Genomic DNA, 67,947 nt, shown 5'->3' with positions numbered 1-67,947 from the left:
TCCTCCTCCTCCTCTCTGGAGCCGGGAAGCCACGTTCCTGCCCTGGGGCCGGCACAGCGGGAGCTCCGCAACCTCTGCTCCGGCGCTCCGGGCAGCAGCGGGGAGAGGGGAGAACAGCCGAGCGGCTGCTGCAGGAGAGCTCGTGTTCGCAGGCACACGGCCTGCGCGCCGACGCGGGGGGAGGGACGTGGGACGAGAGCCAGGCTGGATTCTTTCGAAACCGAGCTATAAAAATAAGTGGAAGGAGGGGAAAAACTGGTGTCAGAGCATTGGCCTGCGCTAGGGCCGTGTCTCAGAGGGGAGATGCTTTCCCAGGCGAGCTCCGGCCGGCCAGTCTCCAAAGCGAACCCTCGTTGCCCCACGATTAACTGCAGCCCGGCTGCTGTTCCCAGGCTGGGGGCGACTGCACCGGTGCCGATCTCCCCCGCGCACGGCGCTGCCGTCCGAGGGCTCTCGCGGGCCGTGGCCGGTGCCGAACATTTGCAGAGCAGGCTCGGCAGCGGCACGAGCGCTCGCCGGGGTGGGCTGGTTTTCCAGCCGTGTCCCACCTGGTGCAGCCTGCGATGGACTCGGTTGAGGCAGCGGGAAAACGCTGCGGCCTTTTTGTAGACGGGGATTGGGGATGCGTGTCCATCCCTGCGGGCTGGGGCGGATTTGCTCGGGCTGTCTGCCACCAAACGCGGGTGGAATTGGGGTCAGGGGACAGGAGGACCCCGGTGTGGCCTCCCACCACCCCTTTCCCCGCGACGGCGACTGGCGGCGGAGCATGGCTGGAGTTGGCAGTGTCCCGCACTGCTCCCGCCCGAACGTCGCAGCTGCTCCTTCCAAAGGCCAGCTCAGCCAGCGTCAACCGCTCCCGTTGCAAACAGGCCGGTGCTGCTTCCGCAGCGCGTTCCCTTCGGGAGGTGCCGAGCATGCCGGAGCGGCGCGGGCGCTCGGTGTCGGGGCGGCGCGGGCGTGACGGTGCAGGCGCTCACGCCCGGGCTGGGCGCCGCAAGCCGGGTTTATCAGCCCGCGGTGTCGCGGCCCAGGCGGGCCGGGGCAAGGGTTGCGCGGCCTGGTTAACCGCCTGCGCACGCTGGGAACCGCGTTAGCAACCGCGGCCGCAGCCCTGCTCCGAGCTCGGAGAGGCCCGGGCGGCGAAGGAGCAGCGAGGGCAGGTTTCCGAGCGCGAGCGGCAGCCGCGGGGCTGGAGGGGAGCTGCCGGAGCGCGTGGCGCGTGCGGTTTGCCGAGCTGCCTTGCGAGCGCTGAGAGCGTTGGCTGCCCTTGGGCTTCTCGCGGCTGTGCCGCCTGCGCCCCGGGGCCAGATCGGAGCCTTCGCGCCCCGTGTTCGCACGCACGCTGCCCGCAAAGCCCCGCAGAGCTCGTCTGGAATGGTCTTCGCTCCCGCAGCGCTCCCTCTTGGCTTCTTGGCCAGTCCATGCCGTGCCCCCGAGCACGTGCCAGGCCCCAGGCATTTTGGATCGCGTCGTCGCTGGCGGCCCAGGCCTCCCCCCTCCCCAGCAAACCTCCCGCTACACGTTAGGACCTCAAGCCAGGTCCAGTTCCCAGCTCCTCTTCCTTTCTCCAGCCATTTCCTCCCTTTTCCTTCCCTCTCCTGCCCTTTCTTGGCAGAAGAGCTGCAGCGAAGGGTGCTGAGCCCGTTGCCACTTTTCTGAGGTATTTTGGGGTCCTCAGCGGGAGCTGGTGGCTCCAGGTCTCGGGGGATCCCAGGCTTGGTGGAGTTGTGGGACCTCGGCCCCGGGCTCACCCTGGGGTGCCAGCCCAGCCCCGGGGCACGTGGCCCGGAGCCTGGCCGTCGGTCGTGAACCCAAGCGCATCGTAGCCTCCCAGCGAGGGGGGCAGAAATTGGGAAAAAGGAGCTGTGAAGGCTCAGAAGCCAGAAGGCAAAAGCTGCTGGTTTTCCCTCAGTGACTTCAGGACTTTGAAAGGGCTCCCACGGTTTTCAGGCACTCAGCTCCAGCTCTGCCCTGTTTGCGGCTGGCTATAACAGAGCTTCCTGACGTTTTTGGGTCCCGAGCAGGAACCTCTGTTTGGGCTGAGCTGCACCTCCCCTTTTCCAACCTCCCTTCTCCATGCACCATTCCCAGGGACCAGCAGCACGGTGCTTTGTGATCATTTCTGTTCGTTTGAAGCTGTGACCGTCCCCGCGTGAGTCATGATGGTCCCGAGACACATCACTGCCTTGAGGACTTTGGTCCCTGAGATGGGGAATTTATAGGCGCGGAGAGGTGATAATCCCAGGAGCCCCGGAGCGCTGCAGCGGGATCCCCATGGCGGCTCCTGCCTCCTCCGGATCTCGCTCGGTCAGTCGGCAGTGGCTCCCTCCGCCGAAGCCAGTTTAGTTAACCTGACGTTGCAGCAGCCCGAGGAGGAGCTTGCGCGCTCGTGGGCGTGCAACCTCCGGCGCAGACGCCGTGCCGGTGCTGCCGGCCGGCACATCTGCCAGAGCAGTCCGTGTGCCCGCTGCCGCGCAGCGCCGTGGCGCGCCCGGTTGTGCAGCCGGAGGAAGGGGTGGGAGGGTGTCACCTGAGCTGCCTGGCGGCCGGAGGAGGCAGGGTTTGCCACGTGCCCGGGCCGGCTGCAGGCATGTGCATGGACGCAGCCAGCTCCACCGGGGCCCCTTTGCCCGGAGGGTGAAGCCCCGGGCAGCCCCCGGCACCGGAGAGCTGCAAAGCCCCGGGCAGCCCCCGGCGCTGGAGGTGGCGGTGGTGGGATGTGGCCCCCGCCGCTGCCTGCGCGCTCTCACCTTTCTCCCTGCCTCCCCAGGCGCCTTCGCCAAGGTGAAGGAGAGCCAGCGGATGAGCGACGAGGGGCGGATGGACCAGGACGAGGCGGACGGCATCCGGAAGCGCTGCCGCGTGGTCGGCTTCGCCCTGCAGGCTGAGATGAACCACTTCCACGAGCGGCGCGTCACCGACTTCAAAAGAATGATGCAGTCCTACCTAAAGCAGCAGATCATCTTCTACCAGCGAGTGAGCCAGCAGCTGGAGAAGACTTTACGCATGTACGACAACCTCTAACGCCCCCCGGGCCCGACACATCTGCTTGCTGTCCCTCAGAAATCACGCAGTTTTCTATCCGGAGCCTTGCAGACCACCTCTGTGATGGACTGAGAACGAACGGCAACTCATGACGCTAGTGACCAAATACCTTTGGGCTTTCTTCCGTCTTCCCGGGCCCGGCGGGCGGCGGTGCTGCAGGGAAGGGATCGCGTTTGTGTCTTCTGGCTGGCCGTGCCGCTTCTTTCCCTGGGGGATGGCTGTCCGCCGCCTTCCAGCCTGCAGCAGGCCTGGAGGGGACGTGGGTGTTTTCCGCAAGAGAAACGGACCTTGGCTTCACGGTGCTGGTATCTCTGCCTAGTGATCTGTAGCTTTCTGGAAACCCGTCCTCCCGGAGCAGAGAGGTGGGTACGTCCCAGCCCTATGGGAACAGGAATCGAAGCGGTCGACATTTTGCACACTACAAGCTTTTCTGATGGAAAAAAGAAAAGATCTTTATTTGGAAGAGAATTTTTTTTTCCACAAAGTATTTTCGATATATTCCATTTTTCGCGACTGCTTCTGCAGCCTTTTTACCAATCAGTTTTTAATAGACACACAGAGGCAAACGGAAATCTCTTTCTCAAGCACGCCTGTTGACTGGAAAAAGGGAAAAAAAAAAAGCCAAAAAAAAAGAGCCCCACAGCATTTTCAATAAAATCATCGGTAGAAAAAAACCCCCATCCCAGAAACGTCTGTGGAAATCGGAGCTGCTCCAGGTTCCCTAGGAAGGGACCTCAGGGGGAGGGTGGATGCCTGTCTGAGCATCCCGCTGGGTTTTAGCCGGCTTTCGGGGGAAAAAACCCCGTGCCGTGGGCGTTCGGAGGCTGAACGTCAGCGAGGCTCCCGGGAGCTGCCGTTACCCACCGCAGCGCATCGAGCCTGGCCGCTCTGTGGATGAACCGGCCACGGCGTGCGGGGCGCGAGGGGCTCCAGCGGTGCCCGCGCCGCATTCCCGCGGGGCCAAGCCGGCCTGCCACCAGGCGCCTTGTTTTCCAAGGGAAACGGCTGGAATAAACAACAGCGAGGAAAGTCGGGGCCTGCTTGGCGCCGCTCCAGGGCTAAAATCAGCCTGAGCGCGGGGGCCGGCGGCGTGTTGTTAAAGCAGCGGCGCTGCCGGGGCTGCGGCCTCGGGCGGCCGCGCGACCAGCCAGGGCCGCGGGATGCGCTCGCGAAGGCGGGCGGCAGCGTTGGCTCCGGCGTGCCCTCGCCTCCGCGGCACTGAAGCTGCCCGCTGGCTTGGGGGACGAGGGGGCCACCGCCTGCCCCGGCCGTGCGCGGGCTGCGGCGTGAGCCCCGCCAAAGCCCACCGGCCCCGAGTACTGCGGGCCTGCGCCCGCTTTCCCAGGGCTGGCTCGGCACGCCGAACCTGCTTCCCATTAACATTCCTGCCTTTTCCGCCCGCGGCCTGGCGGCGGGCGCGCTGGGCCCCCCCTGCCCTGCAAGCCCCCTCCGGCCTCCGCTCCCGGCCCCAAGCGGAGGGCGCGGGGCTCTCCGGCGCCTCCTCGCCCGGCCTCTGCGTCCCCGGCGGCTTGGGAGCCGGGAGCCCCAGCGACGCGGGGCGCTGCCTTGGGAAGGGAAGAGGAAAAAAGCCGGGACTTTGCTCTGGCCGCTGCGTAACGCCTCTGTCCGGCGGGGCCGGCAGTTCCCGAGCTCGCTTATCTTGTTTCCTCCCTTTGCACCGCTCCCCTCTGCAGTACGAAAGCCCCGTGCCCATGCTGCTTGCATGGCCCCAGGTCGCGTGCAAGGGGACGTGCCCGGTTCCCCCCGCGCCCTTCCCTGCTGCGGCATGAAGCCGGGAGCCTCCTTGCTCCCCGAGCGGGTCGCGCGGCCGGGAGACGTGCTGCGCATCCCCTTCCTGTTATTGCAAGTGCTCCGTTCGGCGGAGATGCCCCCGTGCCGGCGGGTGGCTCCTCGCCGCGGCGGCGGCGCTGCGGTTACACCGGGCGCTGCAGCGCCTGCCCTTCTGCTGTTGCCGTGTTCACGTGGCTTTCTGCTCTCGCCCGTGTCCCAAAGCCGCGCTGTCCCTGCGGGGCTGCCGCGCGCTCGCCCTGGGGACGCGGGGACGCGCCGGCGCGCGCTGGCCCCCAGTCGCTGACCCATGCAGGAGGTGCGAAGCGGAGGTGGCAGGAGCTCCGGAGGGTGCGGTGCCACCACACCCAACTCCGAAAGTGTTCCAGGTCAACCACACAGCTTCCCAGAGGAGTTTCCCGCAAGGTGTTTACGCACGTTGGAGCCCCTGGGCTGGCTCCTGCGAGACGGGGACCTCCAGTTTAGTGGAGCGGCAATAGGCAGGGGTGGGGACAGCCCGCGTCCCACCCGGCCCCACGTGTGCACCGGCAAGGATCAGCTTTGGGGGCATGGGGCAGCTCCACAGCCCAACTGGTTCCCACCTGTCCTGTGGTCCTCTCCAGGGGCCTCCCCCGGGTCCCCGAGGTGCTTCGTGGGGGCATGGGGATGGATGCGAAGCCTGTCCCTGTGCATGGGTGCAGGCGGGATCCGGAGAAGCCCACGGCCGCACGGAGCCGCGCTGGAGGCGGCCGTGGGGCGGCGCGGGCGTGGGCGCAGCTGCCGTGCCCGCGCGCAGGTGAGCACCGGGGCTGCGGCGGCTCGCGGGTGGCGTTGCACGGACGTGCTCGCCCGCCCGCCCGCCCGCTCCGTCGCATACCTCGCCTCTGAGCTCACGCTCCCCGCAGCACACGAGCCGGCGGTGCCTAGGCAATCGCTGCTGAACAGCCGAGAGCCCGAGCTGGCCCTCGGCCCTGCGGGAGAGGCCGGGTTTAACCCCTGCTAGCAAGGCCGGCGGCGGCTCGGCCCCCGGACAGGAGACCCTCCTTCCGGACCCGGAGCCGCCGGTCCCCAAAGCAGCCGGCCTCGGCGGCCTCCCAGGGCTGCCTCCAGCTGCTTTGCCAGCTGTTGCGCGCTGAAGTACCCGGTAACTCCCCCTTCCCGGGAGCGGCTGGGCGGCACGGCTGCTGCTAACGCAGGGAATCGGGACGGGCTGGCTGCTTCGTTTTCTGGGCAGCGCTTCCCTCAGGGGAGGGAAACAAAAACGCCTGAGCAATTTGCACTGCAGGTTTTTCAGGAGCAGAGCTCCAGGCCCGCGTGCCGTCCCAGCCCGGGGAGGACGCAGCCACGCCGGTGACTTGGGCTTTTCTGTTGGGCTGCAACGCGGGGGGAGGCGATGGGGAGCAATCGCTCGGAGGAGGGGGGAGCCGGGCACCGGCCCCAGCGGGCAAGGGGCGAGAGGAGGAAGCCGATGCCCATCGCAGCGTGACGGGGGCCCTGCCTTGTCCCTTCCCTGCCATTTCTCGCCCTTCCTTTCCCTTCTCCGTGCCGTAATTGCAGGGTTTCTCCCTTGCGGGCTGTAACGCGGTTTGGGTTCCCCGGGGCGCCTGTTGCTATTCTGAAGGGAGCCGTTCCGCTGCGGCTCCGTAAAAGGCAGGGAAAGGCCTTTTACAGAGCAAAACCTGCCCAGACTGTCGTGGGCTCCCCGTCCTTGAATCCCAGGGCTCCTTCGGTGGCTTTGGCGCAACTTTGACACGTGTGACCAAATGCAGCCTGCCCTCTGGGTCCGCGGGGATGGGTTTCGGGCGGGGGCTGCGCCTCAACGTGGGGATTGCCTGCCGCCCGGCACGGCACAGCATGGCACAGCATGGCACAGCACGGCACGGCATGGCACAGCACGGCACGGCACGGCATGGTGGCACTGGGCAGCGCGGCCCCTCTGCGCCGAGGCGAGGGCTGCGGCGAGCTGCCTGCGGTCATGCAGCGGCGCGAAGCACCCGGACTCCCAGCTCGAACCTTTTAATCGCCGCGTTTCTCAAGCGTTGCCAAGGCGCGATCCCGGCTCAGCGGCAGCCGCGGGCAGGGCAGCGAGCTCCAGCTCCCTCCTGGCCGCAGCTAGGGACGCTCACTCCTCCCCCAGGGCCATTGAAGGCGCGAGCAGCCCCTTTGCTGGTGGTGGTGGTGGGGGGGGGCTGCTAGCTGTCTTTAATTGCAGCAGGGCCCGAGGGAGCGCTGGCACCTGCAGCGGGGTTTTGCCAGCGCTGCTCGACTCCCCTGCTGCCGAACGCCGCTTTCTCTGGCGCTCCGCTTTGGAGTGGCGTCCCCGATCCCGTGTCCCCATGGCCAGGGCTGGGGCAATGCCCCGGGCGTCCCTCGTGGTGCACTGGTGTCCTGCCCTGGGCCGGGAGCCCGGCCGGTACGGATCATCCCCTTTGGGTCTCTGCGAAGGTGCTGAGCGCGGGGAGGTAGGTCCTGCGCTGCCGGGGCGCCGTGTCTCTGGGGGCTGTTTTTGCGGGAGGGGGGAGGCTGCCCCGATGCGCTGGGCTGGGGAGCCCTGGCTCTGGAAGCGGCTGTGCCTCCGTCACTGCCTGCCCTGGATTTGCTGGCTGTGGGAGTGCGGATTGGGTGGGCTCGCGCCTTAGCCTCAGTCGCGGCTGGGCTGCGGGGCTGGGACGGGCAGCAGCTGCTTGGAGCCCTGTCTTCTCCGCGGCCCTCATCCCTCTGCGCTTTCCTTCGCCTGTCAGCCTGGCTCCTGGGCACAGCAGTGTCCCTGCCCGGGCTCGCCGGTCCCTGCCTCCCGCAAGTGCTCCCAGGGCCGCTCGTGCCCGCGGCCCGCTTCCCCGTGGGCTCTCGTCCCGCCAGCCCTGCCGCGAGCTGAACCTGTTCTGTGGGCACGGGCTGCCGAAATCCAGGCAGGCACATAGCAGGCGGCCGGGAGGGCGGGCTCCGAGCATCACCGGCCACGGGATGCCAGCATCGGGCTCGGAGCCAAGCGGAGATCCTGAGCCCCATCTCCGCGGCCTGCCGCCGAGCCGAGGGGCAGGTCTGAGCTTTCCCACTCACGGCTCTTCCTAGGAGGAGCTGGCTGTCCCCGTCCGGCCGCTCTGCGCCGGGCTGGCGCTGGGTCTGTGCGGGGGGCTCCTCGCCTGCTCCCCCGCCGGGCTAAGCTGGAGGAACAGGTCCCCTGCCCCCATCCCGCCGGCTGCAGGGACCGCGAAGGTCCCCCGTTCCCGTCCCTGGCTCGTCTCCCACTCCACCGCGGCCTGGCAGGCTGCAGGCGCCCGGAGCCGCGAGCCCCCGCGGCCCTCGGGCCCGTTGGCCTGGAGCTGGGACAGGAGTGGAGTTCCCCCTCGTTTGCGAACGCCCCCGTTTGCCTGGTTAAAGCTCCGGGGGAGGACTGCAAAGCCCAGTGGTCCTCTCTGCCGGGCTGGGTGTGCAGAAACCTGTTTGGCCTATTATTATTTGTTTGCATTTGAATAGGTGCCTGGAAACTGGTCCCGCCGGGAGGGCTCTGGTGGCCTCCCCTCCCTCTGCGCGTCCTGAGCGGTGTCCCCGCGCGGTGTCCCCGTGCCCAGCCGCTGCCAAGCGCCGGCCCTCGCTTGCCTCGCCTCGCCTCGCCGCGGGGCGGGCGCGCGGTCACCCCGCTGGCCGGCCACAGCCCGGGCACTGCCGGCTGGCACGGGCGGGATGCGCCGAGGCCAGCTCCCGGCGAACGCTGCGTTGCCTCGGGAACGGCTGTGGGGCCCCGCGGCGGCGTTTCCGGGCCGGTTAAAGGCACCGCGGGGCGGCCGAGGAAATGAGCCGCCTCTGCTCCCGGCTCTGCTCCCGGCTCCCTCCTTGCTGCTTCCAGGCCAGAAGGGCCGAGGATGGGCACGGGAAGGGCTCCTAAGTGGGAAGGCGAAAAAGTCCCTCGCTTCCGGGCGGGGGTCTCCGTCGGCAGCAGTCTCTGAGGGCAGCCCGCTCCGTGGGGCACCGATGGGCTCCGATGCCGCAGGCGTGCGGCCGAGCGCGGCCCTCGTCTCCCCGGTGGCATCGCTCCGAAACCCTCGGCGGCCCCCGGGGCCACGTCCTGTCTCTCCGGGCCGTTGCAGGCCACTGCCGGGCGCTGCTTCCCCGGGCCGCCGCGGCTCGGGTGGCCCCGGGAGCCGCGCTGGGGCTGCTCGGGTAGGAAACGGCGTCGTGGCGCCGTGGCGAACCTCGGTGCGAGGCCTTGTGGGAGGAGAAAAGGTGCTTTTTGTTTCAGAGCAAAGCGGGAGGGAAACGCGGTGACGTTCCCGCGGCTGCTGGCGGGTGCGCATCCGGCGGGTCCGGGTAACCTGCCCGGCGCCGAGCTGCCCGTATCGGGGTTTCCTGCTACGTCTTTTTTCCTCCGTTTAGGAGAGAGCAAATACGGTCCGTCACCTCCCTCTGCTGTCACACCTCTGTGAGTCACCATGGTTTGCTCGCTGTCCTTGTCCCCTTATCTGGTGCCTCATGGCTCCCACCTGTCCTCTGTCGTCCCACCCTCGGCTCTTAATGACTCCAGCCCTTGCTTCATCCCGCGTGGCGGCGGCGGCGGCTCTCCCCTCCTCTGGCCTGTCCCTGTCCCTTGTCTCCTGGGCCGGTGTCCTGAGAAGCTGCACGCAGAGGTACCGGGGCCCCGACGTACCCAGGTGCCGTCAGCACCCGCTTTCTGCCCGTCCTTCGGGTGCTCCCGCACCCGGCGTTGCCCTTCCTTCTCCCCGCGGGCCAGCCCGGACCTGCCCCGGCGTCTCTCCGCGCTCGCCGGGAGGGGAGGCGAGGCGAGGCGAGGGGGAGAAGCGAGGAGCCGCGCGCGGGGCCGGGCAGGGCGTCCCGGCAGCGGGCTGTGCCCACGCTCGCTCCCCGCGACTCCCCTCCCTCGCGGGCGGCCGTGCCGAGAGCTGGAGCGCTCCGCCGCTGCACGCCCCGCGTAACCCGAGCGCGCACGGCCACCTGGCTCTGGGTTTCTGCCGTTCCGTTGCCAGCAGAACTTGGCCCTATAAAACTGTATTCTCTGCCGGCTTTTTCCAGGTTCCTGCCTGTCCTCTGCTGACCCTGGGAAGTGGATATTTCCCGGCAGTGGGAATATAACCGCATGCTTTAAAAATAACCTGTTTCATTTTCAAGGCTCGTTGCAAAGTAGGCCACGTTCCTTCTGTCTAATCCCTCGGTGCGAAGCAAAAATGATTCAGAAGGAAAATGCAGCAAACGCTTCCAGCAGGGCCCTCGGCAACAGCCACCAGCTTCCTCGCAAAGTCTCCATCCCTCCCTGGCCGCTCTTCCTTAAGGCGGGACTCGCAAAGATAACATGTGCCCTGGCCTCCCCGGAGCAGCGCCGCCACGTCCCGCCGGGCTCGCAGCCCTTGGGCTCCGAGGAGCGGAGAGGGAGCCCCCGGAGCAGCCCCTCTTCTCCCGCCCGCACAGCAGCCCGCCTGGCCACGGCCTCGTCCCGGCAGGTCACCGCGGCTGCAGGGACGGGCAGGCGCATGCGCCCCGGTTCCCGTGGGCGCTCGGCGGTCCAGCCCCACCGCGCGCGCGCCCGCCATCTGGAGCGGGGCAGGTGCGATTTAGCGTTTGGCCCCATAAACGCAGCTAGGAAAGCTGCTGGCGTGGTCATGCTAAACATCGCCTGGCTTTGCGGCAGCGGCGGAGAAAGCACAGCCCGTGGGAACATCCTGCGGTGCTGGGAACAGGGACGCTGGGGTGGGGAGGGAGGAGGGATCGCACACAGACAGCGGGGCCAGATTTTCCTCTGGGTCAGAGGGGTGCAAATCCTGAGCATCCCTGGTGGTCCCTGGGGAATTACTTTTTTGCACCAGTTTTGCGAAGGCAGGATGCGACCCATGATGAGATTCTCAGCTGTGGCAATACAGGGTATTATTGTTGGGTCACATCCTGAGCTCAGAGCTCAGTTTTTCCTCTGTTCTTCCCTGGATAATTCCTATTTATGTTATTAGGCCTTTAGTCTGAGGAAAATTTGAGCAAGAGCCCAGAATTTGGTCCATCACCTCCGCAATGTTGCTCCCCAGCTAACTGGGCATAAAGAGGGCTGGCGAGGCCGGGCAATGGGAGAGAGCTGGTGTATGACAATCTCTTCCACAAGGCACCTTGGAAAAGGCACTTTATTCTGTTTTACTTCTGCCATATTGGAGTATACAGTGGAAAACCGTGCTGGGTCCAATTCCCTACTCTCGTCTCCAGTGGGGCCACAGCTCGCCCCGCTCGGTGCGGAAGCAATCCGGCCCTGGGGAGCTCGTGGCTGGAGCCGCAGCCGCGGGAAGCGGAGGGTAGGGCACGGCCGGCTCGCGGCCCCGCCGTCATGTTGCATAAAGCGCCGTCGCCCAGCCGGCAGCCAGGTGAGTGCCTACGGAGTCCCTGCCCACTTTGCTTGCCGTCGGCGCGCTCCGGTTTCGTAAGGCGTTAAAGGCATCCTACCTGTTGTGCAATCTCCCCCCGGGCGCTGCCTACTCTGCTTTATGAAACGCACGACAGGCGTTCAGAGAAAGAGCGATTCGGTTTTTCCAGATGGGTGGGGACTCCTTAAATTCCCCTGGCATTGGCCACAGAGTTTTTCCGAGCCTCCGCGCCAGTGGCTCAGCCCGCCTAGCCCCGGGGAATTTGGACAGCTTCATCCCAAGCCTGACTCAGTGCAAATCGCTCTTCATCCTCCCTCTCGCGCCGAGAGCTGCGGCAAACGCCCTGGGGGACAGCTCGCGCCTGCCCCCTCCCCGGCCCCGCGCACGCTGGAGGAGCCGTGTCCAGACCCGCCGATGGTGCCGGATCGAGCGCTCCTCTCCTGCCTCACGGCCACCGTTTGAGTGGTCAAGAGGCACCTGAAAAAAGCATTTCCTAGGGCTGCTGCTGTGCTGCCTCCCCCCACCCCTGCTTGCCTATGCAGTGACCCCTTCCCCTGCCCCAAGCAACCCGGAGATCTGGGGCTCCCGGGTGTGCCGGCACCGGCAGCCCCCGCAGCCCCGGGCTCCTCCTGCGTCTAGGGAGCAGGAGAACCAGGAGGAGGATGGAGGTGCTCGGGGCGACCCGAGAGGCTGAGGGACCCTGGCTGGGGACGGTCCGGCCGCTCGCCTCCGCGCCTAGCCCTTCAGACCCAGTACTGGTTGTTTTTCAAGGTGGGATTTGAAGTCCGGCAGTACTGGAGAAGCTCGGGGTCCTGCGGCGCGCCGGGCCCTGTGCCCGCGGGCGGAGGACCCGCTCCCTTGGCCTCCAGGGCATTCACAGTCGTTAGGGGGATGCCTTGGTTGGGGTCTGTCTTCCGGAAGGTCTCCTGGTCGAGCACGGCGCCATTCTTCGCCTTGGTGGCCGGGGCGCCCTGGACGTGGTGCTTCCCCGTCTTGTTGCGCTTGTGCAGGTAGAAGAGCAGGGGCAAGATGAGAGCCAGCAGGAGGAAGATGAGGCAGATGGGGATGATGACGCTGAACATGTTGGCCTCGATGAAGCTGAGGAACGTGCCCCCCTCCACGGGGCTGGGGCTGGTCGTGGCGCTGTGGCCGTGCCAGGCGGTGGGGGGGACGCCCAGCTCGCTGGCATTGGGGCTGCTCTGCGCTGTGCCCTGGGGCTGGGGGCCCGGCGTGTGTGGTGAGGGCACCTGGGGGGCTGTGAGCAGTGTGACACTGTAGGCTTTGGAGGCGTTATACGGCTCAATGCTATACGCCAGGGACGCCAGTGCTGGCGGCACGCCGGCAGCTGCCAGTTCAAAGACGAAGCTGTCGTTCTGCAGGGCTTGACTGGCCTCTGCGGTGTCCAGCACCTCCAGACCGATCAGACCTTGCTCCAGATCGATCTGGCTGAAGGTGTCAATCGGGGTGGCACGTTGCCCCGGGTCTCTCGAGACCCTCACGACATGGCTGCTATGGGGCGCCCTGTGGATTTTAAATATTGGGACTCCCTTAGTTCGGTTGGCCAGTTTGCTCGCGTCAAGGATGCTGGTGTCCATCAGGACTGTGGTGCCCCTGGGCCACAGGCTCCCCGGCTGTGCCTTCACCCAGGCCTTGACAGTCACATTCACCACCCCGGTCCTGTTCACTGTCTGGGATGTGGCGAGGAAGTGGAATTCGTCCCCGGGAGAGGAGAAGTTGGTGAATGTAAAAGTCACTTCCCCTTGGTCCACCTGCTTCTGTGAGAATGCCCGCACTGGCTTTTGGTTGACCTGCACTTGGCCAAACTTTGGGTCCTCGGTGATCCTGTAAAGAACGTCCTGTTGCCCGAGCTGGGCAGCTCCCAGGAGGTGATCCCGGGACACGGAGGCCTTGTTCAGGCCCTGAGATACTTCCAGTGGCACCAGGCTCGCTGGGGTTGTCACCGCAGGCAGCACCATGATTTCCAGAGAGGTCAGGGTGGGCGCGTGATGGCCGTCGGAGAGGCTCAGCACTAAGGACTCGGGGGAACGGCTCCCTGTGGCAACAAACGCCACGTGGCCTGCGTTGACGTCTGCTTGGGTGAAGTGGTCAATAGGCACCTGGTGACTGCGCGTGCTGGCCAGGTAGCCGGCGAGGGGTCTCTGGAGGAGGCGGTACTCCATCTCCTCTGGGGAACCATCCGGGTCAGCTACATCCAGGTACTCCTGGGACAGCGGCACCCAGGAGCCCGCGAGGACCTGCAGCACTTCTCGCCGCTTCACCACCTGCGGCGGCTTTTTATTGCTGCTTGTCACCGTTATATTGAAAGCTTCAGAAATGACCACCCCTTCCTGAGGAGGGCGAACAGACTGCTCTGCCCGGGGCCGGAGCCAAGCCTTAAATTGGAAGTGATCTTCGGGGGCGCCATCCCCGCGGTGGGCGTACGTCAGGCGCCCCGCATCCAGATCCGACTGCAGGAAGAAGGGACGTGTCCTCTCCACGGGCACACCGGCCACTGAGAGCTGCCCGTGCCCAGGGAGCCCTGTGACCAGGAACACAATGTCGTGCGTGGTCCTCTCGGGGGCCGGGACTTGGCTCAGGAGGTTGGAAGCGTCCAGCATGGAGGTGTTGATCTCTGCCCTTTGAGCCTTTGCAACCCGTAGGCCTGGAAAAAAAGTGAAAACCCAGAGTCCTGTGAGTATGGGGAAGACCCAGGCAGGGAATTTGCTGGAGGGCAGTGAGGATGAAAGCAGAGCCAGAAGAGAGGAGAGGAGAAAAGGGGAGTAGAGACGGGTGAAAGAACAGTTATAAAGAAAGGGAGGAGGGGAGAGAGGAGAAATGGGAAGCAATTTATTAGTTTGGCAAGGCCATGGGGGAAGGAGTTGTGCAGACAGATCCAGGGAAGGGATTAAAGCAGTTTGTTAGACATTACTTGACATGACATGAGAGCTTGTGCTTGGGGGACCCGAGGAAATTGGATGGTAGTGCCTCTTCCTTGGACAAACAAACTCTCCTGAAGTTATCTCCTTGAGGGTGATAACCTCAGGAGAGCTCGTTCGTCCCTTGCTTCTCCTCCATCCTCAGCCTTTATGGGCCCAGCACTATAAAGCTGGCTGAGTCTTTCATTTTTTTACCTGCGTTTCTCCAGAGCTGAGTTGAGCGTTGGGGGCATCTCGCCTCAAACGATATCAGCACAAGGAGGATGAAGGAATCCGAGATCGCCGTGGGAGCAACGACCCGGAAGCGAATGGCATCCTGGGCAAGCCAGAATGGCTTCGGTGGCATCTCGTGCTGATAGAAAATCATCCCGCTATCCACCTAGCAGAGAACAAAATGCAACAATCTCTGCTTAATGGCAAAATAAACCAACGTGAATAATACCACGCGGGAATCGCTGAGCTCAGTGGGAGCCCTGTCCCTCCGTCTCATCGCAGGTCACTATGTATGATGGGCACCACAGCACCAGGGGGAGTGAAGCCCTGTCTTACACTGCAGAGCAAGATGTAAACACCACGATTTCTGGATGTCTCGCCTGCCCCATCTCTGGGCCAAGGCCAGAAGAGCTGGATGACCAAAGCTTGGTATGCTGGAAAATGCTAGCAGATGCTAGAGGTGGCAGCAGACTGCGCTAGAGCCAACCCGTGGACCATGAACTCTTGTTCTGGCTCAAAGGAGAGAGCAACCAAGCCCTCATTATGCAGTAAAACGGGGATTATTGCCAGCCAGCGCCGCAAGGCCTGCTGTGCCCGTGCGGCTCCTGGCACGCAGAGCTGGAGCTGCTGCACAGAGCTCACAGTGCCTCTCCCATCAGCTCTGCCAGGCCGTTTTTATCCAGCAACTGCGGAAATTGAGGCTCAGAAAAAAGGTCTGAACTTGCTCAGCATCCTCCAGCAGGTCGAGAGAGCGGGGCTGCCCCTGAGGGCAAACACACTGTGGCAGGGCTTGCAGGTAAGCGCAGGAGCTGGGCTGGGCAAACCTTCCACACGTTGCCAGGTAAAGGAAGGGAGAAAACCAAGCCCAGCAATGCAGCTGCGCAGGTGGGGGACCATGCGTGGGGACGCGATGCAGCTTTCCCCAAGCGCAGGAATGCAGTTACGCCAAGGGCCGTAAGCCCTCTGCACCGTGCGGGCGCAGGGAGACGGCACGGGACGGGAGCCAGGGCTGTGAGGAGGATGGATCCCAGGCCTCTCCGGGGACGGTCCGCTCCGGAGGGGGTGTCTGACCTGGCCGCCGCTGCAGGGCCTTCTATAGAAATAGCCCCTTGCATCGTGGTCTGGTGAAGCCTGGCTGCGTAGGAGATGTGGAAGTGAGGCTTTGCTCAGAGCCAGAGTGCTTCTGGCCGTGAGCACCTCATTTGGCTCTTGCCAGGCCTGGACGCCGCCCCGCAGCGGCATCAGCGTGCTGCGGCCCCGCCGGCGACGGAGCGGTGCTGCGCTCTGCCCGCTGCCGCTCCGGCACCGCTCCGGCACCACGAGCGACCCGTCCGCGCAGCCCCGGGGCCCCTGGGGCCGGCGGGGGCTCACCTGGGCTTGCGTGAAGTTCCTCACTTCGGCGCCGCCCTGGGAAGCGCCCAGGCGGCCGAGGCGCGGGGCCTGCTCGATGCTGTAGTACAGGGAGGCGGCGCCGGCCGCGCCGCCCGCCTCCGCCTGCAGGTTCTCGCGGGTGATGGGCTGCAGGGCGCCTGGAAAGCACAGCGGGGCCCGGGGTCAGCCCCCGCGCCGGCCCCCGTGCCCGGCCCCTCCGCCCCGCCGTCCTCGTGGGTCGCGTCCCTTCCCGCGGCCGCGCAGGGAAGCGTCCCCGCGGGGCCCCAGGCGCGCCGGCGAGGCGGCTCGCCCTCGCCTCCCGCCGCCCTCGCGCGTCCCCTGCGCTGCCCCCGGGGCCCCGCGCACCCACCTGGGCACACGGTGAGGCTCTGCTTCCTCGCCAGGCTCACGACCGCCTCCCTCTGGGCCCGGACGACGAAGAAGTGCCCCGGAGACAGGTTCTCGCCGTCCGACAGGGCGAAGGCGAAGCCGCCATCCAGGGCCCCTGCGGAGAGCGCGGAGTTGGGCCGGGCCCGGGGGCTGGCGGTGCTGCGTCGCGCCGAGCGGAGCGGAGCGGGGCAGCCGCTGCGGGGAGGCGTCACGGGGGCCACGGGGCCCCTCCGCCCCCCGGGCCCTACCTTGGTGCACGAACTGGACGAGGCCGCGGTCCACCTGCGCCTGGCTGAACTGCCGCACCTCGGCGTGGGGCGCCGGCCTCAGCACCAGCTTCCCGTTGGCCGGGGGCTGGACCGAGTAGATCACGTCCTCCGCCGGCGAGTCCTCGTCCTCGGCGCTCAGGAGGTGGGGGCCGATGTCGGCCGTGGCGCCCTCCCGCATCTGGGGGCACAGGGGGCGGTTACGCGCCGCGAGCCGCCCCGTCGCCGCCTGCCCCCGCGCCGGGCGCCCTGCGGAGGACGGGCCGGCGGCGGGTCCCCGGCGCGCGCCCCGGGACGCTGCCGCGCGCGGGTGACGGCTGCAGCCCCGTCTCTCTCCGTGCGTCTCTCGGCTCGTGCTGCGGGCTGGGCCTGCAAAGCGTCCTTCCCGCCGCTCCCCGCGGGAGGCCCGGAGGAGGCCGCCCGCCGCCCCGGCAAACCCTCCTGGAATGACAAGCATGCGGCCAAGCCGCTTCCCGGAGCCACCATCCCAAGCGCAGCCGGGCGGTCGGGCCCCGGGGGATGCTACCACCGCCCCGAAGCCTCCTCGGCACAGGCGAAAGCGCGGTGAAATGGCTCGTGATTGACTCCTATGGCTGTCGGGCACTTAATGCCCGCGGAGAAGAGGATGCCCGGGGAGCAGACGCAAGCCCCGCCGCGAGGATGCGTCGCGCCCTGGGAAGCCCGACGCGTGTCCGGCCAGCCCGCAGCCCGGGCCCGAGGAGACCACCACCCTGAGCGCGGGAGCATTTACTCAGCTGGCCCCGTTACGTTAGATTAGCTCTTTTCTGCTTTTTTCAGCTGGCCTATCCCAAAACATTTCTTGAGTGGGCGTGGGTACTGACAGTGAAATTAAATCCATCGGCAGTTGCCTTGGGACTGCAGCACACAGGCTCAAAAACACAGCTTTAGAGAAACTGGAGGAAAGAAGTATTGCCTAAATACACGGCCGAGCCCAGCTGGGCACTGCAGGCCGGTTTGGGAGCTGAAGTCCTTGCACTGGGAGCTGCTGCCTTTACATTTCTGTTCGCCGAGGCTTTCGGGCTGCTCCCTCTCCCGAGCACCCGCAGCCAGGTGAGGAAATAAGGTTAATTCAGTGCCTGTTTAAATTGCAATCGCACCCTGGACTCAGCGCTAAGAAAAACTCCCAGTGGCCAAGCAAAGCGAGGCGTTTGCAGCAGGCGTGAATGCCGAGGCTGCGGGAGGGCTTCCGCAGCCTGCCGGGCTCTGTCCCCCTGCAGAGCATCGTGCCCTGCTGGGGCTACCACGCCGCTTCGCCGCTGCCCAGAGCCTGCTTAGCCATCCTCGCTGAATTATTCAAGCCTTCCACTCGGTTCCTGTTCTCTGTTACTCGGCTCATTATGTTTGCTCAGACTCCGTGTCGCCTCTGTTCTCTGCAAGAGCTTGCATGGGGGCATTGAAATAGCTCCAGGAGCGTCGTGTCTGTGGTCGGGAGAGGAGCAGCCCCCAGCAGTGCCACCTCCCGGGGTGAGGCGGTGAGAGCCTCCCTTGTGACGGTGTCCCACGATCCTTTCTCCTGAGGCAACCTGAAAGGCTGGCTGGGACAAATCTGTCTGGTGCTGATCACTTTGTGCTTCTGGCTGGTGCACTGGGTTGCCCGAGACCCGTGTGCCGGCTGGGGTGGCCTGGTCCCACGGGAGAGCGGAGCAGCTGGAGGCCTGCTCCCCCTCTCACCGCAAAGGCTGGGCCAGCGGCGAGGAGGAGCTAGGAGACCTCCCTGCACGCGGTGTCAGGAGGAGACCGCAGGGCGCCTGCACCGGCTCCGTGACTGGTGGGATGTCTCCTGGGACAGGCCAGCTGTCACGGCCCCTTGTGCCTTCCAGGGTGGAAGCAGCCTGCTACCACAGCCCGGCAGGGTCTGAGTCCTGCCTGTCTGCTCTGCTGCTCTGGTTGGACTCTACACCCATGCGAAGCTGGCAAGCGCATCCGGCAGCGGCAGGCTTTGTGCAATCCAAGTCCTGGACCTAGCTTGACCTTTAAACGGTGAAGTCATCTGTTACAAGAGCACAAACACATGCATGCCCTGGTGTCTCCTGAGTGCTGGTTTGTTTTAGCGTTTCTCTCGCTCCAAAGCAAGGCAGCAGCTTGCTCTGCTCCAGAGCCCCTCCTAGAGCTGACGCTCGGGACTGGGAGCATTCGCGGCCACGCAACTGCGGTTAACCGAGCCCTAAGGAGGAGGGGGGGTGGTAATCGCAATGGAAAAGCGGAGGGACCTGTGCCTCTGTAATGGGGCTGAGTTTATTTTGGGGCCTTTTTCTTTCTTCTGACCTTTTTGCTTTAGCGTCATGCCTGGGAGGGAAGCACATGCTTCTTTAAGTGACTTGCTAATGGACTGGCTAAAAATAAGGCCAAGAGCAAGTTTTCTCCTCCCCTTGCACAGGGTCTGCTTTGTGCGTCTCTCCACGCTCCGGTTTCCTTCCAGACAGCGAGAGCAAGGCCCAGAGGAGGCAGCTGGGCAGCAGCTGAGCACCAACCAACTGGTCAGGCCCTTCACTTTTGGGGTGTGATGGTCCCTGGCGGTGAGCATTGCTTTTGTGCCTGGGTGGGCAGGGCGAGAAGGAGGCAGGGGGAGGTATGTGTGCTGGAGCAGGGAGGAGAGGTGCTACGGTGGAGCCCAGCAGCCAAGGGGTTAACCTCTCACTGCCTGGAGTGCAGGGGATTTTGGGACAGCTGCAGCAGATAATGGCATCACCCTTAATGCACTATAAAAGGGATTTGCTGCTCCTGCTTCTCTTAGAGCTAGTTGCATCATTGCTAGCTTGAAGGCAGGTGGCCTAAGTGAGAGCCATGCAGGGAGGTGAAGACCTGTGCAGGCCCCAGGGCTGCTTCCCTGCCTGATGGTGGTGGGTGGAGACCCCTGAGCTTTAGTGGGCAGCCTCAGTCTCTCTCTCTGCTTCTCAGGCTGCTGGGGTTGTGCCTTGCCTTTAGCAGCCTTCCTTGTGGCTCTTCATCTCTGTGAAGGCTTGTCCTTAGCCAGGTGCCCCAGCCCTGGCAGTTATTTCTGCTGCCTCCAGGCTGCTGAGTGATCCAACAGAGCCTTGCTCTCTTTCTGTATCTCTAAAACCTCTGAGCTCTGCTCGTGAAAAGCCTTGTCTAAGTGCTGGGGTTTTGCTGGGAGGAAGAAGGGAAATGTCTGCAGGTGACAGTCTGCTGGAGAACCCAGGAGTCCTGGCTGCTTTCCCCAGCTTGGCAGAGACCTCCTGAGAGGTTAGCTGGAGTAGGGGGGTCCCCGCACAGCTGCACGCAGGCATATATAGCGTGGGTGCCCTCTCAGTGCGGTGAAGCCCATGCCCTTCCTTTGGGCATCTCCTCTAGAGCTCAGCCAAAGTGAGCAGGCTCCTAGGCATCTTCCAAATATCACTGCAACAAGCCTGGCTTTGCTTGACGGGAAGAGCTGCTTTCTCTGCTGCCAACCGTGTGAAATCCAGGGATGCTGCGATGATAGCCTTGAAAATGGAGGAGAACAATCCCACTGGACTGTTACTTCTGCATATTTTCTAACTATGCTTTGCCATAATTTTGCATCAGCCACCCTGAATGGGGCAGGGAGGTGTCTGAAATAGTGAGGGGAAAACTTAAAGACAGACTTTGTCGCTCCTGAAGGAGGGACTTCCAGCAGCAGGTGAGACTGATTTGCTTCTGCCTTAGCTGATTCCCATCTCAGTGATCTAAGGTGATGCACAGCTGCTGTGGAGGGGATGGAGAGCCTGGGTGTAACCAGAGGAAGGCAGGGTGAAGGCTGCTTAACCTGTTAGGTGTTTCCAGTCTCTCTGCAAACTCACAGGATGATCTTTGCGCTCTCAGCAATGATTTTGGGAAGGGGGGAAGACGGTGCTCCCGTGGGCTGTGCGGCTGGAGAGCTGTGCTAAGGGGGCCCTCGGGTCTGCTCTGGTTCTGGCGTGGTGGCATTTTAATTCCTGACCTGGCCGGCAGACGAGGCCATAGCTCAGCAGGCCGCGGGGCAGGCTGATGGCGGCGGCAGGCGCCGGATGAGGGTGCGCGGGGATGCTCCCATCTTGTGGACGACTTCAGCATCGCCAGCAAGAGGGAGACGGGAGGCACGCAGCTGCCGCCGGGCCTGAGGCCCTGGCTTTTCTGTCTCAAGCGAAGCCTGAATCCATGGGAAAGGTCCCTGGGAAACCCGTGCCGGCCACGGTGCCATGGCCTGTAACGACCCTGCGGGCAGCCCAGAGCTTGCCGGGTTTCCCCCCCGGAGCTCCTGTCCCGCAGCGCCCCGCGTTACCTGCAGCCCTGCGTTGATGCGCAGCCGGGGCCCCCGGCTGCGGCGGGGCAGGATGGTGACGAAGACGGTCCGGGGCTGGCTGTGCCGGTCGATGGCAGTGGCGTTAGCCAGGAGGGTGAAGCTGTCCGCCGGGGCCTGGGGGCCGTCCTGCTGGTACTGGATCAGCCCGTTCTGCACCTGTGGGCAGGGGCAGAGTGAGGGGTCCCCCGGCCGCAGCAGCCCCACGGGGAGGGAGAGCCTGGTGCTGGCTGGGGGGCGGTGAGTGAGCCAGTGTCCGCTGCTCGTTCCGGATGGCCCATGAGGGATGGGTCCGGTGCAAAGCCGGGGAGAGGAGTCCCTCACCCCAAAGGGGAAGCCTGGATCCCATCGCGGGTGCTCTGCCTGCTGCCTCCCTCCCCACCCCACATCCCAGGCCAGCTCTGACATGATGTGGAAGGACCAGCTCCTCTCTGGCTCCTCCAGAGCTGTCTAAGCACACCTCGGCTGCGCCCCGCCACGCGTGGGTCCAAGCCGGTCCTGTGCTAGGTATGTGCCCTGTCTGCAGTGCAACCCCGCAGCACCGAACCCCCCATACCTGGCTCCAGGTGAAGACACGCAGCCCGTGCTCCGGAGGCCGCTCGCGGTTCTGCAGGGTGCCGAACCTGGGGGGCTCCAGCACCCTGAACTCCACGCCGAGAGCTGCAAAGTAGGCACTGGGGATGCTGAGGATGTTGGTGGAGAGCGTGACAGAGCTGCCCCCCGGCACCGTGATGTTGCGGACGTCTAGGGGGACCGCGACAGGGAGCACAACCAGGCTCACCACAACCCCCTCCAGCGAGTCCACCCCCCTGGCTGTGATGTCCACAACAAACTGGTCATGCTGCTCCTCCGGCTTGGAGTGCAGGTAGAGGACTTTGCCGCTGTTGATGTCCTCCTGGGTGAAGGACTGGATGGGATCCAAGCTGGGCGGCTCGTTCGAGTCTTGGCCGTGCTGAACCATCACCAGGAAGCCTGAACCTGGGGGACTGCTCACCAGGTAGATAATGTCCTGGGGAGGGATCTCTTCATGGGCAACCTGTGTGTGCAAGGAGACACGGGGTGAGCAAGGGGTCTGGGCACCTCCTCAGCCATGGAGGTGACCATAAATATGCCAATCAAACCTCTCCTGTAACAGCTGTGCATGAAAGCCATCCTTGTTTGCCACAGCACTGGGACATACACCTCATAATGGCCACATGGGTCCCTTGGGAGCTGAAATAGCTTCTGCTCAGCTGCTCTGGCTGTTCCTAGAGCAAAATCAGACCAGGCCCACCCCGGACTTACTCCAGTGATAGTTAGAAATTTTCTGGAAGTTGAAACACTGAGCAGCCTCAGGGACCATGGCCATGGGGCATCTGCACTGCCTTTAGCCTGCCTTTGCTCTGCACCAATGTATGGACTGTTATGTGCAGGGACATTCACTGTTCGAGTCATGGCTCTGCCTTAATAAATAGCCCTATAAAGATGGGATAAGGAAGAGCTACGGAGCTACTTCTGCCAGTCTTGTCCCTCTCGTACACGGGAGGGATCCAAACAGGTACCATGAGGGGGGGACACAGGCTGCATCAAAGACATGTCCCCCAGTACTGAGTGTGGACTGAGTTTGGGAATGCCTGCTCTGGGACACGGAGCTTCTCTCTAATCTTTTCAAGGTGCTTTGTGCAAGGCAGTGCTCTGTTCTGGGTGATCTGCTTGCATTGATGGGTTTCCACCCCATCAGCAGGAATGATTCTCCGCAGGGATTCATGCCTCTTTTAACCTTTTCCATTTTAGCATTCAAGGAAGGTTTCCCAGGGTCTATATGCAGGATGCGGCTTTCCCTTGCTCTGTAACCAGGGAGGAGATGCAGGCTTGGGGAATGACTAAAGAAGGGGATACTCACTGATAAATGTTCTTCCTTTATCTCAGCTGCTTCCCCTTGGAAGACACGTATCTCCTTGAGGTTCACAATGCGCAGGGGGCTGGGATGGGTGTCCAAGAACACGGTGATGGCCAGCGTGTCCTCTACCGCCACCTCGTTTGCTTCCACGGTGAACTGGAACTCGTCCCGGGTGTTCCTGCTCCCGTTGTGGCGGTAGGCAATCTCTCCTGCTAGCAGATCCCTCTGGGAGAAAGCCATGACTGGCTGCTCCCCTCTCAGCACAGTCCCCCACTGAGGAGGAGTAGTTATCAGGAACCGTATCTCTTCATCCGACCTGATGTCCATGTTGGTCTCCAGGCTGAGGACAGAGGAGTCGATGCTTCCTTGGCTCCCTTGGTGGATGGCTAGGCCGGTGTTGTTGACTATTTTGACGTAGGGGTCCGAAGCCTGAACTTCCAGGAGGGCAGTAGTTTGGTGGAGGCCATCTGAAACCTGTAGCTGAATCCAGCCCCGGTCAGCCCCTGAATGGACAAATAGGATCTTTTTCTTCCTCAAATCATCCTGTGTGAACCGATAGACCTGGTGGCTTCTGTCATCAATGGATACGATGCTGCCAAACAGAATGTCCTTCCTTGCCAGCACCAGCTGTGTGTCTGAGAAGCCAGAGTCCTTATCGGTGAAGGCAATGTCGTCCGTCGTCAGGAGGTGCTGTCCATTGCGCACCACGTTGAAAACTTTGTTCACCACCTGGACAGGGGGGTGATCATTGACGGGTTGGATGGATACTCTGAAAACACCTCTCACCTCCTCTGCATCAGGCTCAGTACTGCCCTCACCCTGCTTGATTGCTACAAAGGGGATATCATCCTCCAGGGTCTCAGAGTCATCATGCTGGTACAGCAGCCTGCCCCGGAGGATGTCCTCGTTGGTGAACTCTGTGATCTCCTCACTGGAGGACCAGCCTGGGGACATGGCCCAGGCCAGCCTCCCGTGCGCTGGCCCTTCAATTACTTCATAGAGATAGTCCATGCTGTTCAGGCTCTGTACAAACAAATGGTCCCTGGAGATGATGGCCTGCCCCCCTTCCGGCACAGACAGAAGGACATTGGTCAGGGCTGGCGCATCGGGGTCTCCACCTATGCTGATCGTGTAGGTGTACACAGGAGAGTGCTGGTCCCCAGCATGGACACGAAACTGGAAGGTATCCTCAGCTTGCTTAGAGTTCCTGATGGTTGCACTGTAGCTTAAATGGTTTTTTTGCAGATCATCTTGGGTAAATCCAAAGCCTTCAGTCAGCCTGTTGCCAAGCAACTCCAAGTTTCCCTTTTTGGGAGCCTGGATTATCACATAGTGGAAGGAGACTGGGGCAGAGTTTGGATCTTCCAACATTGCCTCCAGTTCCTTACTGGTGATATTTTTGTGCCTCTTGTTCTTCATTTGGAGAGCAACCATGGTTCTCATCTTAATGGTAGCTCTTTTGATCCTGATGAGGAAAGTGTTGTTTTGCAAGATCTTCTGTCCAACCTGGACTTTGAATTTCAGCTTCTCCACAACATCTTCCAGCCGGTGCTCTGGATCTGTGCTGAAATACTGGATGCGTCCTTGCTCCAGGTCTTGCTGGTGGAAGGACTCGACTTTTTTCCATTCCCCTCCCACACTCCCTTGTTTCTGGACTTCACCATACCTGAGAGGCTCTGTGAGGCCATACAGGATGGCGACACGTTGTTTCACGGCGTTTGTCTCCACTGATAGATTGGCTGTGGTAATGCGTGCAGCTTCTCCCTGGGAGATGAAGAGGCCAGTGTTGTTGTGCACGTGGATGTCAGGCTCTATGGCGAGGATCTTCAGGGTGGCCGTGGGGCTTGGGACAGACCCATCGCTCACTTGGAAGGTGAGCTGCAAATTTGTCCCACTCTGGTGCACATAGACTATGTTGCCTGCTTCCAAGTCCCTGCAAGAAAACTCTTCCAGGGGCACTCCAGGGTGAAAGTCGTACTCCACATAACCCTCCTCCATCAGTCGGCCACCGTGCAGCTGAAATTCAAGGTCATCACAGGATGTGTCATCATCCAAGGCCTGCAGGATGTCCATGGTCAGGTGCTTCCGTGTGTGCTTCAGGATCGTCATGTGATCCCCATGAGGAAATATCACCTGAGGGGCATCATTGATGGGGTTGATCATTATGGGTAGCAGGTACATCTGTCCCTGCCGCAAACACTCAGGGATCCCTTGCTGGGCAGTCACAGTTACCTCCAGCATCAGCTGGTCCATGGGTCCTTCGGAGCCATCATGGACATATCTGACTTTCCGATTCACAATGTCCAACAAAGTAAACTTCTTTCTGCTCCTGGATCCAGGGACATCCAGTTCCAGCTGACCATACCTAGGGTCATTGGTGATACTAAAGAGGATTTGGGACTGCCGGATGTTTGCAAGGTTCAAGTCTATCGTTGGCTGGGCATGTTTCCACTCCAAGAAGGCTGTGCCTCCTTCAGAGACAATGAGGGGGCTGACATGCAGCAGTCTGCTGATGTTAGCGAAGGCAGGAGGAAAGCTGTTGTCTGGCCGGCATGGTTCCACCACCAGGCCGGGTGATCCCTGCCAGATATCAGGAGGTGGGGAGGTGGGTGCCTCATCCTGTTCATATACTTCATCATATTCCCAGTACTGCTCCTGCTTTCCGCAGCCAGATGTGATGTCCTTTGTGATCACAGCGTCTTGCAGGCTCCTCCTCTGCAGGTTTATCCGCAGGTCCTCCAAGCAGCCAACAAATGAGTTGTTTGTTGTGCTGCCCACCGACATGAAGGCAAGATGGTGCTCCCTCAGCCTTTGCAAAGCCTTTTCGTTCATACCTCCAATGAATAGGTTCCCCTGAAGGTCCAGGTAGTTGTTGATGCCCCGGTTGGATGTGGCTGAGGCATAGTAGTCAATCAGGATCTCAAGCTTGTGGACGTCTGTGTGGACTTTAACATAGTGCTGCTGCTCGTCGCTGATGAAGATGTTGTTGTGCAGGACGATGACGCCATTCCCCTTTTCAACAAACCCTCTCAGGCGTCCATTGGAGATTTCCAGGTAGAAGAAGTCATTCTCCATCCCTGCATGGTAGATGAGGGGTGCCTGGGTGATGCTTGTTGTTATCACAAACTCAATGGTCCCTTCTTCCTTTGCATTCCACGTGGGAAATGCGATGTAAGAGTGTGGTCCTAGGAACCCAAAGGGGTCATCAGGCTCGGCAGAGAACTGCGCGCTGCACCCCTCCTGAACCCGGTGGAATATCTTGGAGATGCCATCAGAAACCGGAGGGGAGAGGACATCCAGACCATTGAACGTCACTAAGTGGAGGCAACCTCTGAAGGGAGAGCTGGACCCAGAAAGATATGGCAGGTCGAGGCTCCCTGTCCCACCTGCATAGAGGCCATACTGAATGTCCAGCTCCCGTACGGGTCCTGTGATGTCCACAGAGCTGTTAAAGAGGCTGTCAATGGTCAGCATCATCCTGCCATCTTCCACCAATAGGTCCACATCGTGCATTGCCAAGTTGTTGAGCTGCAGCTCTGCTGGGGACTGTAGCATCACCTCCTCTGAGCCTAGCCGCAGCTTGGCCTACAGAGGAAAGAAAGAAAAAGTGGAGTCAGGACCTCAGCTCAAGCAAGACAGAATCTGGGAGAAACAAAGGAACAGGTTGTTGGCATTTGTGGATTGTTTATGTCTTGAAAACCCCTTGATTGCAGAACAGACTCCTGAGACTGCAGAACATCAGTGCAGCTCTAAGCCCGGCTCTAAACCAGCCTGAAAGGTAGCCCTGAGGTTCTTTTTCTCCACTGGGGTCTGTGCTGAGTCCAGCTCTGTAGGACTGGGAGATCAGGGCCACTCTCACTTGTCCCTTCCGGTGCCCCCAGCAGGTTGGCCCCAGCTCTGAGGACCTGGCCTTGAAATGGTTGGGGCAGCCACAGCCAGACAAGAGTGAGTGCAAAACTGGGATCGTGAGCTCCCCTTTTTCACAGACCTGTCCCTGTACATGAGAGGAAGCAGGTCCGCATCCCCAGGGCTTATACAAGCCTTGACAGTAAAACTCAAGAAGGGTAAAGCAGAAAGCATGCTTAGACATCTTAAAGGTCCAGGGACAGTTCCTCTAACTGCATACATTCCCAGATGTGCAGTGCTGAGGGTAGGGTGGGAACAGCACTATTACCTGCAGCACAGGAGTCCACTGTTTCCCTATTGGAAATACTTGCTGAAGCATGGAGCCACCCCTGGGCCTCGCACGTGTTTCGGTCTGTCTGTTCACTCCTGCATACCCTGCCTACCCTGCCCTCCTCTCCCTCTGTGCATACTCTGCCTCCTCCCCCTGTACCCATCTGTCTGTCAGCCTGCAGACATGCCCACTCTCCCTCCCACTCTCCAAGTTTCTCTCCTTTTCTGCTCTTTCTCAGTGAACTCCAGACTCAGGCCTATCGCCTTGGGGTTCTCCTCCCACTCCCAACGCTGAGGGTCCCATCCCACCACCAGGCCTTTCCTCTCCTCCCACGGAGGAGCTCTGCCAGGTGCTGACTCTGCTTTCCCTGTTTCCTGCCCATCCCTGCCTGCTGCCCTCCTTTCCCATGGCTTGGCCCATTTCCATAACCGTAGCCCTCCCGACCATCAGCCTGGGAACTAGCGAGAGAAATAGCAGGCTTTGCTTCCTCAGCAGGGACGTTCTCCCCACAAGGAGCAGCCCTGGAGCCTGCTTAAGTAGAGGGTTAGCAGAAGGGACCCAAGGGCCGAGCTGGGCGAGAGGTCTCCTGACAGATGGCCTGCATTAGAGAAACCTCCAGCCAGCTGCTTGCCCGGCTCGCTAGCTCATCCTCTGCTTCCACTTAGATGTGACGTGTGGCCCTACCTGGGTGACCCCTATGCCATGGGAGAGGAGGGGACATCTGCTGGGATGTGCCTTGCTCTTTTCTTTCAAGGCAGGTGCCAACGCCATAAACATAAGAGGGACTTTTATTCTTCTGTCTGACTCTTTTCTTGTGCCCAGGCTGGGCTCTGCTTTTGGGACAGTCTGCCGGGGAGGCCTCTTTTACTTCTCTGGGTCCTCTCCTCTGTTCATCCCTTCTGTCCACTGGAGAAGCACTGACCCCTCGTGCTTCAAGGGTGTCTTGCATGACACTGGCTGTACCAAGTGCATGGGGTGCAGGTTTTTGGGTGTCTCCATGCTACAGTCCCCAGCATGAAGCGGCAGCAGCCCATTTGCACTGCTTCTGCTGGCTTCACTCCTTGGCCTGGCCCTGGGGTGCTGCTGAACATCAGGGCGTGAGAGCAACCTGGACCCATAGTCTCTGAGGCTGGCGAGCCAGGGAAGCCTCAGCAACGATGTCTGCAGGGCAGGCATGTGAGACTTCCTTCCCGAGTCTTCTCCTGCCTGCAAATGGTGTGTGGGTGAGGAATTTCCTGAACTCGAGGCTGTTTCTGTGTATCTAATAACCCTGAACTGATCCTCTCCCAAGATTGTGTCCAGTCTCCTCTGATGCCCCTTGAACTCTTAACTTGCTCTGGCAGGGATTTTGACAGCTCAGCCACCCACGTTTGCGGCTTGTTTGACCCTCTTGGCTGCTGGTTTCAGGTGCTGCTCCCTCATCCTTGTACCAAAAGAAATGTTGACCCATGGACTCTAGCCAACCTGCCTGTACGTCCTTTTAAAACCAAAGGAAATAAAAATGGAGAGAGGTCAGTTCAGACCAGGAACCTAATTTAAGTGGGTTGAATCAGCTCTGGAGGGTCCGCTCCACTGCCAGGGAGCAGGGAAGGAGCCAAGGCTGCCTCAAGTGAACTTGGTCTCTTCCCCCATCTGCCCCACGACCAAATCTGGGGCAACCACTGCCGCTTAAGCAAATGCTGGATGCGGCTGGATTCATGGTGCCATGCTGACCTGCAGGGTGCCAGCTCGCAGCTCCACCAGGAGATGGTCGGGCTGTCCGGCGGCCAGGAAGAGGAGCCCGTTCTGCTGGCTGGTGTACAGCTGCAGGTGGAGCCGCACCGTGCGTGAGGCGTCCGCCAGGGGCATCTCCACGTAGCCATCCCCGAAGAAAGAGGCTGGGGAGAAAAAGGAGAGGGTCAGAGAAGGAAAGATGCATGAGCACCTCCCCCAAGACCCATCTGTTCGCCCCCAGGTGTGTTTGCTGGCTGTGGCTGGGATAGGGGGACTATGAATTCAGGGTTCCCTTCCCAGGTCTCTGCCCCTCTGAGACCACCTCAGCAGTCCCTCCCCTGCCGTGCTCTGTGTTTGCCCTGCTGCCCGGATCAAAAGGTCTCTGGTGCAAGGGCTGCTGCTGCGTTGCCGTTGCCCCTGCAATCCCTGCGCCAGACTGGCCAGCCGAGCGGTTGGGCCCAAAGCCACCTCTCGTACATGGCACTGCTGCATGGCAACACTCAAATGCACCTACGGAACACACTCAGTCCTCACCACCGCCACGAAGAGGACCTTTGTGCCGAAAGTCAAGGACGTTAATAATAAAAGTCAAGAGCCCTAAATGCCAGTTCAAATTTCCCGGCTGCACTCCCATCATCCAGGAACTGATGCCAAGTTGCGACCGGGCCTCCTGGATGCTGCTACCAGGGCCGGAGCCGGCGAGCTGCAGCCTCCGCCGACGGCCACGAGATGGGGCCAGCGGCCGGCGGCTCTGCCCCGGCCCCGGCCCCGATCCCGGTCCCGGTCCCGGCCCCGATCCCGGCCTGTCCCCGCGCGTTTCTCCCAGGTGCGGCGGTTTCCGTGGGCTGCGCCGCGGCCGCGGGTTGGGTTCGTCGCGGCTCGCACAGCCCTTAGGGCTTCGCTCTCGTTGCCTGGCCGGGGCAGATGCGGTAGCAGCCGTCATCTGGCCAGATTCCCAAGCATTAGGAGGCGAGTCGTTAGCCTAACGAGTCTTTTCCACTTCTGCCACAACCGTCTCTCTTTGGATGAATGCGAAACCTTCCAGCGGTGGCTGTGTCATGCGCTGGCCAGATTCCCCGGCTGGTGCAAATCACCGCTCTCCACTGCACAAACAGTGACCGGGCCCCAGGACATGGGGAATCGCCACTCCGTGAGCCCTGGGGAACTCTGCGGTGTCAGCTGAGGCCACGCTCTGCCTACTCCATATTTTAAACTACTTTACGATGGCTTTCCGCATCGTTGAAACATTGCTGACATTCACCCCAAAGGTGGCTGCTTCAACAGTGCTGGAGAAATAAATGTGTGTGCATGAGATCCATATGTGGATATAAGACCATAGAAAAACCTCCACTCAAATACAGTGTTTAAAGCTGCCGTTGGAAAGTGTTCAGCAGCCAGTATACGTTAGAATTAGAGGCACTCAGCGCAATGGCATGTGATCGTGTAATGAAAGACTGTGTCACAGTGCATATGCAGAAAAGGGCAGAATTAAAGGCATGGGGTAACCATAGAGCTGGCACAGCTTGATTTTAGAGTGCCCACACTTTTTAACTGGCTGAATGCATGCGTCTGCACTGTACGACCATCCCCAGAGCACACATTAAAGGTGTGCGTCTGTGATACATGGCTGCATGTTCTACCTAGCTCCACAAAACTTTGAGTAACCAACGGTAAAGTTAACTCTGCAGTTGCACTAAGAAGTATAAACATTAAAAAGACCCACAAGATGTAAAAAGGTGGGGAGGATGTTTCGAGGGGTGAACACACACACAGTTTCAAGCCACATATGGTTACCATCCATAAGGTCTGTCATGCTCAAGTTTATATATGTGCACGACTTCTTCCAGAATCAGCCCGAGCATAGGCTGCGTGACTCAGTCACACTGCCTTCACCCTCCCGAATGCTGGCTCTCCTTCGCTCTTTTTGGAGGATGGCAGCGAAGGAGATTCGGTGCTGGGGTGAAACCAACCTCCTGCATTTTGCATGGCATGATATGGGCATGAACAAACACGTGCGTGGTTTCTTTAGCTGCTTCCCTGGTTGCCTTTCTTATTGCGCAGGTAGAGCTGGGACACACTCGCTGCTTTGACTTTTCACTTTCCCTTCTCGATCCAGCATGGGGAACTTGAGCGTTGCGAGGGCCGTAACCCCACCCGCTCTGGGCAGGGATGAAATGGCAGCATGGAAAGATCGAGCGCTTGCTTTAATACCATGCCTTTTACTCAGCCCAGGGCAGGGCTGCCAGCATGTCTTACTCAAGCCTGCTCATTTCCTGGTTCTTGTGCACGCAGTTGGCATGTGTCGCTTTGGCATCCCCATCCTCTTTGACTGAGCCAGCGAATCACAGGAGCTTTGCTATTATTCGCATGGACATTAAAGGTCACTGTCCTCTCCTGAACCGCTCCCTCCTTCCAGGGGTCTTGGTGAAAACAAGCAGCCCTGGCATGCTCTGCTGGGTGGTGCCGGCCCTTCTGGCACAGGGCGGTGGCTGCCGTGCCGGGTGGTGCCCACGGCGTTTGGCCACCCAACATTTTGCGACCAGAACCACTGCAGCGTGTTGCAAAAGGGAACTTTGCTCTCCCTCCTCACCCCTGCTCTCCGCACGGACACACGTGGTTGTGCTCCAGACCCCAGAGAGAGATGCACGCACACGTGCAGGCAGTGTATTTTGGTCCCCCGGAGACATTGCATGCACATTATGTTCTGGCTCCCACAGAGGTTTCTCCCCATGAGTGCACAGTCTGTGCTCCAGCTCCCACTGTGATTTTTTGATGTTTTTTGCTTTGTGGCTTCTCTTAATCCAAAAAACGTGGCCTTCAGATGGGCTCTGAGTGGCTGCTCTCATGGAGCCGGAGAGCTTTGCAGGGTCCTGGCTTCCTCTGTGGCCGGGCCTGCACCTAACCCGCTTGCGACTCCTTTGCCTCTGTCCTGACCTGACACCCAAGGGGACAAGGAGCGGGGATCTGAGGACCACGTTAATCGTTTCCGAGGCTGGGGGAGACGGTTCTGCGCAGCCAGCCTGGTGTGCTGTGTACCAGGGCAGGGGACCTGGCCCAGCAGTTCTTGCAGCTAGCACATTCTGTCCCGCCTTAATGTCCCGAAGCTGCCGGAGAGGCTTTTCTTCTGTTTCTCTCTCAAAACAACAATAATAAAAAGTTACTGAAAGTGCTGATGCCCGGGGGAGCGCTGCTGTTTGCTGGTGGAGGAGGGACGCTTGCCCGGGCTCCACAAGGCTTTGAGATCCTTCTCCAGCACACGAGTCGCATCAGTGTGAGCTGCTGCTGTTTGTCTTCCTGACTTCCTGTCCTATTCCCGGCCCGCTCTCACCCGCCGCTCCGCAGCCCGTCCGCGATGCAAACGCCTGTTCGAAGACAGCGCTCCCTTCCTGAAGCAGGCGGTCGAGAGCACAGTTTAAGCAGAGCGGAGGAGGGCGAGGGTTAGCAAACACAGGTGTGAGCAAACTGGTCGTAGGAGACGTCCCAGCTGCGTGTTGGACTCTTCCGGAGAAGCGCCCCGGGCTCGGGGCGAGACGCTGAACAAAAAGCAACTGTTGTTTTCCTCCCCGCCTGGGTGATCTGCGCTATTGCTCTTTTACAAGGGATTCTTTGCTTTTCGCGTCCTTCTGCTGTCTTCCTTGTCCTCCGCGTTGCAGAAGGAGGGGAAATCATGGCTTTCTGGGCTTTTTTTAAAATGTGGTTCACGCTGGCGGAGGATCTGTTGGCAGTCCTGGCTCCTGCTGCTGCCCTCGCCAGGGCTGGACATGTGCTGCCGGTCACTGCCGGAAAATGCCCTGTTTCCACTAGCAGGGCCAAAAAAGGATCACGTTTGGGGCAGGAGAACTCGTTTGCAGGGCAGCCCTTGGGCGAGGGCGGTCTGCGCCTGCTGGTGCGTGCGGCATATGGTGCACGGCCCGAATTGTGTGGAAGGCAGCTCCGATTTGGGCTCGTGCTCGGCCTCCTTCTCCCCCCCGGGATGCCCCATGTGGGTTCACTCCCACGACCCGAAAGCGCCGTTCCCGAGCAATCTAAGCCTGCAGTGGGCTCATGTCCTCTCCAGCCCGCACCGCAGGCGCATTGCCCCTAGAGCCGGGCCCGAAGTCGCCCTTCCTTTCCAGATGTGCAGAACAGCGTCGGCGTGCACCGTGGCCCGGAGCGTGGCCCCACGGCCTGGCTCCGGCTCGGGGCGGGCGCCCCATCCGTCCCCGGCCACCCTGTCCCCAGCAGCTCAGCCCCCGAGCTATGTTCATAACGCGTGTTCCCAGCTCCAAGCGGCCCGCCGGGAGCCGCTCTCTCCCGCCTCGCCAGGCCGATAGAAGAGCCGGCGGGAGCCTCGCTCACACTTTCCGAGCAGCCGGCCAGCAGCCAGCAGATTAGAGGCTGCAGCGTCTTTTTTTGCATTGGGAAAAAAAAAAAAAGAGAGAAAAGAAGAAGCGAAAACACGGGGTGGGCGCTGGCCTCTCCGAAACGCCCCGCGCCGTGCTGTCCTCCCGGGCCGGAGGAGCAAGCGGGGCCGGGTGCGTGCCGTGCAGTCCCGGGCGCCTGCGGGGGCTGCCGCCGTGCGCGCCGCCGGCAGCGGCACAGGCGAGGGCCAGCGGGGCCAGGGCGCCCCGGCCGCGGCCCCCTTCTGCTCCAAACGCAGCGTTTTTGGCCTCTCTGCCTCGTGAACGGCTGTTTTTGGGCGCCGGGGACTCCCCCGCCCTCGCGGGTGGCCGTGTTTGCCTCAGTTACCGCCGCAACAAAGCCGCGGAGCAGCGCCTGTCCCCCCCGCGGGCCCGTTTCCGTGGGGGAGCTGCCTTTTTTTGGCCGGTTGCTGCTCGGCTGCAGCCGGGCTCGGCGGCCGCGGGAGCAAGCTGCGGCGCGGGCTGCGGAGAACCAGGCTTGTCCGGGACGTCGCTGCCCGCCCCAGGCCGGCTCCCGACTCCTCACCGGGGCGGCCGGTGCCTGCGGGTCCCGCTCCGGGGGCCGGGGGTTCGGCAGGCCGGGAAAGGCCCACCGTTCCCACACCCTCCCCTCGCCCCGCGTCCCCGGTAGGCACGGTGTGTCCCAGCCTCGGCGTGCAAACAGGGGCCGCGGGGGCTTTCGGGGGTGCAAGCCCCGGGGCGACTGCGGGGGACGGGACGGGACCGGCGCTGGGGTCCGGCCGCCCCAGGTTTGCAGGTCTCCGGTGAGGGCTGCACCACCGCGTCCCTGTCCCCATCGGAGGCCCCACGGGAGCACCCGTGCGGTCGGGAGCACCCGGCCCTTCCCGGCACCGGCTCCCGGCACCGGCCGAGCCGCCGGCGAGCACAGCCCGGAGGTGGGAGCGGGGTGGGGGGACCGAAGGGGTTTCCCCCAGCGGAGCGCGGTGGAAGTCTGGCGCCCGGCGAAAGCGCGCAGGGCGCCGCGGCGGCGGCGGCTGCTCAACAAGGCTTCATTCAGGCTCCGGGCGCACGTGTGTGCCGGGACGCAGGTGCGGCCCCGGCTATCGCGTACGTGTGGTTGCAGGGAGGGGAACGCGGTTCATTAAAACGGCTCCTTAATCGCGCCCAGGGCATGCGAGCCGGTGCCAGGAGAGCCGCGTGCGCCCACAGCCACCGGGGCCCCGCGCGCCGCCCTGAACGGCGCCCTGTGTTCGCGGCGGTTTCCTGCCCCAGCCGCACAAGTTTTCCTTACGGTGGAAAAACAGGCGGCGAGCTGAGGCTCCTTGTTGCCGCGAACAGCCGCCGGCTTGTGCGGCCGCGCTGTTTGCACGGCGCGGCCCCGAGCGCGCCGGCTGCCCCGTTTCCGGACGCGGGGCGAGGAGCCGAGCAGCCGACAAGGAGCCCTGTGTCCGCGGCCGCCGGGGCGGCGCGCGTGCCGGGGGGGTCGCCCCCTTCCCGGGGGAGCCCCGCGCCCTGCCGCCCCTCCGTGCCGGGCTCCCGCGGCTCCCGCTCCCGCCCTGCTTCCCGGAGCAGCGGGGGAGGGAGGCTGCGGAGAGGACCCGTGTGCTGGGCGCCCCTCGCCAGCCGCGGGGTGCTCCCCGGCTGCCCCAGCACCCCCAGGGCCGGCCCGCCGCCGCACCGGGTGCTTTCCTCCTTGGCAGCCTCAGCAGCAGCCTGTTTCGAGGCCCTCTGAGGGTTTTTTTTTTTTTAATGACTTTATAAGGTAGCGAGCTGCCTCCGTCCGCAGCCGGCTCTGCGCCGCACCAAGCCCGCGCGTTCGAAAGCGCTGCGCAAACACCACGCGCCGTCCTGGCAAAGGGACGCTGCCGCCCGCGCCGGCGCCACGGCTCGGGATCGCCCCGCATCCAGATCCACCTTCTCCCCTGGGAGTTGAGCCAGACAGGAGCCTCCCGGCTCCCTCCGGCCCCTGGGACGGCGCGAGGAGACGCGGGCGTCCTGCTCCGGGCTTGGGGACGCTGCGCGTGCTGCCTCTGTGCGAGGCGTCCTCTTTGCTCGTCCCCTGCCTAGCGCACCCCGAAGGGCCCACGGGCTGCCGTCCTCGGGGACGCTCTCGCTAGCCGGCTCCGCCGGGAACGACGTCCCGGAGCCGGGGGGGATCCCGGGGCCTGGGGCACGGCTGTGCACCGGCGGCTCCCGGGTGGGAGAGGGCTGCGTTGCGATGCCAAGGTCGGTGCCTGGCTGGGGCTCGCTGGGGAAGGGCAGCAAAGCGTGCCAACGCGCCCTCCCGGCCCGGCTCGCGCGGCGGAGGTGAGCGCCGAGCGCCCGGCGCGGGGCTGCTCCCGGCCGGCACGCGGAGGCGAGCGCAGGAGCAGCCCGCCCGCCGGCGCCGTGGGGGGCCCCGCGCTGCGGCCTCTCGAGCGCCGAGCCCGGAGGAGCCGCCGGCTGCGTCCCGTGGTCCCGGGCATCCCCAGCGCGCCGGGCGTCCCTCGGAGGGGGAGCGGGAGCGCAGGGAGGCCCCGCGAGAGGGGGAGATCCCTGCCCGCCCCACGAGAAAGGCTCCGTTATGTTACACATTCCCTTCGGTTTATGCAAGGGTTTTATTTATGGCCGGGGGAGGAAATCAGCAGCTCGCAGGGCAGCTAAGGCACACACAGGCGCTGCGAGCGGCCCCGGGCCGGGCCGGGGCTTTCCCGCGAGGAGGAGGGGGCGCCCGCAAGGGCTCCGGAGCAGCGGGCAGCCACGCTGTGTGCCCGAATGCCGGCTCCACGCGGCGGCGCGGGACGGTGGCGGGGCTCCCGGCGAGGAGGCCCGAGGGGCTGTGATGCAGGGCCGCACCGCTGCCGGCCTCTCCGGGGCCGCTGGCCGCGAAGCACTTGAGGAAAGTGGCCGGCGTCACGCAACCCCTTTTCCGGCTCCGGAGGAGGCTCCCGCTACCTCTGGCTGCCCTGCGCCTCTTTGCAATCTCCGCTTGTGTTTATTATTCCAGTTCCTCTCTCTCTCCGGTTCCCTCCCCAGCTGTTCCCCCTCTCCCTGCCTCCGTCTCCTGCTCTCCTTCCCTGGCCTCCTTGGCTGCTGCCTGACAGCTTGAACTAGAAAACAGCCTTTTTGCAGCCCACGGTCTTCGGGGTCGGCCGAAAACAAGCCCCTTGCTCATCCCGCGCCCGCCGTGCCTCCGCGGCCAGCCCACCTGGCGGGGGGACGCGCGGGCTCAGGCTGCGTCCGCCCGGCGAGCCTGGCGCCCTGCCCCGGGCCCGCCGCCCTCCCGGCGTTACCGCGCAGAAGCGAGGAGCTGCGCTGCTTTGCTAGCTGCACGCTGTGGAGCAGGGTCCAGGAGACTTGGCCGGAGCCGTCTCGCTCCAGCCCTGCCTTATCCAGCGTGGTTTCACGATGATTCAAGCAGCCCTCGAGCTGATGGTATTTCCTGCACCCTCTGCCCTGCCAGACGCGAAGCCGGGGAGGGACGGGTACGAAGCCCCTATCTGGCACGAAAGCCGCCGCCGCGGTGGTGGCACATCTGGCTGGGTCACCCTTGCAAAGGTCATGTTGTTCTTAAAAAGCGAGATAAATTGCAGGTGTAACCCAGCCTGACCTCCCCCCCCAGTGCTGGGACCTCCCAGCGTCTCAGGACCCCCCGGCCGCGGGGTGCCCGTGTGCAGCGGTGCGGGACACCCCCCGCTCGGGCGGCAGCACGGCGCACACAAACCCCCGACCGCTGCAATTGCTCTGGAGTTAAACAAAACCAGCTTTTTTGCGAGGGGGGAGGGAGCCGTGTAGGGAAATGCTGGCAAACCCGGCGGCCTTTGCAGCACAACGTGCATGCATCTGGCAGAGCATGTCCTGCGCACGTGTTCCACATCCCCGCGGCGGGCCGGGGGCTGGAGGGGATGCATCCACAGCGTCCGTGTGTCCGCGTGGGCAGCGGGATGCGTGCCGAGGGGTGGCATCCCCGAGGCCCGCGGGAAGCTTTTCCAGGGTGCCCGCACCGACATCTGCCTGCGCCTGCGCCTGCGCTGGAGCGGCTCCCCCCGCGTGAGCGGCAGGCAGAGATGAAGGGTTTTAATTACATGTGGCTGAAGGACTCTGGAGGGACTTAGGAAATAAGCCCGAGTTGGAAGCGGTGGTTGGAGTTGTTGCTCTGGGAGAAGAAGGGGGAGAGAAAGTGGGAGGTTTTGGGGGAAGCGGGAGGCTAAATGGGGCTTTTGTGACGTCCCCTGCAGCGTGACTCAGGCTCACGGAGGCGCCCGGCTGCCAGCAGAAGTTGGCTTGGAAAGATTGTATCAGCCCCAGAGGACGTGGTTTCCAAACCATCCCAAGACGGGTTTTGTTCTTTTTTTTTCTTTTCTTTCTTTCCTTCTTTCTCTCAGGCCATCTCTCTCTTTTTGGCCGGACGATTTTCCCGACTCCACCCTGCACATGCTGGCCGGCGCTGCCGCAGCGGTCCCTGCCCGGCGTGCTCAGCGCTGCCTGCGGCCATCCGCCCCTGCACAGGCAGCTGCCAGGGGCCGGCGAAAGACCCCCGTCCGGAGCGGGCACCGTGCATTTGACTGCACGGGGGACATCGCACCCGCCCGAACGTGGTGGCCTTCACGTGGGGCTGTCCATTTCAGCAGAAGTCTCAGGCCCTTGTGGCCACCGGGGGATGGATAGATGTGACCCACAAGCTCCCGGATGGTCTTGCCACCAGCCCTCTGCAAAACGGGGTCCCACCGGCTTTGCATTCGCGGCGCCAGCAAGCTGATGGGGAGTCGAGAGGAGCCCGACGGGGCCCTGACTTAGTGGCGTGCGGCAAAGCCGAGCGTGCCGGGGGGGCAGCCCACGCGCGGTGGCCGTCTCCGGGCTTTTGCCGCGCGCCGGGCTGCGGGCCGGCAGAGCAGCGGCCGTGCTGCGGTGGGCAGCTTGGGGCAGGAGATTTGCGCGGCTGCGGAAGGGTGCACGACGCAGGCCAGGCTGGCCATGCCCGCACAAAGTCCCCGCTGTGGCTCATCTCTCCTCCTCCGTGCTCACCCACAACTTTTAAGGTGCTTCAAGGTGGGAACGAGGGGCCTGGACCATGCCTGGGCGCTGCGGAGAGCAGGGTCAGCAGGGGGACCTCGAGGGAAGGGCTTAGGAGAAGGAGCTGGGAGGCAAGGTCATCTGGGACCTGGTGACCACTTTGAACAGATCCCACCAGCCGGGCCCCCAGATCCTCTCCCCAAATCCCGTCCCTGCACCTCCTGGGCTGACCGACCCCAGGACACCCGGTCCCCAACTCCCAACCTCTCCCCAGCCCAGCTGGGGTGGCGGGTGGGAAGGTGTCCTCCCAGGACACAGCTTAAGGACCAGGAGAGCAAAGCCAGGCGATGTTCAAAAGCATCCCTGGAATGGCTAAACGTTACCGGAGCGATCCCTGCCTGGTGTAAACAAACAGCAACGGCTTTGCTGGAGAGGGGCCCGTTTCCACTCGCCCCGGCTCCAGCTCGGCCCTCTCCCAGCCCTGCGTGTAGCAGACTGCCTGGGAAGTGCCAAGACGAGGGGGGACTTATCAGCCAGCGTCGGGGAAGGGGGAAAAGATGCGTGAAAGAAAAGCGAACAGGCAGGCACACGGAGGGAGCGCGTGAAGCTCTGCCAGGAGCTACCTGCTGGGCTTCATTTCAGACTCCATCGGGGCTGGGGGAAGGCGCTGGGAAGCGTGCAGCGCCGGGGGAGCTCGGCCAGCGTCGCCCGGAGCCCCTGGCATCCGTGTCCAGTGGGGCACAAGGCCCGCGTCCGGGAAGGGCTTTCCCAGGTGCTGCGAGGCGGAGAGAAAGTCCGTCTGCATGGATGGGGAGGGAGGGCTGCAGCACGGAAAGGGAAAGAAAGAAGAAGAGGGTATTTTTTGTCCTTCTGTGTGCGATATACACTGAACTGTCTGTCTGTTGGTCCAGCCTGGCAGCTCTAACTGCAAAGGATTTTTTTTTTCCCCCTTTCAGCAGCAAAAATCCCTGAATTTTCTCTCTTCTCTTCTCTTCTCTTCTCTTCTCTTCTCTTCTCTTCTCTTCTCTTCTCTTCTCTTCCCTTCCCTTCCCTTCCCTTCCCTTCCCTTCCCTTCCCTTCCCTTCCCTTCCCTTCCCTTCCCTTCCCTTCCCTTCCCTTCCCTTCCCTTCCCTTCCCTTCCCTTCCCTTCCCTTCCCTTCCCTTCTCCTCATGCCTCTCAAAGAGGTCCCCCTCCCCGCCCTGCCTATTCCTCCCAAGACCAGAATTTATTATCCTTATAGCTCTTCTGTCTATGAGAAACAAGCCGAGGGGTTATGTTTATAGAGAAAATAAATGCCTGCTTGCCCGCCCTCTATTTATAGTGCCGGGTGAACGTATATGTGGAGAGGCCTGGACGTGCGAGCCTGCGGGGGTGTGGAAGTGTGCGTATACATCCCCTCTCAGGCTGCGGGCAGCACAGAAGGCTTTTCTCAGCCACATCTACCTCGGGCCAAAACTTTCCTCTCTCAGCCTCCTCCGCCCTGGTTCCCAGAGGAAATGACCCAGTGGACCCAGAAATTCTGTGGGACAGGATATATAAAACCTCCGAGCCTGGCTGAAGTGAAGCCGGAGGATCTATGTGTCGCTGAGGACCAGGCAGGGAAGGAAACAGAAAATTCCTCCCAATTCCCCGCGGGCCGGGAGCCCCTGAAACCCCTCGTTCTCACGTGTACCAGGAGCTTCTTGTCTTTGGATGGGCACTAGGGAGGTCTTTCATTTTCACAGCTCATTAACAGATGGAAAATGACCCGGCTGCTAACGAGCTCTGGGTTGTTGCGATCCCCGTCCTTCCCTGGCCCATTAGAGCCACAGGTCACCTGGGGAGCTAGGAATTGGCTCCAGGGAATGGATCCACTGACACGAATCCTCGGGGCGGGAGTGGGAGTAGCGCAAGGAAGAAGGCGATGGGAATTTTTCCTGGCAGCTCCTCTGTCCTGGGTCAGATCTCTGCCTGGTCTAAGGAGGAAGAGCTCTCCACTGAAACCAGAGAACTGAGCTTAGCTATTCCCCATGTGAAAAATAAAATAATCTAGAGGGTGGTGATAGCAAGACTACGTAACTTGAATAGAAAGTTGGGTTTGTAGTCACTGCAAACCTGCTTCTTCCTGCCTAACTTGGCACCTTGCTGAGCCGGGCGCCGTTCACGCCGTATGAGACTGGCTGTGCCACAGCACCTTGGACCCAGAATCACAGAGCCACAGCACGGCTGAGGTTGGAAAGGACCTTTGGAGACCATCTAGCCCAAAACCCCTGCTCCAACAGAGCCAGCCGCAGTGGGCTGCCCACCACCCTGTCCAGGTCTTTGCCCAGGTCTTTGCCAGGTCATGACCACCTCAGCCAGAGCAGGATTCCCGGAGGTGGCACCAGGGAACTAGTCACAGGGCATCCACCCCCACGGCACGGAGCCCTGTGAATCAGCCCCGGCGGCTCGTCAGCCGGGCTGCGGCCCTGCAACACTGGCCAGTATCATTCCTAGTGCCAGGGCTAAGCTAATGCAGGTGTTCACCCTGGGAACACCAGCGGAGATGAGCATCCAGCTCCAGCATCGAATTGACAAGAGCAACCCCCTCCTACAGGCACAGGAGGGAGGGGACAAAACAGAGTAACCTTTGCTGTGAAAATTAGCCAAAATAACCAGCAATGCCCAAACCACCTCAAACATCTGGAGGATCTGATTCACACAACCCACAAAAACACTGTCGTAGGCTGAAGTGGCACGGCCAGACGCCGGAGGTGTGTGCAGGCGGCGGTGGAGACCCCACCTTCCCTCTCCAGAAGGGCTCCTCCACCCACCCGCAGAAGGAAGGAAAAACAACCACCCTAAAAAACCCAAGATTTGGGCAAAAGAAGAAAAAAATAGTCACCAGCCCCATTCCTAACTGACTCATTGCCCATAAAGGCTCCTTTAATAACCCGTGAGTCATGGTGTCGTGCTGGGAGTTTGGAGCTCTACGGCACGGTGAGGGATGAATGTTACTTTTATCATTTCTTCAGGCGGAGGCATGTGATGGGCCCCACCACCTTGAATCTGTGCGGTTCTCCCCATGACCTGCTCTGCTCCCGTCAATTTTTAGCGATGCCCTCCCTTCCCCAGGATGCTTTTCTGTCTGCTACTGTCTGTCTGTCTGTCAGGCAGCCAAGAGCAACCGTTCAGCACACTGCAATACCCAGTGGTATTACATGGAGTGCTGCAAAACTGGAACATGCGACACACCCAGAAGGAGAGAGAGGAAGGAATGGAAAATACGAACTTATCACACTCTTGAATCTGGGATATGGGGCATGGGGCATAAACAGGGCCGCGGTCTTTCGCCCCACCTCTCTATCAGCTGGTAGACGGATGCTTGGAGGGTCTGTTCTGAGAGACGGATGGCAGTGAAGCAGTTTTTGCAAGCCAGTACACATGGCTCAGTCCCTATTTGATACTACCGAAATGCCTGGGAGAAGGGCAGGAGATTGCTGGTCTCCTCCAGGAAAAGGAATTTCCCAAAGCTCCATCCCAAAACTCCATCTCAAAGCATTTTGCTCCTTCATATCTGCCCAGCCTTCCTTGGTCTCCTGCTGATTTGGCCCAGTCTCTGCTCCTTTTGCTTAGCGTCTGCCCCCGGTGCCGGCTCGGCTGGCAACAGCTCGGCGACCTTAGCTGGAGCTGACCTTTTCCCCCCCCCAAAAGCCGAGCAGCACACACAGCATTGCCAGACCTGGTATCCCAGACAGGGAAACTCATTTTAACAAACTGTGGCCCAAACTGCCCCAAACTCAAACCAAACCCGACTTCTGCCTGTCCTTGGATTTGGAAAAGCTAGGTCTGGAAGTGGAACTGCTGGAGTATTGCGGAAAGCCTACTTATGTGGTCTTAAGCCCAATTTTGCAGCATCCTGGGGTGTCCTGATGCTGGTTTCTATTTTGCACAATAGCCCTTATCTTTGGAATAGGACAAAGCATGTTCTCTGCTCATGCGAGTGCCCAAAATCTGGACTAGATTTGGATCAGGTCTTTGCAGCTTCAGGACCCTGTCAACAGACACTCAAGCAAGCAGATCCAAACATGCAAGGACGTGCTCACGTAGAGGCACTCAGACAACGCGCACAGACGCAAGCACTTCTGGTTAAGTATTTATACCTGCAGAAACCGCTTGGCATTCGTGAGGCAGTGCGTGCGTGTGCGTGCGTGTGTGTGTGTGTGTGTCCGCAAACTGGCAGGAACAGCTTCCAGCTGATGCACGGCTAACTAACTCCCTGATCTGGTAAGCTGAGGCATGGCTGAAGATCTATGTGTTTGAAAGCAGTTAGATAACTACTTTCTTTCTTATTTAAGGCTGCTTTCTAGAGCTTCCTCTTTCTCCAGTTCCTGCCCATTAACAAAAAGCTTTGAGTGCTTTTGCAAACTTTACAAGTAAAATAAACATCACAAGGGACTGTCTTCTTTCTACCTTCACTGCAGTTCAGGAAGAAAGATTATTAACACATTTCTCTTGATTTTAGTTTTTCTGTTGCATTTACCCTGGCAAAACTGTGATGGACACCCCATTGCCAACACAGACCTTAAACTGCAGCTGAGCCCTTATAAAGCTACAGCGAGCGTCACGGCCACCGTTGCCTCAGGCTGCAACGCTGCATTGCCGCAGTGCCAGGAAAGATGCAGATGGCTGGAGGAAGGTGCAGTTTGGGAATGAGGGGCCTCTGATGGGTGCCTTCCTTGCTCCGTGTCTGCAGGCAGTTTGGAGACACAGAACAGTAAGGGGGGTGGATTGAAACCTGGGCTGCGTTACAGGCAAACCTGCCACACGCTCCTGCTGGCAGAGCCATGGAGCGGCTGTCCAGGGGCAGCCGCATTGCTTCTGGGGTCACTTCTGGCACGTTTTCCCATACCCACCAGGGGACATCCAGGCAGCACCCGCGTCTCGTTTGTGCAGTAAAAAAACATGAGCCGAGGAGTTTCCAGGACTTTCCCAGCTGAAGAATGTGGGCTGATGAAAGCCACGATGGCGCTAATGCTCGGGGCGTCTGGATTCCCAAAAAGGAGAAAGCTTGAGCCCGGATTTCTTTAGACACCTGGAAAGGACTCAGAGAGCGGCCCCTGGGAGCCAAAGTGCTGGGCTGGATTCAACGCCTGTTGTGAACAGTCTGTGCTTTGAGCTTAATTTAGGCACAGAGACAACATTAGCCTAAAGCCTATGAAGTTGTGTTACTGTCCAGCCCTCAACCTGACGTTAGTTACTCGAGGCTGAGGTTAACCCTGTGCTGCTATCTTTGAGGACCGTGCTTATTATGTATTTGCCTGCAGCCTTCTGTTGCTAAATATAAGAGTGAGACAAGAATATTCCTCCACGATTCCCACGATACCAGTTTGCATTCTCCCTCTTTCATACTTTTTCCTGTTCTTTCCCATCAGCTGGAAACTTTACCAGATGCTTGGAACTATGACCTCAAAACATGTGGAGCATTTACAACGAGAAAGTATGAATAAACCGTTTAGATTTCCAAAAGTAGCTGAGAGGAATATCTGAGACAACTCCCTGGTGCCATTAATGTGGGCTAGCTCCTTGCCAGCCTGCGCCGGGCGGAAGGGACCCAGCCTCGCCGGGAGGCAACGCCGCGGGGGCAAGGTTGGGCGTGGGGCTCGAATGAGGTCCATCACACACTGGCCATTCACAGGTTACACGTCGCAGGTTGTCCCTATGGTCCCAGGAGAGCGATGGGGACAGCTATCTCCTCTATTTCCTCTAAGGGACTTCAAATAGTAGCCTTGCCTCTAGGTAGCTAAATCAAAGTGAGATGAAGCTCATCCTTTTTCCTTATCCATCCACTTAATTGAACACCAAGCGCTGCTGTGACTTCTCTGTGATGCCGGCCAGCCCCAGGCAGGTGGATGCAGGGGTGGCTGGACATATCTAGTCCTGCAAAAGCACAGTGAAGATGGTGAGCGGGGCCCTGCCATATTGTGCATGAGCACGTGCCCAACTTCAGAGCCTGGAGCTGTCCGTGGACGCTGACTTGGATGGTTTTGCTGCTGAGAGTTGGTGTCGCTTCAGCCCTGGCTTGACACCTGCATCACCCTTGACAGCCACGAGCCCCTGTGCCATGGGAGCCCTTCCCCAGCCTCTTCAGGAGCCACGTCTGTGCGTGAGGAGTCCTGGAGGTGTTTTTCTTCCAACACATTGCTTACCAAGGCATGAGCTCAGACTATTTCAAGACATCTTTCTCAGGACATGCAGTGGTCCAAATTCTGCCCTCACTGGCTCCCAAGCAGTCCGGGTTGGGATAGCGTGAGCCTTGGCTGGGGCGGATGGTGGCACCCTGGTCTAATCAAGAGCCTGCATTGCAGGGGGTCCCGCCTGGGCTCCCAGGTCCCACCGGGCACAGTCAGCGGTGACTGCTGGCATTGTTGGAGACTCTGGCATTGCATTTGCTGTTCCTCTGGTCCCCAGCTAGTCAGTCCTGGAAGCTGACTGTGAACACGCCTTGCAGGGACCCTAGGAATCTGCTTTGTTATCAGGGTCTTATGCCCCCGGATCCATCCTCATTAAAAAAACCTCTGCAAGAAGGCTTTTGAGGAAAGGGGAATTCAGCATATGTGTGGCCTCACTGGAAACTGGTGGAGAGCTGAGCTGTTCTGTCTGTTCAAAAACAGTTTACTAAAGCTTCACACTCAGATGTCAAGAGGAGAAGTTTTACGAGTGTTTTCTCTTTTTGATATAATCTTTTCTTTGTTGATATGCATGGTGCCTCTTTCCACTTTGGGGTGGGCAGAACGCCCGGGCCCCCATCGTGGGTTAGGAGGTAATGCGAGACGCAGGCTCTGCCTCTAACCATGAGCCCGTCTCTGTCCCTGTAGCCAGCCTGGGGGCCAAGGAGCCCGTCTGTTCACGTTCTTCCTTTGCCGTCATGCCACCGCATGCTGGAGGGCATCCTCCACCACAGCTACGCTCCCGAACACACCGCGCATCAGGCACTCCTGGCTATGAACGCAGCTCTTCCCTAAACCCATCCTCCTGCTCACCCGGCACACGGGGCTGCCGGGCCAAGCTGAGCGCCCTCGAAGTCTGAAACTGCGCAGTTGTGCAAAGAAGTGAGAGCTACTGGCTAAACATCCGCAGTGTGTTCAAACCTGGCAGCAGCCGTCTGGCGATGCTGTGTATCTTGGAAACGATAAAGGTGTTTGCGCTACGAAACACCTCCGAGAGTGCCAGGGGAGCCCCTGGAGCCATCTGGGATGGAGAAGTAGGTATCAGCGCTGCGTGGTTAGATCCCTGTCCAGGATCTAAAGGTCAGCGCTGGAAGGAAGAAGACCACTTTGTTCAGTAACAAAAGAGATTTTTTCCACTTGGCTTGCCAGGCATCGTAATATTTTGGTGCATGAAAAAGGAAGAGAGGAAAAGAGAGCCCGGAGGAATGGAGAGGAGCGTATCCTGGGAGGTCACCTCCTCTTGGGGAAGGGAACAGGGACAGCAGGAAACCTGCAGGGACGTCCTAGGTGCTGAGGGCTCTTGCAAGGCTGGGCACGAGCATAATCCTTGTCCTGCACCGACATGGACTCAGATGCAGAAAATGGTTGGGAAGCAAAAGACTACACATGGTCAATAACTCATTTAGAAAACATTGAGACAAAGAAAGCTCAAGGCAGCCTTTCTTTTGCAAAATTTCTCAGGAAGCTTTTAATTGCTTTGCAAATGTCCTGGGTTTCTTTCCGCATTAACCCTGAAATTCTTCCATTTCCAAAAAGGGGAGAATGAACAGTCTTGTTTGTTCCTTCTGACATTTCTGCTGGCAAGAACGGGCTCTCTGGTGTCATGGAAGACAAGAACCTGCTGGGCTTTCGTGGGGCGGCCGAGGGGATACGGCTATTGGAGGCGGGAAGCAGGCCCAGCCCGGCCCCGCCAGACAGCGCTGTCGCGGGTTGGGTGGCGGGAGCTCCCTGCAGGCCTGGGACGCAGCTGGAGGGGCTGGTGCGGCGTTTGGCGCCAGCACGTGGAAATCAAGTGAGGGCCCATCTGAGGAGCCCATCAGGCGGCAAAACAGCTGACGGCAAGATGCTTTCCGAGGAGGAGGTGATGGCTGGCTCGGTCGGGACACCGCTGTGCGGGTTCGCGACTGCCGCCCAGAAACGGCTCCCTGCCGCTGGTGGAGGTGGGAGACGCACGGGAGCCTTCGTTGCTGCCTGCTGAGCTTGTGCATCACCCTAGGAGGAGCCCCATGGGCTTGCACCGCGGCCGCCGCTCCAGCCGGGCAGCTGCCCTGCGCCCACGCGGCGCCGGTGCCTTGTGCCTCGGTCCTCAGCGCCCTGCTGCGACGCGCAGAGCCCCCAGCCGGGCAGCCTGGGGCCGGGCTTTGCTTTCGTCCGAGGTGGGAGGATCCCTGTCCCGGTCCATGCTGCCCCTCACCTCCCCAGTGCCACCACTACCCCAGTGACTGCTCCCACCTATTGCTGGCTGGAGTTCGGGCCGCAGGGCTGGGGGAGGGCCAGGGAGGAGGAACTGCTCAGGGAACTGTTACTTTTTTGTGTTAGAAAAAAAAGTCCTTTCTAAACCCCCCTCGCTTCCGAAGGCAGTCTGCACTGTTGTGCATCCCGGTTTCCCCCGTGCATGCCCAGAGGGGCATCAAAGAGCTCTGGGCAGAGATGCCATGCCCCCGGCACGGGCTGATGCCCGGGACCATGTCGTGGAGGCTGCTAACCGAGTGCACGGCAGCCAACCACAGTGAAATGGTCCATTGAACACCGAGTTGATGCTCGGAGGTTTCGGGCTAAGGCACAGACCTGTCCCGAGCAGGATGAGACCCACAGAGCCTGCTGAGGCTCGGATCTGCCTCGGCTCTGCCCCTGCCCTGGAGCAGAGGAGGGAGGAAGGGGACGAGCAGAACCGGCGCAGGGAGGAGGAGGAGGGTGCGACAGGGTTGTGGGATCACCAAGAGGATGCTGAGACAGCGAACACGAGCGCCAGGAGCCGTGTGGTCAAACCTGGCCGCTCCGGGGGAAAACGATATAAATCACGGGCTCTGCTCGCCGCCTACCCGGCGCCCGGCAGCAACCCCTCCGCCCAGCTCCGCGCGCCCTCCTGGCGGCAACGGGGCCAGCCGGCCCAGGTAACCCCGCGCTCCGGGGCCCGGCTACCTGCGGAGACGCCTCCGCCCTGGACACCCGTCGCCTGCGACGCGCTCCCGCACCCCTCTGGGACCGTGCACGGTTCAAGCCGCTGCGCCTTGGAGGCGAAGGGGCCGACGAAACCGTTGTAAGGCCAAACCGGGCTGGGGAGGGCTGGCTCTGCCTCCCAGGCACGGCTCTCCGAAACGAGGGCCAGAGGAGGTGTCCGTGCTCCGTGCCCGCAGCACGGTGCTTCCTGCGGAGCTGCAAAGGTGTTTGCTTTTCAAGGGCTTTTGTCCCGTGTGCTGCAAACGGAGCATCCCCGCGGCTGCTGTGGTCGCGGGGTGGCGAGCCCCATCCCGCCCAGCGCCGCTGCCCGCTTCCAGATCGGCATGTAACTCCCGGGAAAGCATGGCACACAAGCTGCCCGCTCGCCCCCAGAGCCCCGCAGCAGAGAGCAGCTCTGCTCCGGCTGGACAGGGCGCGGGAACGGCCCCGGGGCTGGGCACCGTCCGCCCGCCTGGCCGGGTTCGGGGGCGATTCGTCCCCGTTCCCCTTCCCTCGCTGCCCGCTGCAGCCCCGCGCGGATGCTCTCCTCCGCGACGTGCCCCGGCCCTCGCTGCTCGCCCAGCGGCGACGAGCCCCGGGTTCGGCTTACCTCCGGCCGGGGGTCCCGCGCGGAGGGGCCTCGGCTGGCCCGCCAGCAGCAGCAGCAGCAGCAGCAGCGGCAGCGGCAGTGGCAGCAGTGGCAGCAGCGGCAGCGGGGCGGCGGGACGCTCTCGGGAGCCCATGGTGTCCCCGCGAGGGCTGGCCAGGGAGGCGCAGCCCAGCCGGAGCCTGCTGCCAGCCCGCCGCCTCGCTACTACTATATTAAATAAAGTGCTGCGAGGGAGGGACCTGCAACTTCTCCCGCCTGTCCCAAACGCGGAATCCGCTCGGATTACAAAGTAAATTTCCCCTCTTAAAGGGCTAGTGGCCTCCCTTGCGGGAACCCCCCCGCCGCCCCCGCGCCTCTCAAAGCACCCTTGTTCGCGCTGGGGAGACGCGCGGGGAGGAGTGCGTCCTGCCGCCAGCGCGCTCCGGGCTGCCGGGCCTGTGGCCAGCGGCAGCTTCCCGTGCCCGCCAAGCGGCCCGGGAGTGATGAGGATGTTCCCGCGCGCTGGGTGGCTCCGGAGGCAGCGGTGCCTCCCAGGACGGCTGGGCGAAGCGGGATGCCGGCTCTCCCCCGCGCCCTGGCACGGTGCTTTTTGGATGTGGCTGAACAAGATGCCTGGGGCAGCGCGGGCGGTCTTGAGCATCCCTGCGGCCCGGCCCCCGGTGCCGAAAGCTGCATCGCCCACCCGTGGGGGCTCTGCTGGCTCCCCGCGAGCCCCAGGCACCGAGCGGCTCCCAGCCTGCTCCGGCCTCTCGGCCCCGCGCTCGCCCCGGCCCTGCAGCTAAACTAAACCGCTAACTTTTAGAGGACTGAAGCGGGGCGGCCGCTGCTCAGCCCTCCCCATCCCCTGCGTGAGTGGGCAAGGCCGGCGCTGCGAGCACGGGAGGGTCGGCGCCTCGCACAGCTTTCCAGCTTATCGCTGCCCCTATCAGCTTCCTGAGCGCCAAGCAAATATCACGCAGGCCAGGACGAGTGCGGTATCTGTGTTGGTACATTTACCTGCCGATACCCTCATAACCTTGCCGTGCTCGGCTGCAGTCTGCTTTCGCAACATGCATGGGAAAGAGAGAGACGTTAAAAGGAAAAGAGGATGTTTGCCGTGTCTTTTAGCAGACGTCTGGGCTAAGCTCACCTCATCAGCTTGCACCTATACCGCTACGCGTGCCAGGCCAGAACAGCCCCGGGCACCACGGAGAGACTGGCTCGAAGCCAGGCCCCGTTTCTGACCGCTCGGCATTTCCCCACGGCTGCCGGGATGTGCCGGGCACTTCCCGCAGCGGCTCCCTTCCTGCTCCAGGCCTGCAAGGATGCTCCCCGGCTCGTCCCTGCCGCCCGGCGCTTTGAGGTCGGGGGCCCCGTCTTCGCCCTCCTCGCTCTCGTTACAGCTCGTCCCTCGCCTCGCCATCCCTCTCCCAAAGCCGCTTCTGGCTTTTCCAACCCCAGGCCTCTTGGGGCGCACACCTCTCCCTCTCGGATGGCCCTGTGTCAGGTGCTTTTCCCCCCAGACGTGTTTTGCTGATGGATTATGTGTGGTTTACTTCCTGCTGGTTTATTTTGAACCTCTTTAGGGCCCTCGGTGCGACTTTGCTCTCTTTGGCAGTGTTCGCAACACCTTCCAGCTCAGAATCATCTGCAAACGTAATTAGTGCGTTGTTTACTCTTGCTTTCAGATCATTAATAAAGACATTAAATAAACCTGGGACGTGCCATTTTCTCAGTGACTTTTTATGAGTAATTGTCAGGGGCTCGTTAAGTTCATTAGCTTATTCTGTTCAGTCTGTGGGTTACATTTTATCCAGTCGGGCTGATTCGTACAGATTCGGTTTTGCCAGGTATTTCCCTTTCCTGCTTTTTGTCTGCGGGTCTGTTGATGAACTCGGCATCGCTTCACTTTCTGCTGGCCCTCGGCTCCCCGCTGTGTTTTCCTTGGTGGTGGCTGATTAGGGAAAGAGGCGCTCAGGGCGCTCAGGGCCTTGCCTGTTTGGATCCCCAGCTGATCTCAGCTTTCTGCACCGTTATTCGTGGGTATCGGGCAGGCTAAGGGGGCCCGGCCCATGCCAAGGAGGACAGGCGCGCGCTCCCGGCGTATTCCCGTGGGCGCCAACCCCACTGCCCGGCGCGGGCGGCTCCCACTCCACGCTCACCCCACTAGTTCACCCCAGCCCCGACACATCGCCCGCACCGGGGAGCACCACTGCCCGCCTCTCCCACCTGCCTCCATCCCCGCACCCTGCCGGGACGTCCCTCTGCCGTCCCGCTGCCGGGGCGCTTCCCCGGGCCCTGCCGCCCCGGGGTGGCTGCAGCGAAGGCTGCGCGCGTGCCGCGGCCCCGCGCTGTTTACACCACCCGCCGCCTTGCTGCGCTCGAAGGTTTTGAGCCCATAAACAGAGTTTCTGTGAGGTCTGACATTCGCTCCCAGCGGGATTCCCATCTCGAGGGCTCTTTATTTTTAACCGTCGCGCAGCTCGGGAGCCAATGCAGTTCGTCGGATGTGGCGCGAGGCTGCTCGGGCAGATGCGGCCGGGGCTGAAGCAACCTGTTCGACGCGCGCTCCTCGAGCCGGCCCGGCTGCGGGGGCTGCTGGCGCAGCAGATGTGCAAGCGCCACCGCAGGGACCTCCGTGTCCCGCCTGGCTCCCTGCCTCGCGGTCCGGGCGTCAGGGACGAGCAACGTCTCCTTAGGGCAGCGCCGGCTGCGGGCAAGGCCGCGGGGGCAGGTGCGGCCGGAGCGGAGAGGGGCCGCCTGGATGCCGGAACGGCCCCGGGAGCAGCCGGCGAGGACCCGCTCCTTCGCCCGAGCTGCCCTGGGCGGCAGGGTGGCCGTAGGCCCTTGCCAGAGCCGCGGCCGCCAGCCCGCGGAGCCGACCCGCAGCAGCGCTCGAGCGGTTTGCGAGAAGGGCGAGAGCAGCGGCCCCGGCCCGGGCAGCGCGGGCAGGCTGCGGCTGGGCCGCGCGGCTCGGAGCTGCCGGTGTGTCAGCGGCAAGCGGTGCCGGCGGCTGGCGGGACCGTGCCGGAGACTGGCCCAGGCGTCACAAGGGCAGCGCAAACCCTTCCCTGATTCCTTGTTTTTTTCCTTTCCCTCCAGCACCCAGGCCCCGCCAGAGGCTCGGAGCACGGCCCGATGCCCACATCTGGACAGCACATTTGTTATTCTCCAGCCAGGCTCCGGCGGCGGCTGGGGGTTGTTTTTCCCTTTCCTAGCCAACACGTGGGCTGCTGCAGCAGTGGCGGCGGTGGGGCCGTGCCGGCGGGCAGCAGCGGCAGCCCTGGCCCCCTGCCCCGGGTGTTCGGCGCAGCGCTGGCAGCGGGGCTCCGTGGCGGCCGGGGGGACCCGCGTGCTGCCCCGGCCGGGATCGCCGGAGAGGAGCCCGCCTGCACCCTGCGTTTGGGCTGGGTGCCCCCATCAGGGACTGCGTTTTTGCTGACCACATTGATGCCACGATGCTGTTTGAAACCACAACTCGATCGTCCTGGAGGCGGCCCGGTTTGGGGTTTTTCGGTGCTTCTCTGCCCAGGCTTCTCCCGAGATGCTCAAAGGGCCAGCGCACAGCGACGGAGGCGCTCAGTTCCCACGGGTGCAGGCAGGCTTTAGGCACTCGGGTGATTTTGCCAACCTGAGCCGACGTCTCCAGCCAAGTTAATAAGGTTTATTATCCTTCCGCTTTGAGAGGAGAGCTGAGCCGGGAAGCCAGCAGGAGAGGCGCCCCAGCGGCTTGCTCCTCGTCCCAGTTCAGCTGCTGGCATCTGACAGTGGTTTGCACTGGGGGGACTCGGGGCGCAGCGTGTGGCATCTCCGCAGCGGCAGGAGCCACCCCACGCTCGCTGCAGGGGAACGCGCTGCGGGACGGGGGCTTCGCGGGGGCTCGGCCGCCGGCCGGAGCCGCGGCGCCGCTCTCCCGGCTCCCCCAGCCCCACGGTGATGGGACACGCACACGGCTCCCAAAAGCCTTGCTGCCACCCCGCTCCTGGCCCGCTTTGCCCCCGCACACCACCGAGGAGCCGCAGGCAAGGCCGAGGTGGGTGCTGCGGGGCTGGAGGAAAAGAAAGAAAAGTGAAATTTGGGCTTCCCGCAGATGCAACCCACCCCATGCGCCGGAGGGCTGGTCTTCCCGCCCGGCACGCTCCCCCTCCGCCGCGCTGCCCCCTCAGCTGGCCCCCTCGCCCTGCACAGCGGCAGGCCCGGCGCGTGCGGGCGTTTGTGGGCCCTGAGTTTGCATTCAGCGTGCACTGCCGGGGGAGCGCTGCGGCTGAGGAGCCGGGAGCAAGCCGCTGTGCGGCGCAAGAGCAGAGCCTCTGCAGCACGTGCCCATCTTTGCCGGGTGTCCTGCGGGAAGGGAGCCAGGAGCTGCAGCAGGGCCCTTGGGGACGGGGACAGACGGGAGCACGGGCCCCTCTGGGTGAGCGTGGAGGTGGAGGGTGGCTGGGAAGCGGCTGGTGTGTGAGCAGAGGACAAGGGGCGTTTCCGAGTCTTCTCTGGTTGCACGTGTCCTAGAAACCATTGGCTCTTTCCTCTCCTTTCATCCCTCAAGGCTAAAATCCTAAATCCTAACTCCATGGTCCAACCACAGCCGTCCCAGTGGCTGTGCTCTGTGCGGGATGCTAACGGCGCCCCGGGACGGCGAGGTGCCCTGGACCCCGCAGGAAGCTTCTGGGCCTCTCCCCGCGGTGGGACGGCCTGCCCTCTTGCCAAGGCGGTGGGGCTGGCCGGGCAGCGGGGAGCTGGCCCCGACGGCCGGGCCCCGTGGCTGCTCCTCGCTGCCCAGCCGGCACCCGGGGCGGAAAAGCCTTCCTCAGCACCTATTTCGTCGGTCACCTTTTCTACCTTTTGGACCACTTGTGTCCTGCAGCCGCTGTCTGAGGCACCCGGGACTAGATAAATCCAGCAGCTCAGAGCCCTTGCTGGGCAGCACGGCACGACCCCGGCTTACGCCCGCAGCGAAGGGACCCCGTGGAGGGAGCTTTTGCAGGTGTCTGCCTTGGGGTCCGTGCTCGGCTCGCTCTGTGGACACAGCTTCTGGCAGCCTGGAGCGGGCGTTGATCCAGGTGGCCCGCGGCACTCGCGAGTTTGGATGTTGCAGTACAGATCTACCTGGGTGGGGTAGGCAGATGGATCTATCTGCTGGGCCCTGGCCTCCCTGCCCTCCGCCCGCCTCCAGGAGTGGATATCCTTCAGTGCACAAGTAGCAAGGATGTGCGTTCCCGATGGCTGTGAGGGACTGCAGCTGGGGAAGGCGAATCCTGCCCAGCCTCCCCCCATACGGCGGAGGAAAGCAGCAAGCATGTTTGGAGCGCACTGCGAGGGTTTGGAAGGAATATCCCATCCGGTTCTGGCAGGAGGAAACAAATTCATGAATGCTGCTGGGATTTCAGTTCTCAGCATCTGTCTTCTCAAGTGATTTAATACAAAACAAACGAAAACTTTTTGATCCAGCCTGGCCAACGCAATGCCCTGATGGCAGCCCGCTGGAGGTGGCTGGGAGGAGTTTGGCCTGCTGCAGCTCCCGGCCGCTCTCAGCTCCACACACCCCAGGACGGGGGCAGTGGCTTCGCCAGCAGAAGAGGAGCTGGAGCACCAACACCTTGGCTCAGGGCAGAGCATTTGCTACCCGTGGGTGAAACTGCTGTGACCTACTTCTCCTGCGGAGGAGTTTGCAGAAGCCCAGGGGCCGTTTCTGCAGAGCGTTTCCGTGACTGGTGCAGTAGCTTGGACACCATCTGCAGAGCCCCTTGCTCCTGCTGTGGGGCTGTTGCAGAAATCCAGTGGGGAGACGGGAGATGCAGATCATACCCTCCAGATGCAACAGCTTAGGGGGAAGGTTGACCATCTCCAAAACACCGAGTCAACTGGGAAATACAGAGTGGTGAAACACCAACATGCAGCTTGGCCATGCTCATGTTTGTCCAGGAATGGGGCTTTGGCTAAGTGTTGAGACAGCTTAGAGAGCGCTGCTTCTGCCTTGACGGATGTATGCCATGTTGATAGCGGTTACGTCAGGAATTATTTGCTGGCTGCTCCCAGCTGCATCGTCTCCAATGGCTCAGAGAGAAAGCGATGTGAAGGTTTGTGACAACAGCCAGAAACAGCTGGGCAGATGTGTAAATATCCCCGTGGTTAGGCTCTTCCGGGGTCTGCTGTGGGATGTCCCTTGGTTTGTTCAGTAAGTCTGGTACGCCCCATCTTCTCTGAGCAAGCGAATGAATTCAAGGAGGTAGAGGAGGCGGTGGGGATTGGAGAACGCTGCAGCCTGGATGAACAGCGACATCCATGTGGGAGCAATGCTGGGGAATTACAAGGTTTCTGCAGCTCTGGCTTTATGATCTAGCCCTAGGGATTGTGCCTACAACATTAAAGATGAGGGACTATAAATAAAACGTGCTGCGCAGGAGCGCGGTGGTGGTGGCATGCACCACGGAGCAGGGAGGAGCACTCCTGCCCCACGGCTCCCGCGGTGGGGGCTGGCTGGGGCGCCCTGGCAGGCGAGAGCGGGGACCCGCTGTGCCAGGGAACGGCAGCGATGAGGCCGAGCGCCAAATAGTCACGTTCAGAGCAGCCAAGGAGAAAGCGGGCTCTGAAGCTAAGGGCACAGACTGGGGACTCTGCTCTTGGCTCTTTCCCAGACTTTGGTCCTGCCACGAGCCGCTCTGGGGCTCAGCACCCTGCCTGCTGCGCAGGTCCAACAGCAGCAGCTCTGTCCCAAGTCTGTCCCTCCTGTCTCTTTGCAGCTACCAGCAAACAGTCTCTGTCTAGCAGAGCTTTGCAATGCTGTTAGCTTAAGGAGAAAGCAAGCTGTCTGTTGAGAGCATCAGGGCCCTGGGGGCACCCAGCGATGCTGATTGCTCTGACCAACCTCACCTGGAGCCCCCACCCCACCCTGCCCCTATGCTAGGGCTGCATTTAAGCTCAGGTCCCTCCAGCCCTTGCTCCCTGCCTGGGCTATGTCACCTCCATGCTGTCCTGGTGTGAGCAGGGACCTGCTGTGGCACTGGGGACTTGCCTGGGCTCTTGGTTGACCCTAGCTGCCATTGTGGCACTTGCTCTGACTCACCCTGGCAGTGTGGGACTGCTGCCACCCTCTGCTTGCCTGCTCTGGTGGAGCAGCTGCCTGGGTGCTCCTGGAGCAGGAGGGTGCCATGTGATTGCTGCTGTGTGCTGCTCTCTGGGCACAGCTGGCCCTCCAGGAGCTGTGGTGGGTGAATGTCTGTGCTGGCTTGAGGGTGCTGTGGGTGCTGCCTGCTCTGGGGTTTGAACTGGAGCCTGTGGCAGTGCTGTGTCCTGCTCCTCCTACCTGGTGTTGGCACTGGGGTCCTCGCAGACTGCTAGTCCTGGGCTGTTGGCTGCCTGGACAGGTGGGTGCTGGGGTGTCCAGCTTGCAGAGCTGGACCAAGCCCCTAATCCTGGATACCTCTTGCCTCGCAGGGTCTCCCTGGTGTGCCCCCCCCCCCCCCAAATGCATGCTAAAGCCTGATGCCCATCATGGGGCCGGGACTCCCAGCTGGGTCTGCCCCCTCTGCTGCAGCCCAGCAGGACTGTGCTTCACCATGTCTGAAATCCTCTGCTCTCCCCTGAGCACATCGCTCCCCAGTGCTAGTTTAAGAAAGGAGATCAATAAAGTCCATTTATTTTTAGCCTGGATTTAGGGTGCTTTGGAAGAGGAAACTGAGCTGTCATCTGGAGCCAGCAGTCTCCTCAGTTCCTCCAGGGCTTGTCCGATGAACCAGCCTTTGATGCTAGATAAATATTGGCTGATATATTTTTGAGGGGTAAGTTCCCTGCTGTGTGATGGGTACTCTGTGTGCACTGTGGGCGCAGGGTGCCGAGGGAGAGCTCTTGATGAGACTGTCAGGCTGGGCTATGTGGCCCTGCAGCAGTGCTGGGGACAGGGGCTCTGCAGGCACTGGTGGGACCTGGACATGCTTGCAGGGTGCGGACAGCCCAGTGGAGCCAGTGCTGCCCCATGCCAGGGTGCGGGTGCCCTGGGCATTCCTGGGATCCCATGTGTTCTGGTGCTGGCCAGGCCATGCTGGGACTTGCTAGAGATACGCCCAGGCGTGCAGTGCCTGTTTCCCTGGAGCCTTTCGTCCTGCAGTCGTGAAGGCAGGCTGGTGATGCCTGTGGAAAGCGGGGCGTGTAGGATGCTGGGGGCTATATGCAGAGTTTGGGCACGTGCTGGGGGGGATGTTGATCCAGGTGTGTTGTGGTGGCTACTCAGGCTGACTTTAGACATCTAGCAGGGCCTAAGGGAAGATCTACAAGGCTGTGACAGAGCTTGACTTAGGTTCAGGGAGCCTCTTGCTGGTGACTCTTGTGCCTGCCTGAAGTGACATCTTGTTTCTCATTTTGTGCCTGAGCCAAGGTGTGATCTGGACACCCTAATTTGGGAAAATATTTTCACTGCTCCAATCATCAGCTAGATCCAAAGCCCACTAGCATCAGCCCAAGACCCCTGAAAACAGTGGTAGTCTCAGGGCTGGGGGTAGTTTGGGCTGAGGGGTGTCTCTGATTAGCTCTGGGTCTCTCCAGCTGGGACAGGAGAGCGGGGGGAGCTTTAGGGCAGAGAACGGGAGAGGTGAGGAAGAGGCTGGCTGGGGCTGTGTGGGAGGAAGGCCAGAGGGGCCCACCTCAGCTGGGTACAATACCGTGTGTGTGTGTACATTAATGCTGTCCTGGATCCAAACCGGACACCAGCAGGGGCTGCTGGGCACCACGGGGATTCACCTGGGCTTTGCGCCAGCCTGGAGGGACAGCGGGCCAGGTGAGGGAGCAGAGCTGCTTGCCTGGTGCCGGTGGAGGTGCTGCCCAGGAGATGGCACTATCGTACCGTGCTCACCCCGCTGGGCTGCTGTCTCTGGCCCTCCAGCCCCACGTTTGGGGGGTCCCCAGGGCCTGGCTGTGTGCCCCTGTGCAGTGGGGGGGCTGGCTGAGCAGAGCCACACTCCGTGTTGCCCCAGGCTGTGGTACCTCCCATATCCCTGCCTGGAGAACCCTTCTGGGAAGGAGTCCCAGTCTGAGGTCCTCCGCCCTGCCCTGAGGGTGTGAGGTGTCCGGGGCAGGCCATGGTGTGAACGTACAGCCCCAGGCACAGCGGGACCCTGGCATCCCCCTGCCCATTAGCCCCCTGGGACTAAGGAGAAGTGGGGGCTGTGGACCCATCTCAGTTGAGCCTCACCATGCTCCTAGCCTGAAACCCCTCCTGACTTGGGAGGGGTCTTCCCTCCAAGCCTGCCCTAGAGAGGGGCTCCTTGCGGGGTGCCTGACCACGAGGGCATGGGTGCTGGGGGCAGAGGGAAATACCTCCCAGACAGGGGGGGAATTCCTGGCCAGCTCGCTGGCTGGAGGCCAGGGAGCAGGCGGGATGAGGCCTTTTGGGACCGAGGGAGGGCAGGATGAGGCCTTTTGGGACCAAGGGCTGGGCCATCGGGCCCTGAGACAGCCTGGTGAAGCGGGGGCATGTTCCTTGTGGCTCATCCCAGGCAGGCAGCATCCTGGTGAGGGGGGAAACATCTCTTCAGAGCCAAGCATTGTGGTGGGGGGTGCTGGGACTGGCAGGGAAATGGGACAGCTTTACGGCCAGGGCTGCGTGCGTGGCAGTGGGGTGGCCCGCGTCGCCTCAAGGGGCAGTGAGGGAAGGGGATGAGGGCCAGAAGTGATCAGGGACTTGGGGAACCTGACTTTGGAGAAAGATTAACTGCTTTTTTTTATTGTATCCATTGAAATTTTACATGTCTTACTGTGTTTGTATAGGACTTAATTTTATTTTCTTTTTCAGCTGGATCTGAAAACTTTAGCAGAGAAATAGCCTGCAAACATCTTTGGAATAGGAATTTCATTGCAGAAATAGCCATTTGGCCAAAACCTGAAAACTTCACCGCCATTTTTCAGAACTAACTTTCGCATATCATAGAGAATAAAACGGACTTCAGAGCAGTTTGTGATACGCTGGCTGGCCCGTCAACCCAAGGGGAAACCCTCCACCCGCTCCCTTGTTGCAGAGCTGAAGGCCCCAGCTGCCTGGGCACCGTGAGGAAGGGACGTGCTCCATGGAAAACCTAGCTGATCACAAGGCGAGAAATAATTGCAATGAATTTTCTTTTAATAATTGCATTGAAATAATTGCAGCTCTCAGCTGGGGCTGCTTGGGGCAGCTGGCTGGGTCCAAGGCAATGCCATTCCCAGGCTCTGCCGTGTCTCCCAGTGAAGCCTTGGCACTGCTGCAGCCGCCCTGGAGCTGGGAGCGGAGGCAAGCAGCTCCGCAGCTCCCGACCAGCAGTGAACAAGGTTCCCTCCTGCTTCTGCTCCCGTGGCGCAGGTATCCTGCGGGTGCCTCCGCCCTGCAGCCCTCACAGGCAGCACTTGGCAGCTCTCCCAAGGGAGGCTGGTTTAAAAGGCATAAATAAATGAATAACAGGGCTGGCCCTGATTTACTGCCTGGTGCTGCTTCTGTTTGGTTTTGTAGCCTCCGCAAATTCCCTGCACCTGAAGGGTTTTGAAAGCCAGTGCTGGCAGGGCTCCAGCGGTTGCTTGCTGCGGGCAGGGCATGCGGACGCCCTGGCACGGATACGTGCGTGTGGCTGTGTCTGCACCCACACGTGTGCGCGTCTGCACGCGGCCACATGCGTCTGCACGCGGGTGCACACAGCACGCTGTTTCACCTCAAGTGTGTTCTGCTCGCGGGCCTGGGAGGCTGCCACACTTGCGGAGCGCAGATGCTGGGAGAGCAGACCCCCGGGAGGACCCAGCGTGTCCCAGGAGCGGCCCCTTTCCCATCAGCCTTCCTACGGAAAGACGCCTCCAAAGGGAGATGCTTCCATCTCTGGAAAGACACTGGTTGCTACAGGCATGATGAGATGATGGCAGCCGTTTTAGGGAAGCAGGAGCTTTCCCCCAAAAATGGATTGATGATAAAAACTAATAAGACTTTTTATTTTATTTTTTTTTTCGAAGCATGTTTCAGTCATTTGGGGCCAGAATGAGAGGTGGGGTGAAGTGGGTACCCCCTTAAAACAGACTGTCTTTGAGGCTGTGTTGGCCTTGCTCTGTCCTCCGAGGCACAGCGGGTTCCCATTCCCTGGGGGGTTCATGTGCAGCTCAGGAGAGAGATGAGATTTGATGCAGAATTGGAGATGAGGCTGAACCTGGACCTGATTCCCTGCTCCTCCCTTTCTTCCTTTGCACACGCACTTTGCCCCCAAAGTTTTAATGAGGCGAGTGGGAATACATAAACCGAGGACTTGGAGATGCAAACTGCCCCCCCCCCCCCCACCTCGCCCCGGTGCTGTTGTTTCCTTCCCGGTCAGGCTTCACCGGTGAAATTTTCTCTCTGCAGCAGGACCCATCTGTCTTGGAGCAGATTAGAAAGATGTCACTTTGCCGGCAGAGCCATTTATCACGGCAGCTGGCAAAATTAGCGGCGGCCAGGCAGCGAGGAGCGGCAGGAGGAGGGAATGGGGCTCGTCCCGGCCGCGCAGGTAAAGGCCGGGGAGATTTCTGCCTTTCCCCAGGGCGAGCAGAGAGAGGGAGAGCGTTTATACTCTGTGCGTTAGTCTGGCCTGGTGAGGAAACCCAGCAGGACTGAGACGGGGATGCCGAAGGTGCTCGGTGCCGGTGAGCTGTCAGTCTCAAGTACTGGGCTGTGCTGGGAGCTACCGGCAGGTGAAGAGCTGCTGAGGAGGGTGCATCTCTCCTTGAGCCTCTTCATTTTTTTTTTTTTACCTTTGCCTGGGATTTCCACTTTCTGATCCCAATGAGACTGACTGCAATAACTGAATTGGAATTCACAGGGCAGAGTAGCTGGGGTTTCTGAAGCATTGGGGTAACAATCCCCGGCTTTTAACCGAAAGCTAATATTCTCCTTCCAGCTGTTAACTCCAGTAGCTGGGCTATAAATTAAGCCTTCAGACTTGCCATAATAATCACAAGAGTGGGACAAACTACATTTTTTTTCCCCTTTAAAATTCAGACTGTAAGACTCCCTGCTGTCTCGCCTGGAGCCTTCACCGGGTTCGGAAGCTCAGCAGCGGGTTCCCGCTCGTCCCTGCAGCACACGATACCCCGAGGTGACACGCAGGGAGCCACCCCCACCAGTGCTCAGCCCTTCACCCGCGAGACGGGCTGAGGGAGAGGGGGACCCACTCGAGAGCTGCCAGATGGAAAAATGTCAAAATGCGGGAAGGGGAAAAAATGCTATTTCCCAGCCTCAGAGAGACAGCGTCGCAAACAAACGAAGAGTAAAACACAAATTAGAAATGATAAAAATTCCTTGGCAGTGTCCCCTTTAAGCATCATATATTTTTATCCTACTTGGGTTTATTTGCTGGAAAGGAAAATGTAAAGGGAGAAACATTCAATTAAACCTGCCTGTCAGCTGCAGCCTCCGAGCGGTGCAATTTTGGGGGCCGGAGTGGAGCGAGCAGGAGAGCTGCCAGGGTACAGTGGCAACAGGTCTTTTACTGGGGTAGGGGGGCCGAAGGACAGCGATGAGGAGGATCTTTTTAGCTGGGGTCAAAGCTGTGACTTTTGGGGCAGCAGTTGCCTGTTTTGGGGTGACTGAGGGCTCTCTGGTTCAGTCAATGAACAGCAACAGGAGAGGGAGATGGTTCATGGCCTGATTTCCTTTCATAGTGGCTTTAATTGGCTTTTAATTTTGGGGGGTGACATTTCTCAAAATGTTGGATCTTGAATGAACATTTTTGGTATAGAAAGATGCAGACCACTCTTTAGATTAGAAAAATAAACAAAATGCAATGAACAGCTGCCAAGCCCAGAGCACGCTCACAGTTGGGTTTCTTAAATTACCCAACATTTGGGAGCTGAAAATCTCATGAGGAACTTGGAAATCAGAATATTTCTGATCTTGCACCAAGGCCACGTTTCACTGGATTTTGGCATTTGTCCATGAATTTAGTGTCTTTGGAAAGAGCTGGGGGACTGTCCTGGAGGGTAGAGACCAAGGAGACCAGCTGCTGCTTTGTCCTGTTTGAAGGCACAAAGCAGTGGAGAAGATGCAAAGCACCTGCACCCGGGAACGCCTGGGTTTTTCTTCATGGCTCGCCTTGATGCGAGATGACAGCTGAGAGGTGTGTTTGGGGTGAGGAAACCTCCTTTGCTGCTGCCTGTTCGCTTAGTGGGGGCTGCTGGGCAGCGATGGTCGCGACAGGAGCTCAGGCCACGTGGATGTCCATCTCCTAACTAGGCGGAGACTGACGGCGTATTCCCGGGTATTCATCAGCTGGTCACGACTTTCTGTCTCTACTGACCCAGGGCTGGAGGTGAGCCAGCGACACAGAGGCAAAAGGGCCTATTTGCCCATGAAAAACACTCCCCAGTCATCTACAGCCTCTTCCAGCAGTGAACGCTGTTGGAAGCGTGTGAACGGAGGGCGCGGGAGCGGTGCCGCTGGTGGGGCTTCAGGGACGAGAGCGCCCAAACTGTCCCCGCCAGGCAGAGAGGAGGAAAAAAAAGACGATGCCCTTTTGAGGAATATAGTCATAATAAACCCAAAAGCCCCTGACGGGAAGGGTGTGTAACATGCTGGAGAGCAACGGTTCAGCAGGCGGCGGGGGGCGATTCCGTCGCGGAGCCGGGGCTAATAAGAATAATATAGAAAGTGTCAGGGAGAGCGGCAGCTCCGCAGCCTGGGGCCGGCGGGGTCACGCTCGCCTCCCGCCGCGCGTGGCGAAGGCAGCGCTGCCAAGCCGCCAGGGAAAGCTGTCAGCCGCCAGCGTGGCGCAAATAGAGCCGTTTCCCCCCAAAACAGCCACCGTTGTGTATTTGCACTCGCTGTGTCGCTGCTGCTGCTGCTGCTTGGCGAAAGCCCTTGCTGAACGCAGGCGGGCGTACCTGCGGGCTTCACGGATCGGACCGAGAGCGGCGAGAGGGAAATAAAGACGGTAGAAAAGGGGCGACGGGTCGGTAAATTTTTTTTAAAAAATAAAAAGAGCAAAGCCAGATAGAGCCAGGAAAAAGGCTGAGCAAGAAATGGGAGAAAAATGTTTCAAATGATAGAGAGTAATAAAAAGAAATGGAAAAGAGGACGGGTGAATGGATGCGGAATGAAACAGAAGAAGGATGGATAGACAGTTAAACTCCTGCTTCTCTCAGCCCTGCGGAAGGCGTGCGCGCAAACCCGTGCACCCCCTCCCCCAGCCGTTTCTTTAAACAGCTGAAAATTCATGATCCTTACTGATTTTGCTAATTCCGCGTGTTGTTAGAGAGTTGCATCAAATCTAATTCTTGCGCGGTTAATTGTTATTTTTATTTTCTGGATCCATGCTGCCACGCTTGCTGGAAGAGCCAAGCCCGCTCCAGGAGACACAAGCTAACGTTGTCGGCATCCATGCAGTGAAAGGATGAGGAAACCAGGAATTGCCTTGGAAAGGAACGGGCTGGATGGAGGCCAGGCGGCCGGGGCAGCGTGCATGCGTCCTGCAGAAAGGCCCCGCTGCCTGCCCGCAGCCCGGGGCGGCAGGAAAGACGGGCAGAGGTGAGGTCTGGGAGCCGGGAGGGAGGCAAAGGGGAGAGTGGACGGGTAGGTAGGATCAAGGGTAGAAAACGCCTGTGGAGATGGATAGGTAGCTCAGATGAAGCATACGCATGGCTGAAGGGGTGGTGGGGATGGAGGCTGGGTGGAGGTGCATGGAAATGTGTAGGAAGTAGAGAAAAAGAGGCGACTAAATGGGAATAAATAGAAGGGATGTGTTTGGATGGCTGAATGGATGGAGGTCCGAATGGAGATGGAAGTAGATGGAGATGGGGAGGCCAGGTAAGTGGATGTCCCTGCTGAATGCACTGACATGACCTTGTGTGTCCTGGGCACGCGCACGAGAGCCGGTCCTGGCCTGCACACGGTCACCGGGCACGAGGGGCACGGGCGGGAGCGAGGCACCGCTGTCCCCCCTCGCCTGGGGAAGGAGGAGCTGGCGGTGGGGTTGCCTGAACGGCTTGGCGTCCGGGCAAGAGCTGTCGTGGCACGCTGCTTCTGAGACGGGAGCGGGGCCAGCAGCGGCTGCGTCCTCAGCGGCGGGCCGGGGCGAGCTGGCATGCACTGAAGTGGGGCGTGCTCTGCGCCCCTGCGCGAGGCGCCTGCGTCAGCCGGCCGCGCCAGCCCGCGCTCCCCCTCGGCTGCGCTTCGTAAAACTTTGTGTGCCGTGAACGACCTCCCGTGATTCCCGCGTCCATAAAACACCGATGGAGCAGACAGACGCCACGGCATCCGCGAGAGAGCGTCCAGGTCAAGGACAGCGGATCTTTCTCTTCTGATTCTTTTCCTTTCTTCCTTTGCTTTCTTTCCTTTTTTCCTTTCTCTTTTTCCTTTCCTTTCTTCTCCCTCTTTCCTTTCTTTTCTCTTTTTTTCTTTCTTTTTCTTCCATCTCAGGATATCTGGAGTCCTCCCTCAGCGGTTCAGGCCTCGCCTGGTGAGCTTCCCGGCCCTCGTAGGGGTTTAGCCTCTCCGAGCCGTGCACCGCTGCCATCTTTGGGGTGGAACAGTTCTTTCTGCCGGAGAACAAGCTGATCCGCTTCGTTATTATCTTCCCTCCTGCCGGCAGGGACGGACACCCGGCGCGGACAGCCCCGAGCAAGCAAACCCCAGCGGGGCCATGGCGAGGGTGCCACGCACCCTGTGGCCCCTCTGTCCCGCTTGCCCCAGCCCCCTTCTCGCCGGCTCGGCCTTTTCTTTCCCTTCCACCATTCATTCCCGGAGATAACGGTAGACACTTCCAATTACAACAGAAATAAGGGAGCTGGCAAAGCGCGGCGTGCCTCCGAGGGGGCCGGGGCGGTGGTGGGCGCGTGGGAGGAGGGAGGGAGGGAGATTTATTCCTGCAGCCCCTTTCTCCTCCCGCTTGCTTCCCACCTCTCGCCTTCCCTTTTTGTTGGAGATGTTATTTCTTCTCCAGGAAATTGCCGGCGCGCTCCCCTCCAGGGAAGGAGAGAGACAAAGCAGAGGCATGAAAGAGGAAGGAGCATTGTTTCCCTGTAAATGCAACGTGCGCGCGGAGCCGAGCCGAGCTGAGGGAGGAGAGACTGCTGCCGGGCTAGGGGGAGGAAGGAGAGGGAAGAAGGACGAGAAGGGGAATGGAGAGGAGATGGCCAGGGGAAAGAAGCTGGAAAAAAGGGGAGGCAACGCCAGAAAGGAGGTAGAAATGATATATGATGAGACGGTGCATGTGGGGGGGTTAACCACAGAGGAAGACCAAAGACGACGAGAAGGAGTAAGGGAGACGGAGGAAAGGGTGAACCAGGCGGCAGTGACATTGAAAGGAGGAGAGAGCGGGGTCTCCTGTGAGAACAAGGATGGATTTTCCGAGTAACCTTGTTTTTCCCACTGGAAACAGCTCCTCTGTCAAGCCGAAAGTGCTTGTGGGGAAGGTCAGATTTGACGAATCTCCCCATTCTGAAAGCAGACGTTCCAAAATGATCAGGAACGTCCCATTTTGGTGATTTGTAATCAAACAGAATGGGGCAGAGTTAGCTCAAAAGATTTTTTTGCCCAGAAAGCGCTAGTCTGTAGTACAACATCTAAAGACAAAAATGAATAACGGCCTGATGCACCCGGCGCCTTCCGGTGAGCCTGATTTAACTCCCTTCCCCTCCTGCCTGCTTCAAGCTTTTTTTGGTGATCCCTGTGTCCTTGCAGCACAGCCCGGGGTGACAATGGACCTTCTGGGGACAAACCTGTTTCCTACCCTGGTCTAGCAAAGCGGGCACGCGTAGGTGAGGGAAGGTCCAAAAGTCCACGGGGAGGGAACTTAAGAGACCAGCCAAAGAGGAGCAGAGCTCTCTGGCACAGCAATGCCCAAACCTCATGGGCAGGGAGCTCCAGCCCGGCTGCCCCTTGCAAAGATGAGCCCTCCTCCGAGCAGAGAGGCTCGTGGGGACCAGGGTGACGGGGGCAGGTTGTGCCTCGTCCCTGCGGTGTGGGGCAGGGCTCCCCAGCCCCGATGCGGCAGGGCCGCTCTGGCCAGGTGCAGAGAGCGAGAGCACGGAGCAGGCTGCAGCTCGTCAGCATGCCTATAAATGCAGCCACAGGGGGAAGCAGCCCGGTTTCAGTGGAAGCTCCTTCTGGAGGTGTTTGGGGAGGGTATGGGCTCTCCTCTCCTTGCTCTCTGCTGCCTTTCTTGCTCTCAGGGAAACCAAAGCTCTCAGCACTGGAAGCTGCTTAGACCTAAAAGCTCATCTTCTTGTAAGCTGCCTTGATTCGCTTATTAAGCGCTGGGTGCAGGGCTTGGAGCACAGGGCTGCTCTGCCCTGGGCGAGCCAGGCAGCTCAATCACGGTGGAGGGCTGAAGGTCTTATTTCCGAGGGTTGCTCTCTTTCTGCAGGACCTGGGTGAGCGCGGTGTCTTCTTGATGCTGCGGGCTTCCCTGGCCAGACCCGCGGCTCGTTTCAGAGCCTCTGCGTCCGCCGCCTATCACTTAACAGGGCTCGATTTATGGGAGCTGGTGGGAAGGCTCTGGGGGTTGCGGTTCTCAGATGAAATACGGGCTCTACATTGGAGCCTTCCTGTGCCCCAGGGCTTCAGCAATCAATAGCCTTCAGGGACTAAGAGTTTAGAGTCGCTCTCCCCAGCGCAGCCTTCCAGGAGGGAAGTCACCCTTCCAAAAACCTCATGTGAAATTAGGCCAGGCATGTCCCCTCTGGCCTACCCTATGTGATGCAGGCTGCTGTCTCATCGAAGTCTCTCCCTGCTCCGAGAAGAGGCCGGGCCTTGCAGAGATGGTTCAGATCTCCAGCAGCCATTTACTTATTCTTCGCCTCTTTCTCTGAGAGGTAAAATATGGCCTTTGTCCAGTTGCCCAGCTCTGGTTACTGTTCCAGTCTGCTTGCTCTGGAGCCCTGCCAGCTTCTTTTCAGCATCTCGGCTAATGTGTTTAAAGCTCGATGTGCCTTGCACAGTGCAAATGCCAGCTCTGGTTTCACTGGTGCTTTTATTAACTCCACGCTTCTGATTTTCCAGTCCTGTTGCTGCGTGTGTCGTTGCACCTCTGGGCTCGCAGGGAGCAGCCGCCGCGGGAACCGCACCTGTAAGTGGTGCTGCGTCCTCTGGCACGAGGCTTGGGACCCAGCAGACACCCCTGCTCTTGTGTGCAGGGGAAGCCACAATAAGTCACTAAACAGTGGGGATCTTCTCTAGGCAGTCTGCTCTGGAGTGACTTCTGCATGCTATGTGGTAGTGGGGATCAATGGAAATTAAATATGAGGAGAAGAGAAGCGCGAGCAGGACTAAACCTCTGTGGGAGTAGGCATAAGGGCGAGTAAGCGTAGCCTGGGAAAGTATTTGTGCGCGAGAGAGTTGCTGAGTTGCTGATAGGGGATGGCTGGAAATCCTGGCTCTTTGGACATGCCTGACTGGATGATGGCTTCTACCTCTTGCAAAAGACCGTGCTCCTCAGCCTCAGGGCAGCGGTTTGGGGATGGGTGATGCTACAGTCGTAGCCCTGAGATGCAAGGCAAGAGAAACTGTAGCAGACGCCTGTGAATTATATAGTGGAGGGTTGTCGTGGGGACATGTGTGGCCCTGCTAAATACCCCACCTTGGGAAGAGCTGCAACCAGAGTTCATGACAAATGTGCTCAGGCCAATCAGCTGCAAGACAAAATCTGCAGATAGACAGTTTTTACTGGCCCTGTACTCACAAGCAATGTGTCTTTAGAAGAAGAAAAAAAAACCCAAAAAACCCAAACATGTGAAGCCTTAGATGAAACACAGATCATGACTGACTGGTAGGACTGCGGCTCGTGGTGAGGCTGCCCTGGGGAGGGTGCCAATTGCAGAGGGGGAGCAGAGCAGGCTTTTCCTAGCCTTTCTGGCAGTTTTGGGAGAGCTCGCCAAAACACAGGGAAGGGAAGGCCTGAAGGTGCCTTCGTTTCATGGCCTGAAGTGAACAGACTTATGGAGGAATCCAGCCCCAAAACACAAAGCGGTGCGAGGTGTCCCCCAGAACGTCTCAGCCTCTGTGAAGGGTGGGGACAGAAGTGTCCTCGGCTTATTAGGAGCTCCTTTTCCCTTCTGATTTTCCATGCTTGTTGACGTGGCCATCTTCCATTCCCTTCTATTAGGCTGGTTCTGGCATTTATGTCTTTTTTGGCCTTTCCCTGAAGCCACAAGCTTGTGAGAGGAGAGGGATTAGAAATGTGGGCACAGCTACCTGCTCCCCCCGGCCTCGCACCCCAGCGGGCTGTCGGGATTTGGGATATTGTTGTGCCTGCAATGGGCTCCTGTCTCGTAAATGGGAAGTTGAGTCTTTTCCACCAAAATTTTGCTTCAGACGCGCCGTTGCCAGCCCTGCTTTACGCAATGCAACAGAAACCTGGTGCTGAAGTGAGGTAATTGCTGGAAAAAGCTGAAGAGCTGGACGCTGCTCTGTACTTAGCCCTGAGAAATTACAGCAGAGCCCTGGCGAAACGTTTCACTTGCAGATCCTTAACGGGCGCAGGAGGGCTGCAATGCCGGCAGCGCCGGGCGCCGATGCCCCTGGTGCCGATGTCTCGTGCCCGTGTCACTGCCCTGGTGCAAGAGGGAGCCGGGTGCAGAGGGAGCCTTGCACAGCCGGGGCTCTGCGCCGCGGGGGCTGACGGAGCTGGGCCGTGGCGTGAGAGGGCACCTCGCGGGGGTCCTTTCGGCTCTGTCCCCTGCCATGCAGTTCATCCCTGCAGCCCTGGCCACACGCTCCGCGTTGCCACCTCCTGCCCTGGCACAGGGCCCGTGCCCCTCTGCCCACGGCTCCCGGATTTCGGGGCAGCTCCCAGAACATTGCTCCCTTCTGGAGGCTGGAGGGAGGATTTCTAGGGAAATTAGGCACCTGGTTCCTGCCAGAGGTGTAACTGTCTGTGCAACTGCTGTTATTAGTCGGAGTAGCAGATCAGGGCTCCTTTTTGCTGATCCACAGCTCTTGCTGTGGCTTCCCTGGACAAGCTACCAGCCCAAAGAGCTGCCTATTGAAAAAATGCTGGAAAAACTGCGGAAACTAGGAGAGCCACCATGCCAAAAAGAAAAAGGAAGGAAGGTGCCGCGCTGTCTCTTGCCTGCTAACTCGGCTGTCTTTCCCAGGCACCGGCCTTCCCAGGCACCGGCTTTCCTCACCTTTGAATCTGGGCTTCTGTTTTCCCTCTGGGACAGTCCCCTGCGGGCGGCCGCTGAGAGGCCAAGAAGCTGAACTGGATTTTTGTGCCCTCGTGGAGTAGGTTCTGGTTACACAGCCACGGAGAAAAGCATCCTAAATTGGATTTTCCTGCTCACTTGGAATGGACTCCAGTAGCGTGGGATTATTGGGGATTTAAAGCTAACATATATGAAATGATAATGACCATCCTTCAGCCCCCCAAAAACCTAGGGAGCTCTGTACGCTGTGCCATGAGCAAACACAGAGGAATTTAGCCGTTAACATCGGAGCTGGGAGTCGAACATTGCTGGTGATGCTGCCGCGGTAATGAAAGTTTGCAGGCTCTCAGC

The 67,947-nt window shown here is 60.7% G+C and overlaps 2 protein-coding genes across 2 annotated transcripts in view; one reads left to right on the top strand and one right to left on the bottom strand.

Annotated features, from left to right (window-relative positions):
• The window catches only part of SNX33 (sorting nexin 33), a 6,784-nt gene extending 3,065 nt beyond the window's left edge, over positions 1–3,719 (top strand). Inside the window, exon 2 of the mRNA XM_067305678.1 lies at positions 2,771–3,719. Within this exon, the coding sequence (XP_067161779.1) occupies positions 2,771–3,024 (254 nt within the window). The 3' untranslated portion in view covers positions 3,025–3,719. The remainder of the gene's footprint in view (positions 1–2,770) is intronic.
• A 7,215-nt stretch (positions 3,720–10,934) lies between these two features.
• Positions 10,935–47,668, bottom strand: CSPG4 (chondroitin sulfate proteoglycan 4). The gene is made up of 10 exons (XM_067305621.1): positions 47,503–47,668; positions 28,411–28,574; positions 22,524–26,105; positions 21,198–21,677; positions 20,624–20,800; positions 16,345–16,543; positions 16,077–16,211; positions 15,707–15,864; positions 14,318–14,501; positions 10,935–13,848 (listed from the first exon to the last, which is right to left on the bottom strand). The coding sequence occupies exons 1-10, from the start codon at positions 47,633–47,635 to the stop codon at positions 11,930–11,932; spliced, it is 7,131 nt and encodes a 2,376-aa protein (XP_067161722.1). The 5' UTR covers positions 47,636–47,668; the 3' UTR covers positions 10,935–11,929.
• Positions 47,669–67,947: the final 20,279 nt, after the last annotated feature.

This window comes from Apteryx mantelli, chromosome 15, assembly GCF_036417845.1.
Source record: "Apteryx mantelli isolate bAptMan1 chromosome 15, bAptMan1.hap1, whole genome shotgun sequence".
Lineage (NCBI taxonomy): Eukaryota > Metazoa > Chordata > Aves > Apterygiformes > Apterygidae > Apteryx > Apteryx mantelli.
Note: the sequence above shows the minus strand (reverse complement) of the source record. Positions and strands in the feature narration are given on the sequence as shown.

What these genes read in the sequence shown, in the direction of transcription:
- CSPG4 (XM_067305621.1), bottom strand. Translation starts at nt 47,635, where the DNA reads ATGGGCTCCCGAGAGCGTCCCGCCGCCCCGCTGCCGCTGCTGCCACTG. An exon ending in TGCGAGCTGGCACCCTGCAG is followed by an intron (nt 26,106 to 28,410) that starts GTCAGCATGGCA and finishes TTTCCTCTGTAG; the next exon opens with GCCAAGCTGCGGCTAGGCTC. An exon ending in TAAAGGAAGAACATTTATCA is followed by an intron (nt 21,678 to 22,523) that starts GTGAGTATCCCC and finishes TTGCACACACAG; the next exon opens with GTTGCCCATGAAGAGATCCC.